We start from the raw sequence: 60948 nt of genomic DNA on the forward strand, positions 1-60948 counted from the left end.
TAATAGTAGAAAGGATGACGAGAGGGAAAGGGGTGACTCGAGTGAGGTAAAGTCTGTGAAAGATGATGATAGGAAGAGGGGCCGAGGCGGTTGCAACTATAAGTCCTTCAAAGGTTGTGACCCGCCTAAGCTGACTGGTTTAGGAGACGCAATCGCTACTCTTCAGTGGATAACCGCCATGGATAAGGTTATCCGCATTAGCGAGTGCCGTCCTGACCAAGCTGTCGGTTATGCCACTCAATCTTTTGAAGATGAGGCTATGTATTGGTGGGAGAGTGTGGAGCAGAGGAAGACCCGTGAAGAAATCAAGGCGATGAGTTGGAATGACCTAAAGGACATGGTGATGAAGAGGTTCTGCGCTGATACAGAAGTTGAAAGAGTGGAGATGAAGTTTCTGAATTTGAAAGCAGGAGAGATGACACAACGGGAGTATACTACTGAATTCAACCGCATGTCTAGGTTGGTACCTGACATGGTGAACACCGAAGCTAAAAGGATCAAGTGTTACGTAAGGGGACTTCCACGGAATGTTCGCACTTTGGTTAAGTCCAGTAAGCCCGCAACATTTGACTCGGCCGTGGAATTGGCCGAGATGATTTATGAGGACCTTGCCAACTGTGAAGGGGAGAAGATGGAACCGAAGAAAAAGAACCCAACCCCAGAACAAGAGGAAGCCAATGAAGTGGATCCACGCAAAAAGAAGGCAAGGCAAGAGGGGTTCACTTCTTGTGAGAAATGTGGGAAGAGACACCCCGGAGAGTGCAGAAAGGGATTAGGTGTTTGCTACAGGTGTGGAAGAGCAGGACATTCCTCTTGGGAATGTGATGATTACCATAGGTGTCACAACTGTGGAGGACGTGGGCACCTAGCAAGGGATTTCAAGAAGCCAAAGGGAGGACATGAAGGAGAAAAGAGTGCTTGAGGTTTAACAGATTCCTCCGTATGCTTAGAGAAGCCATTCAAGAAGGCTAGATGCTAGCCATAAGTATTAAATCTATGTGTAACTTATTGATGACTCGATGCGTGTTGTTTTATGTTGAAATTTAGACTGGTGTTTATTAATTATGGTACAAATTGTCCGAATGCATGTTAGTCATGATAAATTGACGTGTTGTGATAGAATGTCGACTTAGGCTTTAGCATTAATATGATATAAGACAAAGCCTCTTAAAGATCGAAACGAGACTTGGTACATTGAGGGCCTCATGGACAAGCTACCTTAAATAACTAATACACATGACCACCATTCGATGACTGCAAAGACGGAAGTAAGAAGAGTAACTCAGAAGACGAAGGCGATTCAATAAAGCGTGTAAATATAAGAAGTTTTCCTTTTATAGGAAATAAGTTAGGTTTCGGGGACGAAACCTCTTTAAGGAGGGAAGACTTGTAACATCCCGAAATTTCCAAGTAATATTAATTATATTACCTAATATTAGAGAGAAAGTTTACCCGGGTTATTAGGAAATAAATAATAGAATATGAGTTGGTATGGGTCGGGCTAGTGTTGGGTAATGGATGTGGGTTGTGGACTTGGATTAATTGAGATGGGTTAAATAAGAATGGGATTTCAGGGATATAAATACCCCCAAAATCTCAAAAATATCTTCATTACATCTATTTCTTCACACACTCAAAACACACACATTCTAACCGATCAAGATTAGAAGCCGAGACCCGAGATTTTGTTGATAGATCTGAGTTGGTAAGGTAAGAACAAATCCAACAAAGCTAATATTACTGAAAATGGTTAGGATTGGATGGGTTAACCGGACCCGAAACCCAAACTGCCCAAATCGGACCCCTAAAACGTTGATTTTAGGCCGATTTGATGGTTGGGATTTGTAGGCGCCGATCATACGATTCCGTGGGTACCAAAATCGAGTTATTTGGCTAAGAAACGAAGGGTTTATGGGCAAACAGATCTGCAGCGCGATAACTTCGCCTGCAAGATTAAGTTCGCCTGATGAACTTCGCCTTCAAGCGTAACTTCGCCTTCAAGCGTAACTTCGCCTAAGGATAACTTCGCCTACGGCCAAGTTCGCCTAAGGTTTAACTTCGCCTGAAGCCAAGTTCGCCTAAGGATAACTTCGCCTGAAGCCAAGTTCGCCTAAGGATAACTTCGCCTACGGCCAAGTTCGCCTAAGGTTTAACTTCGCCTGAAGCCAAGTTCGCCTAAGGATAACTTCGCCTGAAGCCAAGTTCGCCTAAGGATAACTTCGCCTGAAGCCAAGTTCGCCTAAGGTTTAACTTCGCCTGAAGCGAAGTTCGTTTAGAAAATAAATTAAAAGCGATAAGTTAAAGTAAGCTAATACTAGGCCACCAGATTAGGTCAGGCGAGTATTGATACGTGTAACTTGTACAGTTAGCCGAGCTCAGTTAAAGAAGAGATTTACAGCTATCAGAAAAAAGAAGCAGAGTTCAGGTGAGTTTCTAGCCCCATTTATATGTTATGTTTTCGGGGCTGTGTGCATACTCGATATGTTTGTTAATACGCTTATCCTAAGAGATAAGTGTATGCCTTATGTGAATGATATGATATGTATGAATGATTGCTTGATGGTACGTGAACGATCTTCGGATATTGCACGTACTGTCAGGTTGTAGCGCTTTGTATAAGGTAAGTATGATATGTATGCTTATGTGTATGAATGTGATAAAGTAAATAAAAGAAGGAAATGACGGTTGTATGGTTGTATGGTTACGAAAAGGGTACCGAGCCCTAATAATACTCGAGGTATGATGTATGGTTGTATGGTAACGAAGAGGGAATCGAACCCTACTAATATTCGAGAACTAGGGAACCGAACCCTACTAATATTCGAGGAAAGAGGGACCGAGCCCTAATAATACTCGAGGAAAGAGGGTACCGAGCCCTAATAATACTCGAGGAAGGAGGGTACCGAGCCCTAATAATACTCGAGGAAGGAGGGTACCGAGCCCTAATAATACTCGAGGAATGTAGGGCGTAATGCTCTTTATAACGTAAGATATGAAAGTAAGATAATACAAAAGAAAGTAAGAAAGTACGAACGAAAGGATATAATTTTATGTGTACGTTGTGTATGGTATATGTGATAGATACGATTGATTGCTTGACGGTACGTGAACGATCTTCGGATACTGCACGTATCGTCGAGGGAAGTGATTAGCTCCTTACATGGATATTAAATAATAACTTATAGATAGTGTTCCTTATATGGATATATATAGAGTTCCTTACATGGATAGTATAATGTTCCTTTTATGGAAAGTATAGTGTTCCTTCTATGGAAAGTATAGGGTTCCTTCTATGGAAAGTATAGGGTTCCTTCTATGGAAAGTATACAGAGTGTTCCTCATATGGAAATTATATATAGTATGGTAATGGTAAAGGTTCTTTTAATAGATATTACGTGATGATCCTCCTATGGATATTTATACGAGGTTAAGGTAGAAATATGTGTCTTCGGATACGTTAAGAAATATATGAGAATAAAATTGTATGTTGCCTGATTAACTAGAACTCACTCAGCGTAGCTGACTTTTAGTATGCACGCAGGTGAGCTGATTAGAGAGTTAGCATGAGGATGACACACGGCATGGATTGAACGGCTGGCATCTGAAGAAAGAAGTAAAGATGTTTTAAATATAAAGTTTTGTGTTATGGTATCAAAGAAAAGATTTAATGTTTTGTAACAAATGATTGATGTTTTATATTCCGCGAAAAGTTTTAATAAACTCTGATTTTGAAGGACTGTGTTTATGAGTAAATCCGACGCTAAAGTAGGGCTACCGGGTTCGGGGCCTTACACAAGTGAGCCAGCTTGCAGAAGAGGTGGCTAGTTTGAAGAGGAATCCATCCAAGCTACCAAGTGATACTGTGAAGAACCCAAGCCATCAGAGTAGCAGTTCATCAAATGGTAAAAACGTACACATTAGTGCAATCACCATTGAAGATCATGGGGTGAACGACACAGTTATAGAATTTGAAATAGGGGCACCACTTATTCCCATTCAGATTGGAGAGTTCAAGACCACCAAGGCGCTAGTTGATTATGGTGCGAGTGTAAGTGTTCTACCGGGAAGTGTTTACGACCGGTTTGAGTTTGGACCTTTACAAGAAGTTGACACCACATTGGTGTTAGCTGATTTCACTCGAAGACGGCCCCGAGGGAAGTTGGTTGGAGTTGCAGTAAAGGTTGGTGAGTTTTATTATCCTGAAGATTTTCTTGTTTTGGATTATGAACCGGTAGAGAATGAAGAAAAGCCGAGAGTTATATTGGGGAGACCGTTTTTGGCAACATCAAATGCTCAAATCAATTGCCGAGACGGAACAGTGTGCATGGCCTTTGGTAATCGTAAGTTAGTTTTGCATATCTTTTCAAATTCATTTGATTATTCTTGTGAAAATAAATCTTTTAGGTCATGTGCTACTAACATGTGTCTTCCTCATGTAAGTGAGGATGACACCAAAGAAGAAAGTTTTATGTTTGATAGGTCGAAGCGGGAGAGAGAAAAAGAGGAGCTAAATGCGGTAGAGATACGTGTTGCAGAGGTGACAAAGTCAGGTGATGATTTCAAACATGCAAGAAAAAAGGTGGTTCATGATGAGACAGGTAAGACAAGTGAGGAGAAATCGCCAAAGAAGGAGAAGGTGAGGAAGCCACTGGGGTTTGAAAATGAACAAAGAAGATTGGCATGCTTCGGGCCAAGATGGAGTGTCATGGACCGTGTACCACTATGTTGGAGGAGTAAGAAGAATGAGGTGGAGGAAGGTAAGCACTCCATTAGACCACCATAATCGCCAAATCAGGTAATGGTCCGGCTGAAGACCTTAACAAAAACTTAGCGCTAACCGGGAGGCAACCTGGCCTTGTATTCAGGTACATGTATATTTTGTAGTTGAACTTTGTGGGTGTAGTTTACTATAAACCCTCACGAAACCATACTCGTCCACCCGGGCTACCGGGGGGTTTAAAGGGCTTGTTGCATACGCTAAATGCAATCGTGATTCCTACGAAAGTGAGTTAGGTCTTTTAACATTTTTACTCGTTTAACAAATTTGGTTATGAAATTTATTAATCTCGGTTGGTAATTTAAAATTAATGGTTTTGCAAACGGTTTAAAAGACCTATATTTTTAATATTTGTGAGAAGCTTGCTTCTACACGTGTGTGAGTTTGCAGATTTTCTTTTGATAGTCGAGGAGGTAAGGTTCACCTAGGAGATCACCGAGGGCACGAGAGTTACACATGAGAGTTATATTTTCTATCAGGTGATATCGTTTTCATAACCTTCTTTGTTTTATTAGTTTTTGCGTTAAAAGTGTAATTGTATTTGTGTATATTTAATAACTGCCATCACATTAGGCCCGGTTTTAAAATTGTCAAAGTGAATTTTAAACCGCGTCCCTATTTTATGTCTTAAATTTTAAACATTGAGGACAATGTTTGCCTCAAGTGTGGGGATGGGGGAGAAATTGGAAATTTAAAAGTTTTAATGTTCCTTGAATTAAGATTTTTGCACAATAATGGGAAATGATAGAAAAATCGGGGATTATTTTTCAAAATTATTATATAATATGAGATAAATAAAACGGGAACACACGTAATTTGAGATGTATTGGTAGGCTCAGCCTTGAGAATGAAAGGATAATTTGGTTGTAGACTTAATTGAACCTTTTAAAATGCTTGATTTTTAGTGGGAAACGCCTTCAGGGTTTTGTTTGTTTAGCTAAGCCTGTGTAAGGACTGGAATGAAAGAATAGGCCATACTCAAGCCTTACTATTAGATTTGATCACCAAAAATATATTTTAATATGAATAATCTATAGTACAATGGTTGGATAGGCTTAACATTAGAGTATGCTAAATGGCTTGTGATATAAACATAAATGAAAATACGGCTAGTTAAGTGGCTAACACTTCATAGGCGTATGGTTTTATGGCCTTAAATCCTGTATTGATGGGATGCCCCGGGGAACGGAGACCATGGGTCGGTATGCGGTTTATCATCTGGTATGCATAAATCCTAAGTGGATTTATTCATATTAAAAAAGCTTAAAAAGAGCAAACCCGCAGTTTATCTGCCAATTCATAAGTCAATAAACATGATCACAAAAAGTGCTTTAAAAGTACAAATTCACCACTGACTTGATCATCCACGCTGTTAGTCATATGGGGTCCCCGTGCTCGCGTCTCATTACCATTAAGAAATGGACCACACGGGACACGCCATGTGTAAGCCCTACAAATGAATTCGTGCCTACTCACGTATGGTGATGGACTTCGGGGTATTGCTTGATAACGGGGGTATGTCATGTAGTGGGGGCTATTTACTAGTTTGTTACCTAATTGCACCTTAATCGTATCTAATGGCCATTTTGGTAGACTTTAGTGCTTAAGTTTGGGTTTTGGTTCGATAAAAATATCCAAGATTGTCTTAGCTATTACATATGGGCTTAAAAGTTGTACACATGTGCAAAATTTTGATCGTCTAATCTTAAGGTTTAAGTCAAATTGGGGTGGTCTGGTTCGCTAAAACTATAATGAAACTTGGTAAGGCAGCTTCAGGACTTTGAGGTGTAGGTTCCATTTTAATCATATGAACTAATAAAACTGTCGCACCTTATTTTTCCCGGTAAGTATTAAGGCATGGGTTTAAGTGGACAACAATATCGGCAATCGCGGGTTTTGTGTTCTTTGCGCTTAATTAAGATAATCTATGAAGTATTTTGAGAATGATCTTTGATTCTGATTCCATTGCAAAGTCTTTTTCGGGACGAAAAAGGATAAGTGTGGGGATGTGATGGTTGGGTAAAAGTGTTGGTGCATTTTGTGACCGTCGCTATGCAATTCTGTTAAGCGAAAACGAAGTGCGAAGTTAGGACAACTTCGCCATAGGCGAAGTTGTAACAACTTCTGCGAACAACTTCGCCTTAGGCGAAGTTATAACAACTTCGCCTACAGGCCCAAGCCCGTGAAGTTGTTTATATATATATATGTGTGTCTTGTTTAGGTTTGAGAATCCAGAAAAGTTAGAGTGTGTTTTGTGTAGGTCAATTGTCTAGAGAGAAACAGAGAGGGAGAGTCGTGTGGGACGGCCCGAGGTAGAGCTCACCTCGGGTCGGCCGTCATTTGTTATCGTGTTTGGTTTGTAACATGGTTTGGTTATGATATAAAAGATCTGCAGATGTGTTTATCCCATTCGTGTGTTTGTTCGTGTATGTGTTTGTGTGTAATTGTGTTCTTCGTCTTCTACACCATTAAACGAGTCTAGGAGGATTCCGCACTCCTAGACCTCGTGCGGATCTCGTATCGATCAGCGACGCCCCGGGGGGACCTACAAGTGGTATCAGAGCCTTAGGCTCTTATGCTATGGTTCGAGATCTGCGTTTTGGTGTTTCTGGCACGTTTCTGATGCGTTTTTGGCCGAACAGCCGCCGCAGGCGAAGTTATGGGGTTCAGGAGAAGTTGTCGCTTAAATTTTAGGGTTTAGGCGAAGTTATCAGTCAGGCGAAGTTAAGGAGGGGCGAAGTTGACTTTTAGGCGAAGTTAAAAAAAAAAAAAAGTGTTTGGAGTTTTCGTCTGTATGGCCAGGTGTACACGATTATTGTGAGACCGAAGACGTTGTTCCGTCAACGAGTGAAACTTGTTATCTCTTGGTCTTACGTGTGAACAAATACGTGTCAACTCTAGATATGGAGTTGAGGTTGTGAATGGGATATTGATTGATACTGGATATTGACACATATTTGGGTGTTTGTGGGCAATGAAATAGTTGTTGTTCGAGATTGACCAACTGAAGAAAGTCAAATTGAACTGAAGGTTTTCTTCATTACTGGATTGCGGTCAGAGCATATTATTTATGTTATTTTCAAGGCGTTCGAGAATTGGATCCTGAAACGTGATGCTTATTTATTAAAGTGAAAATTCTGGAACAAGTTGGATTTAATCGAGAATTAAAGTGTTTATGTTCTTGATCGTTATCCCTGGTGATTGAAGATGCTTCGGATTAATTAATGGTCATGTGTGTTAGATTCTGTCAAGGTGGTTTTGTAATGAAATTGATCACTTGATGTTGAGTAGTTGAAGATTAAACCTTATCTTATGCCGACGTGTTGGTGAAGTTGTGGAGGGAGCCCAACTTCACGTGTTGGTGAAGTCAGAAGGACTCACGTGATTGGTTGAGATGATCAATTAGGCACGGGGATGCATGCATTTCAAAGACCTCAATCTATATAGTCGGAGAAGCTTACACTGAAGGGGAGATCTGATATGGAAGACGCTGGGTGATTGGTAGATTTGTGAAGCTACAAGACAGTTTCAGACACTTCTGGTTGAAGAGCAAACAGAAGATCATCAGTTAAGAGGGAGTCTGTTGGTGCATGTTTTGTAACAGATGATCTTTTGTGTTTGTTAGAATTGAGAGCAACGGTCAAAGGGGAGTCTGTTGGTGCATTTTGTGACCGTCGCTATGCAATTCTGTTAAGCGAAAACGAAGTGCGAAGTTAGGACAACTTCGCCATAGGCGAAGTTGTAACAACTTCTGCGAACAACTTCGCCTTAGGCGAAGTTATAACAACTTCGCCTACAGGCCCAAGCCCGTGAAGTTGTTTATATATATATATGTGTGTCTTGTTTAGGTTTGGAAATCCAGAAAATTAGAGTATTGTGTGTTCAGTTCAAATAGCTAGAGAGAAACAGAGAGGCAGAGTCGTGTGGGACGGCCCGAGGTAGAGCTCACCTCGGGTCGGCCGTGTATTTGTTTTTGTTCGTTTTGTAACAATCTTTTCTCATTCGAAGCAATTCTTGCAAACCTTCTGTCCATTTACATTACATACATAATTGTGAGTGTGTGTTGAGTGTGTAGTGAGGGACCTGAACCAACAATTGGTATCAGAGCTTTTGCTCGTGATTGTGTGGTTCAGGATTATCACGCGGGTGTAGAAATCGTTCCGTTTGACTTTTCGCGGGACGAGTTTACCGAGTTTTTGTGTCCTACTCACCTCCCACCATCATAAACAACCCATAACACCTTCGCATACCTCGCAAAATCCAGAAATCAAACTTGCAAAATCATCGTGTTCATCAGGCGAAGTTGCCGTAACTGTTTGTAGGGTTTAGGCGAAGATATAAGGTTAAGCGAAGTTATCCACAACTTCGCCTACCTCTCAAGTTCGCTTATCTCAAGCGAAGTTATCCAGAACTTCGCCTACTTCACAAGTTCGCTTATCTCAAGCGAAGTTATCTACAACTTCGCCGAATCAGGCGAATTTAAAAAGGGGAGCGAAGTTAAGAATCAGCGAAGTTAAGACTTAAGCGAAGTTATCCACAACTTCGCCTACAGTACTGTTAAGAATAAAATTTTTATTTTTCGAGTTTCTTTGTGTTTCGTGAATGATGACTTCAATAAATATTACGGAACTGGTGAAGATGGAAGTGGAAGCGGGTTCAGCTACTAAGGCACCGAAGATGCTTAAGGGTACCGATTTCGTGGCTTGGAAGGATCGGTTTGAACAATTTGTCAAATACCAAGATGCTAAGATGTGGGTATGCATTCAAGATGGATACATTCCACCAACTGCTGAGTATGAGGGTCGTGATCAGATAAAGAAATACAATAAGATGGAAGTAGAAGAAAAGAAAATGTATGAGGCTGAAAGCAAAGCTCATGCAGCGATAATTATGGCTCTTCCACAAGAGATTCTTCACACCTTCAGGAAGTATAAAAGTGCTAGAGAACTTTGGGAAGCGCTTGAAAGCCGATTTGATGGTAATGTGGGGATTCGTGCATCAAAGATTAAACTACTTAAAACCCAATTCTCGGTGTTCAAGTACTTGAAGAATGAATCACTTGATGATATCATTACTAGATATTATCATCTGATGACTGAACTCAGCAATTATTCCATTGCTTACAAAGAAGATGAAATCGTAGAAAAGCCTCTTGATGCTCTCCCACCGAAATGGGAGATGTACACTGTCTTGATGAGAGAAGACAAAGAGTTTGCCGACTATGACTTGGAAACAGCAGTTAACAAACTACGAACTTTTGAGCTTAACATGGTTCGAAAAGAGACACCAACTGATCAGGTTCAGGATCCAGGAATGTATGGTGCAAAAGTTAATTCAAGTTCAAGTTCGAAGTCTGAATCATCTGCTTACTACTCAAAGGGAGACTCGGGCGCTAACTCATCGCATGAAGGTCATGTATCTCTCAACATGAATGGTGATGTGTGTTTTGTAGCTGGTGGATCAAATGCTTCTAAACCTCAAGCAAACAAGAGTAGTTTTTCCTCAAGTGTTCCAAACATCAACTACTCTAAGATGCCCATGAGTGTTAAATCTGCTGAACAACAGTTTGCTCTCTATGCATCTTTCATTGCTTCGTATGAAAATTACATTCAAGGTAAGATTGTTGATCCTGCAACTTTGGACGAAGACTATGATCAGATCGATGCTGATGATCTGGAAGAGATGGATCTGCAGTGGCAGATGGCGATGATTGTGAGAAGAGTTAAGAGGTTTATGAAGAAGACAGGTAGAAAGTTTGTTGGTGAAAGACCAGGTTTTGACAAGTCAAAGGTGCGATGTTATAACTGTCAACAAAATGGACACTTTGCGAAAGAGTGCACAAATGAACGTGTAGAACGCAGTCAAAACAGGTCTACACAACAGAGTGGGGGTGGTAATGAGAATAGAGCCATGATATCCAGACATAATGAAGAGTACAACTGGAATCTGCATGTTGAGGAAGTGTTCGAACAGGCCAATTTAGCGAACATCGAAACTGTAGGAAGTGAGAAAGTAACTGGAGAAAATAAAGCTTACATGGCAGAAGTGGCAGGCCAGCTCACCGAGGTAAGTACTAAACTCCCTTGTACGAAATGTGAAAATCTGTCTGAACAATTGACAACTATAACTGATCAGTTTGTTAGTTTGGATGCTCAATTTAAAACATTAAAAGAATATCATCATTTCACTAAAGCTAGAGAAAACAGTTATAAGGTAAAAATAAAAGCTAGTGAGAAAGATATTAGAAGTCTTAAAGCCAGTCTAGCTGAGAAAATACAAGTAATTGATCTTAGCTATGAAGTGTTAGAACAGAAAACCAAACTAATAGCTGAAAGGGATAAACAGATAGCTGATCACTAGGTGAAAGTGGTGGAACTTAACAGAAAACTTGAGCAATTCAGAAATTCCTCCGCTATACTTGATCACCTCGTTAGTGATCAAGGTTCCCCAGTTAAAAGGGGAGGAATTGGATATCATGAAGTTCCACCACCTTACAATCATAATTATACTTATGATCCTAGTAATCAGAAATCTGTTGATGTTGATTTTGGTCAGACAGTTCCGGTTAAGGTTACTATTAAAGAACCAGAAGTTAGTAAAGACGAAACAAGTAAGCCTGTTTCGAGTGTTAAAATTTATGTTCCTAGTCCTATCTCATCAAACTCGGACAAGTCATCCGAGTCGAGTGAAACAAAAGAAGAGGCAGTATTACCAAAACGTGGAGAGGAACATATATCAAATGAAAAGAATTCTCCACTAAACCCGTATGTCCCACCATATGTGAGACAAACGGGAAGTAATGCAGCCTCAACATCTAAAACAACTATTGAAAAGAAAGTTGAACACAGGAGTTGTTTCAGATGTAATCAATTAGGACACCTAATTGCTGATTGCCTTCTGAAGCAGAGATTCAGAGGTGTGAGGCCTTCGAAAACTGAGAACAGAACTAACAGTAATCACTATAATGGTAAAAATGAAAACTCATCAAAGTTCAGAAATTGGACTAATCCATGTTTTCAAAGAAAACGATCTCAGTTTTTCACTGCTAACAACCAAACCATAAGTAATAATTCATTTAATTCACGAAGGTTTGGATGGCCTCATAGTTAATCTTCAAGAAGGTATCCTTTTAGGACTTACAGAAATTATTCTGATACTAACTTTGGACAACCAAAGTACGGGATGTATCGACCCAAGACCAATAGGTCTTGGGTCCCCAGATTTTAATCCTCTGCTTTAATCGTGCAGGAACAGTTGAACAGGGCTGCAAACAATCTATGGGTTGTGGATAGCGGTTGTTCCCGGCACATGACGGGTAACAAGAATTTGTTACACGAATGGAAACCTGTTCAGGGAGGAAGAGTGAGTTTTGCTGGAGAAAGTGGTGGAAGGATTACTGGAATTGGGACGGTGACTAATGGTAAAATGACGTTAGAGAAAGTGAATTTCGTTGAAGAACTGAAGCATTAATTGATCAGAAGAAAGATGGGATGTTCATTCATCAGACTAAGTATGTCCATGATGTTCTCAAACGCTTCAAGATGGAGGACAGCACTCCATTTGATACTCCAGTCTGCGTCGACCATAAATTGGGTGCTGATTCAGACAGTGATGCAGATGTGGACCCAACCCAATATCGGGCAATAATAGGTTCTTTAATGTACTTAACTGCTTCTAGACCTGATATTATGTTTGCAGTTTGTCTTTGTGCTCGCTTTTAGGCAAACCCAAAGGAATCTCATTTGAAGGGTGCGAAGAGGATATTGCGCTATCTCAAAGGCAAACCTAAGCTGGGGTTGTGGTACACGAGAGGAGGAGACTTGGAGTTGGTCGCCTACACAGATTCTGATTATGGAGGATGCAATCAGAATCGGAAGTCAACAACAGGTGGATGTCAGTTTCTTGGAGGCAGATTAGTGTCATGGCAGTGCAAGAAGCAGACCTCAGTCGCCATTTCAACCTGTGAAGCAGAATACATGGCAGCATCAAACTGCTGCTCCCAGGTTCTTTGGATACAACAGCAATTGCGTGATTATGGTCTGAATTTCACTCATACTCCTATTTGCATTGATAACACTGCTGCTATCTCAGTAACTAACAATCCCGTAAAGCACAGTAAAACTAAACATATTGACATCCGTCATCATTTTATACGGGATTGTGCTGAGAAGAAACTGATTGTGCTCGAAAAGGTTGATACGTTAGATAATTTCGCTGACTTGTTTACTAAAGCGTTTGACAAAAATCGTTTTCAAAACCTTGTTGAGCTGAATGGGATGATCAATCCCGAGTAACCGTGTTTTGTGACTTTGTTTAAAAAAAAAACATCACTATCGCTTAGAATTATGTCGGTTGCCTCAGTTTGAAGGACATATCTTCGGATATGTTTGGTCCTCATTTCTACGTGTAAACTATGAGGATAGCCATTAACCAGATGACTGAAAGTGACCGGGGCGGTTTATGATGTGTTTTTATTCTTTCGCTGAAAATTAGTCGTTCATACTTAGTTAGAAGGACACATACTCGTATGTGGTCGGTCCAGCTGATCCATTGGATCTTCAGGATAGCCGTTTACCTGAAGACTTCGACTTGATCGGGGCGATAGAAGTTATAAAAATATTTTTCGGGAGATGAAATTATTTTTCAAGTCTACTACTTCGTAAGAAGTTCCTTTACTATGTTTAACAGAAAATTGATCCAACCTTGGAAAGTGATAGATATACTGATTCTGTGTGCTTAACTAGTGAAGTTATTAGGCCTAAAAGACTTTAGAACAGTCATTGTATGTCATGGTAGCTTCTTATGGTGCGTAAAAGTAGAAGTGATACTAACTAAATCTACTCGATTTTACGTGGAAACTTCTTAAGAGTTGTGTATGTCTCCATATATATCTTTCCGAATGATAGGCAGAAAAGCGATTACCCAGTCATACACGAGCCCGTGAGTGTTCTGCTTCCCGTGAAGATAGCGTGTCAAGAAACTGCAGTGATCCAGATTCGGGACTTGCAGTTGTTTACTACTTTGAAGTTGTGTAAATACTTAAAAAAAAAAAGGTGTGTTATTGAGACATTCTAGAGTTCATAATGTTCATACTTCTCAATCAAGAAGTAAGAAAGAGAACGGGATGAAGAGTCTAAAGATCGAAGAGTACTTACTATTTAATCAGACACTACGGGTCGAGGTCAACTCGGGGTGACTTGGGGAAAGCCAAATACGCTTTAAGAATAGATAGGAGGCATCATAATCTCTGAGTTGTTGCCCATTTAAGTTTTGAGCTTAATTGAACCTAACCCGTATCACAGAAACGATGAAAACCATTTTAAGTTATTTACCTGCTTACAACCTGTTTCTTTATGTCATAATACAGCTGAACACGGATCTGTGTGACAGTCACTTAATTAGTATGATTCCTGTTCGGATCTTTTCTAAAACATAGTGGTCCCTGTTGAGACTGAAATTTGATCCCGTGTACTTTATTGTTAAAATTCTTTTTTACTTATGTAGTTGTATGATTTTATACCTGGTTACTTGGTCTTGATCGTATCATTTAACTTTTTAAAGGATGTTTTAAAACTTAATTGCAAATTGTTCAAATTATAGGGGTTTGTTTTGTAAAGTTTAATATCGGCGAACTTGTGCATAACTTCGCCTGCAATAGGCGAAGTTATCCATAACTTCGCCGGTATAACTCTGACCCTATATAAAGAAGTTTTAAGGTCAGACTGTTCATTATTTTCAAATCGGCGAACTTACTCACTGAAACCCTAAGCGAACTTATCGATCTCGATTCATCTGTGTTACACTTTCTCAGTTCTAACTCGATTAAAGGTGTGTAGGCTTGTAGTATCATATTTTCGCTATCATTAACGTTAATCATCGGTCGTTTCGACCCGATTCACGACCTCGTTTATTCGAAACCTTAACACCCGATTTTCAAACGTGTTTTTACGTGGTTATACTCAACTTAATCGTCTAGATCTTCATAATATCATGTGTTTATCACCGAACATTCTCCAAATTGATCCAATTCAGTTCATTTGATAGTCTAATCTGTCGCCGTTTCATATTCGGCGAAGTTACAGTTTAGGCGAAGTTATCCGTAACTTTGCCTGAGGTTTAACTTCGCCTGACAATTAATTATGTAACAGTTTATGACGCGATGTTGTGGTTAGGCGAAGTTATCATTAACTTCGCCTGGCCCTTTTACTTAACTGTTATCCGGCGAAGTTCAAGTTGAGGCGAAGTTGTTTCCAACTTCGCCCCACCTCTAACTTCGCCTATACAGAATAAATCACAACTTCGCTCATGGTAACAGGCGAACTTGTGATTTGCCTTGACGTTTATCTAACTTAGCCTGTTTGTTGCAGAAATGGCTGCTGTAGCTGGAGCAGGCGGCGCAGGTGGTGATGATGGAGGAGATAACCAAAGACAGTTTTTCCCGGGTCATAACATGTACATAACATTAGACCCGGATGCGAGCGGTGTTGATGATTTCTGCGAGATCATCACATTCTTACTCCGCTCGCGTATATTCCACGCGATTACGACAACACTGCCGATATCCTTGCCAAACATTGAGGATTTTTGGCAGACAGTGGAATATGACTGTCGAGTCGAGCCCCCCGTTATGCGAGCAACGGTTAACAATCAGATTGTTCAGTTCTCATCTGAACAGATCCGGGCGGCTTTGCGTTTTGGAGAAGAAACGAGAGACGATCCGACAGATTTTGTGGCTTCATTCCGAGATGGTGCGTTTCTGAGGATGGGATATTCTGGTCCCTTGGGAGATACTCAGAGACGGAAGGGGTTCTTGCTTGACCAGTGGCGCTTTCTCACGCACGTTATGATTGTATGCATGTCAGGGAGAAAGGCTGGTACTGATGGGATGGGCGCGACCATGCAGTCGGCGATGACTGCTCTGACTTATAATAAGCGTTACAGCTTTAGTCAGATGGTCTTCTATGAGATAGATCGACAAAGAAGAGCGGTGGCGCGTGAGAGATTTCTCATGTATCCAAGATTTCTCCAAATGATCTTGAATCATGTTGCTCCCACGCTACCTCAGCGCCGCCCAATCAGATATGTAGAAAGTGTGAGCAAAAGAATCTTCACCCAATGCAGATCTTCCAGTGCGAGGAGTAAACCTGAGCTCCGTCCTCGACATACTCCACTATTTGGGTACTTGATCAACCCGGAGTATGTGCCTGCTCGTGGGGACGAGTTTCGGGACCCGGCACCACAACAGGCTGTAGCACCTCAAGCTATACCTGCTGCTCCTGTTGTGTCACCGGAGGAGAATGTAGACCTTGATGCTGAATTTGGTGGTCAAGGCTTCTTTGACATGGAGAGGGTGGATCCAGAGGAAAATGTACAAGTCTCGATTGCACAAGTTTCGAGTGTGAATGTGACTAGGACAGCTACAACGGTAGCTGATTCTGATTCTGATAATGATGTGAATGTAGCGAGACGATTTTTGGTCAATCAAGAACGTATTCATGGGAAAAGAAAGAGAACTGATGATGACAGCGAGTCAGATTATGAAGAAGAAGTACACCAGTTGATTCGTAGGTCAAGAAGGGAACAGGCAGGTGCAGGTTCGGGAGCTGGTGAGAGCTCAAGGGTGGTACGTTTCACTCCACCAGCACTGTCCGGTATGACAATGGTCCCTTCATCATTACAAGTTACAAGGCCAAGCGCCACGGATGTTCCCGTGGTGGCTACCTCGTCAGCATTCGGCCTCCCACCCACTACATTCCAACTTTCGGCTCCTGAGATTGTATCGTTTCCACCTCCAACTCTTACTCCAACGGAGGTCGTGGCACGATTTATTGAGTCGACGGTTGTAGCAACTGCAGGGTTGTCAGTAACGTTGCCACCTGCGGTTACGTTTACGCCTACTTCTGAGGTCCCGGTTACATTGGAAATCCCTCCTCAGTACACTCAAGATATATCACATCTGAGGTTTGATTTCGATGCAACCTTATCAGATTCGGAGAGAATAGCAGCGCTTGAACGGGTCGTGGCAGAACAATCAAGGGTAAATCTTATCCAGAACCATGCTATTCAACGCCTCGTTGCAGAGAATCAGATACAGTCGTCCCTGCTGGTAGAACATGGCAAAATCATTGATGCTTTGAAGCAGTTCTTGGCATCTCAGGGGGAGACGAGCTATAAAGGCGATGAGCTAAGGACTAAGAAGCGAAATGATCGAGACGATGATCCCAATGCATCGAAAGGTGCAGGTGGAGAGTTGCCAAGAACTGAACAAGCTCTTGGGACTTCCACATCTCAGGGGGAGTCAACAAGTGCAGCGGGCGGTACAGGTGATGAGGTGGTGGTCGTGGATGTTGAGGAGATGGATGATGAGTTTATAGGTGATGATGATGTATTACCGATTGAAGAGATAGAGAAGATTGGTGCAGAGATAGTTATTGATAATGAGATTGAAGAGGGAGAGATTGTAGAGGAGAATATTGAGCATGAGATTCCGGATGTTGATAAGGCAGATATGAGTAAAGATATGGGAAGTGATGAGACGGAATGGGAAGAGCAGCCAAGATGGAAAGAAGGCTATGCTCAGTGGTTCGTAAAAACGAAGAAACCGGCGGTCCCTACTATGTTTAAGAAGAGTTACAACATTAGAGGCTATGCTGAATTAAGAAAGGGGACTATATGCTGGATATATGATGAGCAGTTGAGGCTCTTCGTGATTAAAAGATATGATGGTGTTCAGTACTTCAAAAGGCTGTTGAGATCGTTGAATACATTGCCAGAATGTGAAGTGAAGGACTTAGCCAGATTGGGATTAATAAACAGGAGTGATGATAACATGGCTGAGTCATTGGAAAGATTGTTTGGAAGGAAAGTATAAAGGAGAAGAAGTTCGAGCTGTTGAAACCACAGAAAGGAAAACTTATTGAAGATAAAGATAGAGGGATGAGAGCAGATGGCAAGCCTTGGATGATCATGAAGTATAAGCCGATCCGGTGTTTGAAAGAAGTGCCGATGAAACAAATGCCCAAGGATGTGCTCAAAGATCTGAAGTGGTGGTATGTAGATTGTGAAACAGCTGAGGCAGTAATGGAGGATGAAGATGAACAAGAGCTGCTGAGAGTTTATGATCCGATGCATCTAGTGAACTTGTCTCAAGCTGATCTGCAGGTGCTAAATGAGAAAAAGATATTTTATATTCCTGCTTGGAAAGAAGAAGCGAGGAAATATCAAAGAGTTGTTTCGGTTTGTGTACGCAAAGGAGTTCATGCTTGAAGATGAAAGACGCAAGATTGTTGAAGATTACAAGACACGTGCTTGAAGATAGAGATATGAAGCTACTGCCAAGGGGGAGTCTGTTGGTACATGATGTCAGTAGTTCAGTGTCAAGTGTCTGTAATCGTGTTAGTTGGATTTGTGTTATGTATGTAAGCGAAGTTCTCACAAGTTCGCTTGATATAGGCGAACTTGTGGAACAAGCGAAGTTAGGGACAACTTCGCCTGAACATGCCAGGCGAAGTTGTCGTGTTTATAAGGTTTAGGTTACGGCAGTTTTAGAAAAACAGAGAATTCATTGTTAATCGAGTTGTAACTAGTCAGAGAGTTTGTGTAATCAGTGATCATTGTATCACGTGTTTCCAGTTGCAATACAACGTGTCTTTGTTTATTGTAACGTGTGTTCGATCGTGTTAGCTCGTATCGTCTTCTACGATCGTAACGTCTTACGTAGGGATTCCGCACCTACGGAACGAGATATTCCGTGTAGATCCGGCTGGGAACCTACAAAAAGTTAGTTAATTTTATTTATTAATTAGTTATATTTAGGTAAATAAATGAATGAACATTGGTACTTCAAACATTGCTATGTGTTTTCAGGACATTGGAAGTTATGGAGCTTAAACGAGCTAATTCAAAGCCATCCAGATGAAGATTAAGCAAGCCTCAAGATGATGGAAGCATGGGGAAACATGTGTTGAGGGTTAAGAAGGATTCGGGAGAGGATTGGATGAGAAACATGAAGCCGAAGCGAAAACTGAACAAGATGGGTTACCAGGAAAGTGTCTTTTAGTAAAACGGGCATATCTCGGCCTAGAAAATGAGTTACGGAATCCATAATATATGAATTTCATGTTTCTCGACGAGAGGAATCTGAATTTGAAGTCAGTTTCATCTTTGCGTATCGCAAAGATGTAGGACATGCAACTTCGCGATACGCGAAGATGCTCAATGTCGGCAAAAGTTATCGTTTTCACTATATAAACGATTTTTCGACCCTATTTCGGATATTACGACTTCTAGAGGCAGAAGATGTGTTCTAAGACGATTTTCAGCCTTCCCGAAGCTTCTGGTTTGTCCTACTATCGTATGTTCATCAAGATAAGTGCTTTAACGATTATGTCGATGTCCGGCTAGTCGTGTGTGTTCGTTCTAGGCTAAGGTTTTGTGCAATATACTGTTATGATCAGATTCTTATGCTTCATGAATATAGCTTGATTAATTTTATATGATTTGTCTTGCTTAATTAGTATTTGGTTGATTAAAGCTTGAGTTTGCGATTATTGATTTGTGCAACGTTTGTTTTGTTGTCCATCAACACTTAGGGTTAGGCTCTTGTGTCATTGGACTAGAATCATCAAACCTTATCATTGAGTTAATCATCTTAGACATAGAGTTGGTAATTGTGGTGTCCGTGTGCATTTGTGTCAACAATTCGGTTAGGGTATCGTTTGTCATTATAAATCAAACCATAGGACTAGCAATTATTATAAAACCAAAGACTAAAGAATCTGTGATTAACGTATGGAACACATTACCCGAACCTAGAATGAATACTTTTAAATAATATTGTTTAAAAATCTTTTTAAGTAATAATTAGTTTTAATTAAATCTTTTTATAAAAACCGCTTGACATCGGCTGTCCGCTTAGATTATAATTAGTTATAAATTAAATAAACTTGCACTTTCCTTGAGTCCTTGTGAAGACGACCTTACTTACCCGTACTTATTATAGGTATTTAAGTCTTAAAATTAATTGTTTGAGTAGACCGCGACAGCCTAAGTCATATTTGCGCGCCTGTTATCCATAAACCTATGCCATATTTTTCAACATTTTTAACAATAATTTGGTTGTTGGTGACTGCATATATTTTTAACTATCTTGAAAGAATGCATATTATTATTATTATTATTATTATTATTATTATTATTATTATTATTATTATTATGCAATCACTGATTTGGTTTGGTGATTTTACAGATTAGTTATATATCAGAATGCATTTTTACCTAATAATCTTCTCGTTGTCATTGTAAAAATGGCAAAACGAAGTGAAAGCTATATCACTAGGCTTTCAATTTCAAGCCGGTTGCGTACAATCATTTCTTACTATATCAAGAAACTTACAATTATATAACAAAAGTTGATCTTAAAGAGTCAATCATTGGATCAAATGCAGGAGTCGAACAATCTCAGTTACCAGATCTTCTCCATCCTCGAGAACGAGTTCTTATTCAGTAACGACGATCCAATGGCGAATGGTGGTGACCGCGGTGCTAGAGGAAAAATCTGTGTGCTATCGATTGATGGCGGAGGAATGCGGGGTAATGTTCTCGCTGGTAAAGCTTTAGTTCACCTCGAAAAGGCTTTGAAAGAGAAATCGGGTGATCAGGAGGCGAGAATCACGGATTATATTGATGTTGCTGCCGGCACGGGCGTTGGCGGTGTGTTCACTGCGATGTTATTTGGAACAGATAATCAGATGGTTCCGCTTTTTAAAGCGGAGGACACGTGGCGGTTTTTAGTTGAGCATGGGAAGCGGTTGCGTGATACCGGATCAAGTTCCGGAGGCGGCAGTGGAGGTTTATTAAAAAGGATATTTCGTGGCGGAGGTGGTGGTGGTGGTGCTGGTTTAAGCAAAGCGACGATCGTGTTTGAAAACACGATGAAAAAGGCGTTTGTGGTCAACGGAAGAAGTTTGACTTTAAAGGACACGTTGAAACCGGTTTTAATCCCATGCTATGACCTCTCCAGCTCAGCTCCGTTTTTGTTTTCCAGAGCCGATGCTTTGGAGGACGACAGCTTTGACTTCCGGCTCTGGGAGGTGTGTCGTGCAACGTCAGCCGAGGCGGAAGTGTTCGAACCTGTTGTCATAAAATCCATTAATGGAAAAACAAGGTGTATCGCGGTTGACGGGGGGTTAGTCATGAGTAACCCCACCGTAGCTGCAATGACTCACGTGCTACATAATAAAAAAGAGTTCCCATTCGCACGTGGGGTGGAGGACCTTTTGGTAATTTCACTTGGAAGTGGTCAACCTTATGAAGGAAACTATGATCATGAGCAAGTGAAAAAGTGGAAGGCTAAGGACTGGGCTCGACACGTGGCGCGCATTTCTGGTGGTAGTTTGGCAGACATGGTGGATGATGTTGTGGCAATGTTGTTTGGTCAGTATCGATGTAGTAACTATGTTCGTATTCAGGCGTATTGGAACACGGGTAAGGATGTTAATACAGATCCTAGTTTGAGTAATCTGAGTGGATTAGGTGATGAGATGTTGAAACAAAAGAATGTTGAATCTGTGTTGTTTGGTGGTAAGAGGATCAGTGACCAGACCAATTTTGAGAAACTTGAATGGTTTGCCGAAGAACTGGTGACGGAACATCGGAAGAGGAGTGGTCGATTTGCTCCCACCGTTGCCTTCAAGCAAACTACCGGTTAAACAAAAACAATAAGTATGAAATTCATATTTAACTTTTATAATATGCTACATAAATTTCTATAAACAAAGTCACTTCCATCATGATTTCAAACGCGATATGAGCATATAGTCATATACCATGAAATGATCTAGATTTATATTATCTTTTTCAAGTCCTTTATTAATTAAACAGATCGACTAACCAAGTCGTTTATTAAATAACCTGTTATTACTTAGTTTATTGAGCTTTTTTCCATTGAATTTGTTACATTTTTTTCTTAATTATGTAATTGTTGTTATTTAGCATCTACCATGTGTTGTTTAATCATTAAATTTTACCTTGTGTATGCAAAACACATGTTATTATCTAAATTTTATGTAGGGTTAACTAATTTTTAGTTAAAAACATCAATTTACTTGTGAGGTTATAGTACATAAAAAAATAATTGATTACATAAAATGTTTAGTTAAAAACATCATATATTTTTTGAAGGACTAAATGATGCCCTGCACATAATTTTACTTGTGAGGTTATCGTACTTAAAAAAAATATAACTAATTACATAAAATGTTTATTTAAAACATCATTTTTTAAGAACTAAATGTTGCACTGTACATGATTTGAACTCTTAACCTCCTATTTTACATCTTAACTATTTTACCATTCCATCAAAGCAATTAAAAACATCATTTTACTAGTGAGTTGTGAAATCAACTAGTCAACTAGAGATCAATGAGCTGCTAATGATCCGTGATGCTGACGTGGCAAGTTTTTATATATCGTGTGTGCATGCATGGCTTTAAAATACATAGTAAATTTAATAAAAACGGATGTAACATGTTAGTTAACATTTCTTAATCGTTCTTCCTTAATCAGCATTACCCTTGATCACCTATCATATCACAATCATTGACCGCCACGTGGCCAATTCATGATTATTCAAAGACCACCACCTCTCACCACCCTCGACCGCCATCCACCACCATGGAACACAAAGAAAAGCATAGATTTTAAAAAACTTAGTTAAAATGCTGAATAAAATTTGCTCCAATGTGCAAAATGCATCATATATCTAATAATATACAGTATACTGATAAGTTTTATAAAGTTTGCTCCAATATAACTATAAAGTAATTAGTGTACTGTAAATTCCCTAGCAATTAATAACATAAATTCATTATGAATGCAGGTGTGACATATATAAAGGTTTTCCTTTCGAAGGAGGTGGTGAATGAATAATGAACTACTGATAAGGGTAGGAAGGTAAATATATTAATAAAAATGTATGGTTGGGGATTGTTTTGTGTACGACATTAATGTGGTGTTAGTGATGTCTATTCTTTCTTTATTTTGTGAATTGTCTCACTAGAAAAGAAACTAAATGAAAAAAGTGAAGCATATGGTAAAGAAATCTAGTTTGTAGGACTGTAGGAGTTTGTTAGTGGTATTGGATATTTGAGAATATACGACCCGTTATATCGGAAGTGAATCAAGAGTCCTGTGGGTTATTTTTTGTATAAGTGTGTATATTACGGGTTTTCAATTATCGTTAACTCCTGAGATTTTTAAGCGTCGACCCCAATTTTTAATTTACTTTAAAAAAGAGTTATGGATTTGATTAAACATTAGAGCATTATTTAGTTTTAAATATCATACAAATAAAAATAATTATGTATACTTCAATTTAGAAAAATTATAATATAATATATAAATATTATACAATTAAGAGAAGTTTTTAGATTTTTTTTAAAACTTACAATAAACATAACTGTTACACAATTGCTAGAAAATTAATTAAACTTTACGTAAACAGAAACTATATATAATAAAAAGTATTATAGAACATGAATAAAAAGAATTATAAAACTTTCGGTGGTGCGATTACTTCTAGCATCCATGTATGCAAGAGCAGTTTTTACATGCCTAAAAACTTTAAAATAAAATTCTCCATCCGTGGGACTCGAACCCACGACCACGTGGTTAAAAGCCACGCGCTCTACCAACTGAGCTAGAACGGCTACATGTTATGACAAGCCACTAATTCAATAATATATAATGTAAAGCACTCTTAAAATGTCCAAAACCAAGACAAGACACCAGTACATAATTACACATAGCATCATAAATCATTATATGTACTTAAAAGATTTATATAAGATCGAAGGGTTTATATTAGTTCTAACTTCTAATACGAGTTAGGAGATATGTCGTGCGAGGAGATATGTCGTGCATGCTCATACACGTTCCTCTGATCCCCAAGTTGTGGTTAGTATTTCTTGTAACATAAATTGAACAAATGTTCTCACCAAAATAAGTAAAGTAGTTGTTTTCGCATTTATTTTCCAACTAACAACATTTTAATCGTGTATGACGATAAAGAAAGCCCGAAAACCATATCACATATGACGATAAAGATCGCCCGAGAACCAGATCAACAGTTTCATTCTCATTTTATTCACTTCAATTTTAGAACATAATGGTTGGGTGTTATTATTACAAATGGCCTTAATTACAAACTCAAGATTTTTCAAAATCAATCAAGAGCTCCAACCATAAACCCTTATTGTTGATCATTCTTACCCTCTAACCATTCTTTAAATCTTGCTTCTTTATCATCTTTAAACTCATCAAAACTCTCAAACCCGGACCGATCCGACATCAAACCATCGACCGATATCTCTTCATCACCCGCAACCAAAACCCGACTCGACACAGGCAATTCATCCCCAACCGACGACAACAAAGTCGTCGACTTTTCAACATCAATAACATTACCCTTCCATCCGGCCCGACCCTTAAACCCCAAACCCGGTCGACTACTAATCAAACCCTTTCTCGGTTGCTTCGACGACATAACAGCCAAAGACTTCCTAATATCTTTAATCATATCATCAACAATTGGAAACCCGCAAGCCGCCATGGACCTCACCATCGCGATCGAATCCTCCGAATCTTCCGTATGCAAACCGATTTCCCGCGATTTCGCGGAGATTAACAAGATCCGGTACCGCCTTTTGGGTATGTTCTTGAAGATAAAACAAACCCAGTGAGGGTTCATTAGCTAATGATTACATCATGTCACCTAATCCTTCTGTTATTAGTTTAAACCCATCTACTGGTGTGTAATTATGCATCTTGGTAAGTGCAGATCGTAGCTCATCATCACTGATTCAAAGAATATGAATATCAATATCAATAAACCCTAATTGCTTAATTAGACACGATAATTGATACCCATTTGGATTAAAGTAACTTACTTGAACACAGATGGTGGATTGGTTGGTCAATTGGCTTAGAACCCTAAATTGGCAAAGTCAAAATTAGGAGTGAAATTCGGAGATTGGTGTTGAAATTAAGAGAATTTGGATTGTGAATCAGTCGATCATTGGGTTATAATTGCTAATTTGGTGAAATCGAAGTGATGGTATGTGGAATTGAATTGGGGTTTGGGGATGTTATTGTTTAGGTGATGTTATAGTGATGGAAATTGAAGGGTTAAATACACGCTTGATTATTATATTGTGTTGTGTTGTTCTTTTAAAGAGAAAAGAAAAATATTATCTTGAGTAGATTAAAATAGAAGTTTCCTCAACTAAACAATCGATTTAATTTAGATTAATTTTAATATATCCAAAGTTGTTAAAGTAGTTGATAATATCTGTTATATTGGTTGACATTATATTATAATATACAATATTTGGATTTTATTTTGATGTAGATATCAACTAATATCATATTGGTTTTATATCATTGAAAGTTTTGAAACTCATGACATATCTGGTTTGATAACTAAACAGGAGTCTTAAATATCTTAGGTTTTGAAGATTACCACAAGTATTGTGCTTATGTGTTTACACGTTTTACAAATTCGAAGGGTCTTTATTTGTTGTTTTCATTAGCTTTTGGATGGAAGGAGCACTCGTATGGGTTAGTTGGTCATAAATGGGCTAAAGTTTTTGTGTTTGTTTGTTGTGTTATATCTTTATATCACACTCTAAATTGTATATATTGATCATCAGAAATAATGACGTCTCAAGATGCACAAAGGAGACGAGTAGAGATGTTGATGGAGTATCTACATCAGATCTACCAGAGCTTTCATTTATCATTATATTATCGGGTTTTATCTTCAAATCGTTCTCTCTTTATGTTTTCAAATCTATCTTGTATATCACTTTCATCATGTTGATAACTCTGTTCTTGATGAGAGTATTATTTGGATTCTGTTTCTTTCATCTATTCGTTGTTAATTAACCATATGATTCTTGTGAATCATTTCTCACATTGGTTGTTTATTTGATTTTCTGAGCTGTATGTTATTGGTTGACTTTAAGAGAACTTTTATTGTATTTCTCACATGGTATATCAAGACGAATTGGTAAATCGAGAGTCTAGGGCTTTGATACCATGTGAAAATCAAGAGTCTATGACAAACTGGTAAATCAAGAGTCCGTCTAGGGCTCTGATACCATGCCAGAAATACAATCAAAATTCTATTGAAGTCAACAAGTACCATACAACTCACAAAATCAAATAAACAACCAATTTAAGAAATGATTCACAAGAATCGGACAGTTAATTGACGACGAATAGGCTAAAGAAACAAAAACGAAATAATACTATGATCAAGAATAGAATCATGAACATAATGAAAACTGATATACAAGATAGATTCAGAAACATAAAGAGAGAGCAATAACATAACGATTAATGAAAGCTCTAATAGTTCGAATGGAGATGCTCCATTAACATCTCTACTTGTCTCCTTTGTGCAACTTTGGACACAATTTTTTATGATGATCGGCGTATACAGTTAACAATGAATTTACACTCTAAACTCGTATGTGATATTGAATTAAGTATTGATGCAAAAATAAACACTTAAAACAAATTAGACATTTACATTAGTGTTTTGTCATCTTGAGTTAAAACATTTAATCAAACACAAGAGATACTTTCCCAATTTGGCATACCATAAAAACGACTCATGTAACCATGTCAACACCTTTTCGGTTATCAATACACTTCCTTTAGAATCTTCATAAAAATCAGAACGATAATCATCCGTAAGTTGTAACACATGCTACAACTAATTTCATATGTTCTCCTAAAGTTCACTGGTATTTAGGATCCATGTGAAGTTGCTTCTTACATTCGTTAGATCACAATTCTCTGTCCATTTCAGAATGCAGAACCGCTACCAAGGATCCGCCTTTTATCAGGCACTGCTTTTAAAGAATATGGTAATTCTTAGCCAAAAACATATGTTATCATGCATTTGACTTTTGAGGTCAAATGAGTTGCAAGTTGACTTTTTTCCCTATTAAATCCAGAACTGATCTGAATCTTGCTACAACTAAATGAGAATTTCCAGTTCATTATGTAACATATGTCATAATCAAGAATATCTGGAAAATCATATAATATGTATTATTATTTGACCTAAAAAGTCAAACAGTAGTATTTGCAGCTGTTGTGGCCAATAAACAAACACAAAAAGTAATTGAAGATACAACGAACAGCGAAAGATATGTCTGTCCATGTGAGCATTTGCCTTTTATTATTCCCACAACCAAATCTTGAACTTCAAATACAGAACCTTATAATAAAACATTATATCTGTTAAACTGGTGCTAACTTCATTATGCTCTTTGACCCTTAAAATGAGTAGATTCTTATAGATAACATTGCACTTAACCGGTGATTGAGACACGAGTTTGTGGGTTTGCAGCCGACTGCAACCTCTAAACGCAACTTTGTAGTGGATAAAACTGTATTCACAGTTGGTTAACATGAAAATCTCGACCTATGAAGCTTTGCATCTGTTTAATGCAACTTTAGCTTAAGCTAGTTGGGCGAGAAGCAAACGTTGGCCAGGATTCTAACATTATCAAATTGCGATTGGTATCAGTTGAAAACAGATGATTAATGATTTGTTGGTTCGGACAGCTTTTTGCACGCCCTTTCCTATACATGTATACCAAATTTTCCTCCATTCTCTATTCTACCAAATGAGCTTCATTTCTAGTTCTCCTTGTATTAAACCAATGAGTTAAGTTTTTCTCCGTCCCAGTGGTTTGCTCATTTTAACAAGTTTAGTCGAAAACTGAAACCCTTAACCCTTTGAATCACTACGGTTTCATTTTTTAACTGTTTTGTGTTATTGACGCTAGATGTTTCAGTTATCTTTCATAAATGACCAAAATACACCTGCGTGTTATATAATATCAAATAAAACCATCTAGTACACTGGAAGCAAAAGCTACTACTATAAGAGGCGAAATATCTTCTTTTAAAGTGATCTCAAAATATTCAGCAGGGCTATTATAAATACTCTTGAAGTACATAAAGATCTTCAAATGACATACTACGTAAATATTCGAGATGCATAAACCAAAAGAAGACATAGAGGGATCGAATAGCAATGCACGTGAACTTTCAAGGTTCCACTTCATCCAGATTCCGACAAGCATAACTTTTGATGATCAAAGATCTTCTCAAATCTCAACCTTTACTTACACCTGCAGATCAGAAACTTGAATTTAGAATAATGAGATTATAAATCACTAATCTAATATAACTACTTCTCTTTATTCAAACATCAACGAAACACAAAATCTAAAAACGATACCCTCATTTCTTTAAATCAATCCTCATTATCACTCTCGTCACTAAAATAACTCGTCTTCTTCATCTTCCCTTTCTTCCTACCCTCATCCCGACTCCCCTCACCACCCAACAACCTCTCACCCGCCCCATTATCCACCACCGACGCCCAATCATCATTCTCAAACACCTCATCACCGCCCGCCTCATCATCATCATCCCCAAACTCCTCCTTCCCTCTCTTATACCCACCGCCTTCCCTCCTCCCTCGTTTCGACGCCTGGGGTCTCTCCCGCGCCCCCAACTGATTCCTCGGACACTCGTAGGACAAATGCCCACCCTCCCCACACTCATAACACCTACTCTTATCCTTATACAACCTCCTCCTAATAAACTCCGGTGCCCGGCCATTATCCGAAGCTATCGAAGCGGTTAACGTTCGATTATTAAGTACTTTCCCATTAATCCCAGCAACCGCCTTTACCGCATCGTCCCGAGCTACGAATAACACAAACGCAACGCCTCGGCTCGCACGAGTGACCCGATCCTTAACGATTGTGACCTTGGCTACTTTACCGAATGTGGAGAAGATGGTGAATACGTCTGAGTTTGTAAGGCTGTAGTCCAGGTTGCTGACGTATACGGTGGATTTGGATGGGGCTAACCCTCCGCTTCGATTTCCACTGCCGTTGGGTCGATCAGATGAGGGTTTTGTTAGGGTTTTGCCGGAGGATGATGGTGGTGTTGTGGTGTGACGGAGGAGTAACGGTAGTAGAACATGTCGTCGTCTTCATCGTCGTCGCTGTATTTTCCGACCATTTTGGGACAGTTTAAGGCAACAAATTATTGATGTTGAGTATTCACAACGATTCTAGGGCACGAGAACGCTTGGTTGAGATGTATTAATTTTTTGCCCACAAAAGTTTTATTAAATTCACTACAATTTTTTTAGTTTCTTTAAAATAATTTCATGTTTTTCTAGCGACCAACAAAGTTTGGCCACCAGGGTATACCCACTGGAATCATGCCTGCGATCTCATACAACGTTGGTGAGCCGGCCCGTTACTAGTTATTCAGGAAATTCATTGCCCGAAGTAGGATGAGCTCGGGACGGTACTGGTACCGATCCCGAAAATCTCAACCCTGAAAATCCCAAATATTTGATACTAGTACTGGGACTGAAATGTTCGGTTCAATACCGGTATTGGAATGTTCGGTCGGTTCGGTACCGGTATTTCGTGTAAAATTCAGGAAATACAGGTTTTTGTATAGACCGTTGTGGAAAAGGAAAGGAGATCGCGGGTGCATGGACAGTGGCGGAGCCAGGAAGTTTTTCCTATGAGTTCGGGATTTTTCAGTGTTTGATTTTTTTTTTCGGTCTCAAAGTTTTCTAGCCCAGATGAGTCAGTTCGGTCATTTGGCCAAATAAATAAAATGCAATATCACTACCATAACAAAAGTATATCGCCAACATTAAATAAAATAAAATTCATATTAAATAAAGAGGTTTACATAGTATAATTGTTCCCTATGCGTTTTCATGTATAGAAAACGACATCGTTGTCTCTCTAAAATTCAAGTTTTTTTTGTTTTTTCACCGGCGAACAAAAAAATGTTTTCGGAGATTTCTTGACACAGAATTCGCTCATTGAAAAAGAATGGGTTCGCTCATTAAATCGTACCTATAAGTTATATAAAAAAAACCAAAAATGGGCTAGGTTCGGCCGAACCCGGTGACTTGTATGTGGCTCCACCTCTGAGCATGGATAGAGAGAATGGCCGGTCTGTATAGATTTTTGTTGGAAAAGACTGAGATGACCGTTCTTAAGTGTTGGCTCATTGCTGATGTACTTACGAAATTGCATTTGCTTTCTGTACACGATATATTATCTTTCGATGGTATTGTATCAATTTGCTTTATCCGTATGATATACGCGTAGATATAGCTATACAATCAGTAAATCATGTAATCTATCATATGCATATCATAATTTTCATAACGCGTATAAATGAAATATCAAATTACTACACTATTGGCTTTTCAAAAACTAAAAAACCAATTTACTGCACCAAAGTGAGTTTTAGCTCGATTGTTAAACATACATCACAATGCAGGCTTATATGACCGACCTATTGACCTTTACAATAAGTCAAAGCTAGAGTCATCTAACAATCAAGCTCGACAACATCAAAAGATTACAAGAAATACATGTTTACAGTTTCAAGAAACAGAATGATAGAAGATCAACATACATCCAAGTTTAATCAATCAAGAACCATCTCAATCACTAAAGAAAACAAGACTACATTTGTTAGTTGCAGTGCTATAAACATTCTGGTGAGCATAATTCTTCTACTCGACCACGCAATTCTGACTGGTCAAACTAATCATACAGACCTTCATCAAGCCATACATCAACTAAGAAATCTACCATCTCCTACAAAAGACAAATCAAAACCATGATTAAAATATGTTTTGTTTGGTCAACGAAGATGTTGACTTTTGAATGTTTTAGACGGAAGAATCATGTGCTTGCAGAAGATCTTACAGGCAAAGGAATTGGCTCAGGAAAACGGTCATTATTAGAAAGCAGGTCCTCATAAGTTGTTGACCAGCTGCAATACAGAGTTACAAATCTTACAGTCAATCAAACTAGTATGTTGACTTTTTGAGGTCAAATGAGCAAGCCTTCAACTCTAGATAACTATGGTATCTTTGAAAATTCAAGAAAAACGGTGTGTGTGTGCGTGTGTGTGTATATATATATATATGTTCATCTTTGGTAACAGGAAATTCCATAATTGAACTCAAGGTGTTGATATTAAATATAAACATATAAACTTCGAAGATGAAAACTGAAATATTTGACCTTAAAAGTCAAAGGTATACAAACCTTATGATTGGATCTTCCAGCGTTCTTTCTTTTCGGGATCTTTGAGATTGATCCCCGACCCATTTTCTTCGGCTCTCATTCCAGGCAATGGCACCTAAAAATATATTAAATAAGTTTAGATGATAGATTGATAGATAGTTCAAAAATATTTATGTTTTGCGAAATTTGAATAACAAAATGCCAAACACTAACCATGGTTAATAAATATAGCGTTGTTACTTCCATTGTTTTCGGGATTTTTTCTAGCTTCTTTTTCCAGAGACGCTATTTCCAAAGGTCGTTTCTCATTGGGTCGAGAACATCCCACGTTATTGATTTCCATCATCATAATATTATTGGCTCGTGAACTTGTTGTGTCGACTTCCATCATCATAATACTATTTGCTCGTAAACTTGCTGTCTCAACTTCCATCATCATAATATTATTTGCTCGTGAACTTGTTGTGTCGATTTCCATCATGTTTACAACTCAAATATATATTTTTACTGATAAATACCCGATTTTTCGGAAAACTTATGTAATGTAATTTGAGTATTAGTCAAGATTGCATCTTTATTTACGCAAGGTTTTATTCGCAAACCCGGACACCTGCACAAGAACACATAGGCAGTATAATAAACATCTAAAATAAGACGTGACCCGCGACAGATCTACAATTCTTTTAACATCAAGCAAGTGAAAACCATAGGTAATATACAACATCCTATGTTTATAACCATCATGAACATTCATAAATCCCAAATCCACCAAGATCCAGCTATCAATCATATTTAATAATTCAAAAATCCCCAAAATCTCAGAGAGTATATAGTATACACCATCATATGTTTATAACCATGAAACATATCTTAAATCTCATATTTGAATTAAAAACCCTACAAAAAAACACACTGCACATTGTTCAAAATGACAAAATCAACACATGAATCAAACTTAAAAACCAGCAAATCTCATAAACCACTTATCCAAATACAAAACCCACAAAAACCCTTTTATTATTTTTCATAACAAGTAAGGCATGGGCTGATAAATTAAATAAAAATAAATAATGATAACTATTTAAATAAAACCCAAAAAAACAAAATAAAAAAAATAATAGTAAGTAGAGAGAGAAAGTAGGTATACCTTGCTTAAATGCCCGGATTGCTAAAAGAAAGAAAGGATTTTTGGTAGAATAGAGGGGTTTATATAGACAAATTTTCAGTAATTATTTATTTATTTATTTATTTGTTTTTTACTAGTCAATTTTCTTGATGAATAAGTCTAGGTGCCCTTGGATCTTCATGCGTGGATCTTGTCTAGATATCGTGAAGTTAACTTTTATTTTTATTGATGAAAGGACGGAAGTACCCTTGGATTTAACATTCTAGGCTTGGTTAGGTGAGGTTGTTTTGGACATTTTTGCTTGTCACAGCCTTGCAACTTTTCCATGGAAAATGACCTGTTTTTTGTTTAAATGTTTTTAAACACCTTTTCTTATTAGAATATGATAAATTTTTTAGTATTACTATTGTCAATAATCATTGACTCGGCTAACAAATGCTAGTTGGGTTAATTAAGGCAAAGGATGTATCAGGTTTTGAACCAAGCATGTGACAAGAATTTTATAAAAACCTTTTCAAGGACACCTGGTTTGACTCCAACAAATATATGCCATAAATAAGGGGGATGACCGTTTTTGTAGATTTGAACTCAGGTAATACGGGTTGTATTGGGTGATAAGCCTTTTGAAATCCCCCAGCAACCAGTTAAACTAAAGTCGCTCAAAAAAACATTATACTTGCATATTCATATGATTATGTTATGTTTGTAATTAGTGTATTACTATTATAAAATATACTAGACCCAGTGACCTGCATAACCATGATTATATTTTGTAATTAGTGCATTACTGCTATAAAATATGCTAGAACCACTGACATACATAATGCATTTAGCTTGCATTTTTTATATGGATGGTGAGTTGGAGGAGAAAGACAAGAGAGAAAATGTTAAAAATTCTTGACCAAATACATACATTTGGGATGTTGTGAGGGAGAATGAGAGAGAAAGTGACGAAAGAGAATATGTGAAAAGAAAGAAAAATAATATAATAGATGATGTGATATGAATTTACATATTTTGCATTGGTGATGGTCTAAGTTCATAAACATAATTTTTATCCGGAGTCACTCTTACGTTATGTGATGTATCCACAAGCCTAGCCCACGTTTTCAAAAAAATGCACATAAGCATTTGCAATTGTGCTATTTACTCTTTTAGGTTGTATGGGATAAAAAGAACTGAATCCAAGACTTTTAACCACAAAAAGTTTTCTATCACTACAAGTTATTTTTATCACAAATTTACATCAAAATTGAAGGCAAGTGGGAACAAGCTCGACCGTTAGCCCCTTTTGAATTGTAAAACCAATAAGTAGATGCATTAAATATAAAGCTACACACATAATCATAGGGTGCACCCACTTGTTACAAAATATATATATATATATATATATATATATATATATATATATATATATATATATATATATATATATATATATATATATAACCGGCTAGTTAAACTCCTATGATAATCACAACACAACTTTTTCTTCGTTGTTATTTCAATTACCGTGTTAAAAACAGGCCCCATCCAAAGTGAGGACAGAGTGAGCTACGGCTTCAGGCCCGACCGTCAGATAGGCCCAAATCTTTTTTCTTTTAATTATATATGCTTAAAGTACTATATTTAGATTGTACATCGTACATCAAAGTTTCCTTAGTTAAGTTAGAAAAAACATTTAAATAACATAAGAAAATGCAATAAGTCCGAAGTCTTGAAAACAACACAATGTTTTTTTTAGTGTCTTTCTTTTCTTTCTTTAAAAGATTTTCCCATAAAGATCAATAATTGTTTAAACTATTAAATCAAATCTAAAAAACACAAAAATCTATATCACTTGTCCTGGCCCAAAACGTTTTAAGGATTCTTTGAGCCGACCCTGTTAAAATATATTTCTTTCCACGTTTTTTCAAACTATTTCTTAGTTGTTACGAGTATTGTGACACCTTCTAAATTCTATCAATTACCGTGTTAAAAAACATCTCTTACCACGGCAAAGGCTTTTCCCTAGTTCACAGTTATAATCAATTAATAATAATAACTAAAATACCCATAAAACAAAATCATAAAACTAGGAAAAAACACACACACACAGCAAAACCTTAAACATCACAAAAACAAACGTATACTCTTAAAACAACTAAAACAGTATGTGGATATCACTAACAAGTAACAACCACGTACGTAAAACATTTAAGTATCAACCAAACACTTACCTATAACTTTCTACTTATTTCTGAATCACAACACCAGAAACAATGGTGTTCATGCCACACATGTTAAACCCTCTACAAAGCTTGTAGTACCCGTGTTCACCCCAACACTTTCCCCACGAATTCTTGATAATCCAATACGGCTTATCACCAAATCTCAAAATCGAAAACCCTTTAGAACCATACCCCACAATCAGCACACCATGGTTCACCAATTTCTTCGAACAAATCAATGGACATGACACCCCGCCGATGTAAGTTTGCATGAACACCGCGTTTAATCCAACTACAACAAATAAGAATATAAGATCAATAGATCATCCTATGTTGGTATGTGTTGGGTTTCTATGGAAATTTTAAACTTAGTTAACCATTTAACTAGTCATTAATTAAGGCGGAAGCGTGATAATCACAAACTTAAAAATATGTATCCATATATATATATATATATATATATATATATATATATATATATATATATATATATATATATATTACAAGTTTATATGATATGTTAATCTATGAATAACCCTTTATTCTTGTTTCAAGATTACCATTAATCTTAAGATTAGAAACCCGAGACAAAAGATTAAATAATACGGAAAAAAACTAAACTATCAAAATTGTAAAACTTACATTCTTAAACCTTTAAGAGATGTAGTTGATGGTTGAAGAAGATGATGATGTTGATGCTAGACTTTCAAAGGGAAGATCCTCAAACGGAAGATACCCCGAGCCTCCAACACACACCGAGCTATGTTAGGGAGTTTGAACACGAGAAAAACGAGACCTGAACCTCTTCTTTTCTTGTCTTCGGCCTAACCAAAAGCAAGAGAGAAAAGGTATTGTATATTTCTTCTTACTTGAAAGTATGTTGATGCTATTTAAAATGAGATCATATGTCAATCAAATCCTTGGTTAGGTCTTGGTCAAGTAAGTCTTACTCAACCTACATCAACTCTTTTTACCAACTTTGACCAAGTGTATGGAGTGTATCTGACTCATGTTTTAAATGATATATATATTTTATACCTTATAAAATATATAAACACCCCTTCTTTTATAAACCATTTTATAAAAGAACACATGTTTAAATAATCATTCCAATAATAATTATTTGAATAAATAAATTAACCAATTAATTTATTTAACACTTTCAAGTAATTATTCAGAAACCAGATTTCTGAATGTGTCGTGTTCTGTATTTGTTTTATAGATCATATCTCAACAAATACATAATTGGTGTGTGTCTAACTCGTTATTGGGTATGACCCGACTTGGATCAAACACGACTAGCCACATTAACCTAATTATGTGTCTCGGGCATACGGTATTCCAACAATCTCCCACTTGCACGAGACTCATAGGAAGTTAATGCTAATGGTGAATACCGCCTAACAACAGGTCACCATCCCTAGTGTGTTTGACTAAGTGCCATTCAATAACATCATCCCCTTCAAGTCCATACTTGATATGATATAGGTAAGTCTTATCACTACATCCCTTTGTTACTAGATGTCCTGTCAAATCGAAGAGACACATAGTGATCATTCTCTCAATGATTTAACTTAACAGGCCTTAGACATCTAAACTCTCAACACATAAGAGGAACAAATCCCATCTTGACTGCATACATCCTCGTTGACATCTCGTATGATATCTGAGCTCTTTCTTTTACGTCATCGTGTTACCGAAATAACAAAGAAGAGAGTCAAGTTATCAGACTTGATGAAAAACCAGATCCAATATGCATCTCAGGTCAAAGGACACAATGATACTCGCCTTTACTCAAGGATTACTTATGATTAGTTACACTAACTCCATGCAGTGATCCTTGAGAGCGGGACAGTCCAATATTTGTATCCCACAAATATCTATGAACTTTGGTGGCAAACCTATGCCCTATATTCATCACATGAATATCAACCAATACGGGTTCATAATAGTCTTACCTTCATACTTGTTCCCACAAGTATGATCGACTACGGACGTTTAGAACAACATAAGTCATTCATGGATTAAACATGCAAATATAGAACATAACTCATTGAATAATTAAAACATAATTAATTTTCATGAGATACCCATTACATTCGTTCTTATATAAACACTAAACACAGATTAAATCCACTCACTAGAATACCGAAGTCCTAATGCACAAACATGACCCTCATGCTTTGGCCTATCGAGGAGCTTCGTGAGTGGGTCCGCAATATTTTGATCGGTATGAACTTTATGAATACATATCTTTCCCTTTTCAACTTCATCCCTTATGTAGTTGAATCTGCGCTCAATGTGCCTCGTTTTCTGATGAGCACGAGGCTCCTTGATCTGTGCAATAGCACCCTCATTGTCACAGAATATCTCTAGGGGCTCCTGAATGGTAGAGATAATCCCTAGATCCATGATGAACTTTTTCATCCATGCAGCCTCTTGGGCTGCCATTGAAGCGGCGATGTACTCAGATTCTGTAGTGGATAACGCGACAACATCCTGCTTCGAACTCTTCCAAGAGACAGCGCCTCCATTCAAAATGAAGACATATCCCGACTGTGACCGAGAATCATCTCGGTCAGTTTGGAAACTCGCATCCACGTAACCCTTTACGACGAGTTCCTCCTCACCAGACCCATATATTAAAAACATATCCTTAGTCCTTCTAAGGTATTTTAATATATTCTTGACAGCCATCCAATGACTGTCACCTGGGTTGTGCTGGTATCTACTCGTTATGCTTAAAGCATACGAGACGTCCGGTCTGGTGCACATCATTGCATACATAATAGATCCTATTGCCGAAGCATAAGGAACATGCTTCATCCTATCCTGCTCTTCCTTAGAGCTAGGACTTTGGGGTGAGCTTAACACGGTTCCTCTAGGAATAGGTACCAAACCTTTCTTAGAGTTTTCCATCCTGAACCTTTTCAGGATTTTATCAATGTACGCACTTTGATTGAGTCCGATCAATTTCCTTTGTCTATCCCTATAGACCTTTATTCCCAAGATATATGTCGCTTCTCCAAGATCCTTAATTGAGAAACGACTACTTAACCACGCTTTAACGTTTTCCATACTTGGTATATCATTTCCAAATAAAAGTATATCATCGACATACAAAATAAGGAACATGATTATACTCCCACTAGCCCATTTATACACACACGCCTCATCACCGTTTTGGACGAAACCAAACGCTTTGATTTCTTCATTAAAACGATGATTCCACATCCGTGATGCTTGTTTCAACCCGTAGATTGATTTCCTTAACTTACATACTTTATCAGGATTAGATGGATCGACAAAACCTTCAGGCTGAACCATATGGACATCTTCCTCAAGATATCCATTAAGAAAAGCGGTCTTGACATCCATTTGCCATATCTCATAATCAAAATGAGCTGCAATGGCAAATAATATCCTGATCGACTTAAGCATCGCGACCGGCGAGAAGGTTTCATCATAATCAATCCCTTGAGTTTGCGTGAAACCTTTTGCTACAAGTCGTGCTTTGTAAGTATCTAAATTTCCATGCATATCGGTCTTCTTCTTGAAGACCCACTTACATCCAACCATTTTGGAGTTAAGTGGACGATTAACCAATTCCCAAACTTGGTTATCGTGCATGGATTGCATCTCGGCGCTCATGGCTTCAAGCCACTTGTCACAATCAGGTTGTGACATAGCATCTTTGTAGGAGATCGGTTCATCCGAATCGACCAAGTAGCAATCATCCACGAGAAATCCTTATTTCTTGGGAGGTCGACTAATCCTACTAGATCTGCGAGCAACGTGTGTATGATCAACCATTTGATCACCTTCAACATCCTCGTGTTGAAAACTAGTATCGACCAACTGTGTATTATCCAGTGATTCTTGAACCTCTTCAAGTTCCACTCTCTTTTCACTAGGTCCTTCCATAAGGAACTTAGTTTCTAAGAAGTATCCTTTGCGTGAAATAAACACTTTTTGTTCACTAGGATCATAGAATATATATCCTATATTATCCTTTGGGTATCCTATGAAGATACACCTGATGGATCGAGCCTCAAGCTTATTTGGGGTGTCACGTTTAACATAAACTATGCATCCCCATACCCTTAAATATGAAAAGGATGGAACCTTTCCATGCCACACTTCATAGGGTATTCGATCCACCTTTTTGGTCGGGGCCATATTCAAAATACGAGCCGCTGTAAGTAGCGCATATCCCCAAAATGATGGCGGTAGTGAGCTTCGTGCCATCATTGATCGAACCATGTCCAACAGTGTTCTATTCCTCCTCTCGGATACTCCGTTATGTTGAGGAGTTCCAGGAGGAGTGAACTGTGAAATAATTCCACAATCTCTAAGATGACATTGAAAAGCATCACTTAGGTATTCGCCTCCTCTATCGGAGCGGAGTACCTTGATTGTTCGGTCGAGCTGATTTTGTACTTCATTTTGAAATTCCTTGAACATTTCAAAGGCTTCATGTTTGTGTTTCATTAGATACACATACCCATATCGACTAAAATCGTCGGTAAAGGTAATGAAGTACCTTTCACTATTCCTACTAGTGGGCTTGAGAGGTCCGCATACATCCGTATGTATGATACCTAACAAGTCCTTAGCCCTTTCATTTGTACCTTTAAAAGGTTCTTTGGTCATCTTGCCTTGAATACAAGATTCACACTCATCAAACGAACCTAACTCATTTGTTTTCAAAAGACCATTCTTTTGGAGAGTATTTACACGATTCTTGTTTATGTGTCCAAGACGACAATGCCAAATGTAGGAATCACTCAAATCCTTTTTGAGTCTTTTAATGGAAGTTTGATATAATGAGCTATTTGAGGTATTGTCATGAACCAATTCATAAATACCGTTGTTTGGTACAGCTTTAAAATAAAAGATACCATTAGATAATACATGCATTTCTGATTTTACAAATTTAAAGTCAAAGTTACATTGTCTAAGAAGGTGCACGGAAATAATGTTCCTAGTCAAACTAGGAGCATACAAAACATTTCTCAAAACAACTTCCAAACCACTTGGAAGCGATAAAGTGAAGTCTCCTCTAGCGACCACGTGCACCCTTGCACCGTTGCCCATGAAAAGACTCACTTCGCCCTTCTTTAAGTCTTCATTCCTTTTGAACCCCTGCAACCAATTGCAAATATGAGTTCCACATCCGGTATCCAATACCCATGTGTTAGAAGAAATAAGATTTAGCTCAATATTAATCATAAAGACATTACCCGAGGCATGCCCCGCATTCCTCTTGTCTCTTAGCTCTTTTAGGTAGACCGGGCAATTGCGTTTCCAATGTCCGGTCTCCCCACAACCAAAACAAGGATCATCCTTATGACCCCTCGGTTCCACAACCTTTTGTTTCTTTGCCATAATCGGTGATTTGCCCTTACCCTTAAGATGCACAGGAGGACCCTTTCTTTTTGCTACCTTAGCCTTAGAATTGGGTTGAGATCGATTCTTGGATTTACCTTCATTGATCGCAAACACGGGTAAAACCCTTTTACCCATGCTCGCCTCGGCTGTTTTAAGCATTGAGTGAAGTTCTCCAATGTTTTTGTCCCACCCGTTCATGTTATAATTTAACACGAAAGTGTCGAACCTTTTCGACAAAGAGTTAAGGATCAAATCCGTTGCTAACTCTTTTGAGATGGGACAATTGAGCTTGGCGAGGCGATCAATGTAACTTTTCATCTTAAGTACATAAGTTGAAACTGGTTGATTATCATCCATTCTACATGCATGCAAGGCTCGAATCGTTTCGAACCTTTCAACCCTCGATTGCTTAAGGAACATTTCCTTAAGTTGAGTAATCATGTCGTACGCATTATGGTTTTCGAAATCCTTTTGGATTTCGGGAACCATAGTCGCCAACATGAGGCATGACACTTGAATGGAATCTTCCGTGTGTTTGACCCAATTCATGTATTCGACCTCACTTCCCTCTTCCGGTTCGTTGGGGATAGGTGTTTCCAAAACATGATATAATTTTTCTTGTTTTAGAACAATCCTTAAATTTCGGAACCAATCCGAAAAGTTATTGTGGTTAAGACGGTCTTTAGCGAGAATAGATCGGAGAGATACATTTTGGACGTTAGGGATTATGTTGTCGTCGACGTGTGCGGCCATCTGCAGAATTTTAATTAAGTTCATTTTAGTGTTTTACCTTTTTAATTATTAATACCCTTTTATATATACCAAATATAATTAATAATTAAAATCTAGAATCCAACGATAAACACGACTCCGGTTAGGTGACCCTTTTCCCATTGTCGGTTTATCAAGGTAGTTATTCATAACAATTGCAAACCCTTTTGCAACTTCTAGAGTTTATGGGACCGGTTCGAAATCATATTTCGTGTCGGCATGTTTATCCCATCAACACCTATTAGACCCCATGCTTGGGTGACCCTCTTCACATGGTTCTAATTTAAGTCGTCCTACTTGTATCAACTTGTAATATCAACATACAAACAGTTAGGTGACCTTTTTCCCATTTATATGCCAATATTACCTCAACATATTAATTTACTCTACGCGGTTAGGTGACCTTTTTCCCACTAAGAGCTTACTAATATGTTAAGCGTTATACAAAAGGATGGTGTTTAACTTGTTATCCTTAATTTTAAAAGGGATTTTTAGTTTTAATAATTCTAGTTGTAAAACTTTAAATCATTTTCTAACATGCATTTAGTAACATGATATTTTGAAACCATTTTCAAAATTCTAATTTATAATAAAACCATTTTATTATGGGCGTGAGACGGCTAGTTAATAAATCCATTTTATTAAACTACGTGTCACGTAATTACCGATAATTATTAGAACCCGTTTTATGCTTTGTTAATTAATTCTATGTGACGAAGTTGATATCCTAATATCTAACAACCACACAATCAAACAATCAATTAACAAGCATACACAATTATACTAGACACGAGCCACAAAGTTAGACCACACTTGTTAGCCGAAACAAGTGTGTGTCTTAGGTCCGATCCTAAGGGACACACGACACATGGATGTTGTAGCTCCCACTTGATCCCGCATCCAAATGCGTCAAGCATCTTCTTCAACCCCGTTGTAATCCATTGGGCTTGAACTTGGGCCTTAGCTTCCATAAGCTTCCATTTGGGCTCAATTGGTGGGCTTAGGTCCTTTTGGGCTTGAATCCCCTTAATGGGCTTGTGAGGCCCATTATCACCATACCCGGCCCAATAAGGCCCAAACTTCCAATTTTGCAATCTTCTTTAAATTTACAAAACAAATGTCCTAATACATTTTTTCTATAAAATAAAGATATTACAAATAATCTATTTATTACATACCCATATGAATAAATAATTACAAAACTGCCCCTAATTAATTATTACAAACCGAAACTTTGAATAATTAATAACAATCACAACAAACATCCATTTGGTCTACGGCTCGGTCTAGTTTTAACAAACATAACCCGTTATGTCTTAGGAACCCGTTCCAAAACCCCTTGACCTTATCGGGCCTAGTCCAACCCAATAGTTTGACAAAAATATTATTTAAAACCGTGCGGGGTAAAATTTCTTGAACATTTCGATATTGATTTGACACGGCTCGAGCTGGAGTAAGTTTACGTCAGTCCGCAGATAATAAGCATGTCTCATCAGTATATATGAAATAATATAAAAAATTTTATACTAGAAGTTATAAAAGAAAATCCAAATATAAGTAAAATTAGTTATAATAATATAATGTTAAAAAAAACAAACAAACAAACAAAAGGCTAACATGTCTTTAACTATGGGTATATTTGGCAAGAAGCTTTTAGGAGTTTGTAGGGGCTTCAAGCTTCAAGCTTTTAAGAAAAACTCATACTCAATTAAAAGCCTTGTTTGGTTGATGAAGCATGAAGCTTTTAGGTTATGAGAAAAAGCTTAAAGCTCCAACTAGTAGCGTTTAGAAAGAGCTACAAGCTTTTAGTATTTTAATTACTTAAATAACCTTCCAAAATAAGTATATGTAATATTATTGTTTTTTAGTTATGCCTATTTTGGTCATTTTATACATTTTATTAAAAGTTCCAACTACTCTGTCAAACACCTAAATATATCTAAAAGCTACAGCTTCCAGCTACCAGCCACCAGTCACCAGCTTCCAGTTACCAGCCACCATCTATTTTTGCTAAACATATCCTATATGTTTGATGCTAACAGGTCGTTGACCATGTGTTTGGAGGCCTAACTCATATTTGACCATGCATTAGGAAAGCTAACATGTCTTTAATGACGTGTTAGCCTAAAGCTAACATGTCTTTAATGACGTGTTATACTAACACGTCATTAAAGACATGTTAGCTTTCCTAATGCATGGTCAAAGATAAGTTAGAAGAGGGCATTTTTGGAATTATTAAGTTTGGGGGACAAAATTGACATCTCTTTCCAAAATAGGGCCATTTTGGGAATTTTCTCTTATATTATTAAGAAACGAACATGAACACTTTCAGAACAAACACAAACAAGGGCATTCCGTTCGTTCAATATCTTGTTTTCGTTCCTTTGTATTAGTTAAACTACACTAAGCAAACGAACACAAACATACCTAGCTAGCGCATTCGATTCATTTACCATGATAGTATTTATTACTCTACACTAAAAACGATACATAACTAACCGTGTGATCACAGTCAACAAGCTGTTGCTCGCTCAAGTTCCACAGCTTCCCCGTCGCAATAAAATTCGCACCTTCAAGAACTCCAGTCGTACTAAACGCCCAACATGCTCCACATGCACCCTGCATCAATTATCAATAAACTTTGCCCATTAAGAAAAAATCACACCAATTCCAACAAACTAATACTTAAACTAATAGTTTAGACTTGGGATCTTATGGTCCAATGCAAGTAATGGGGTGATGGTTGAGACTTCAGATAATTATAATTATGATCTCACGTTCGAAATCTGACGCAACAGGGCAGGGCCGTCTATGAGAACCTCTCACAATTTTGGGCCCTGAGACGAATAAAAAACAAACCCCTAAAATCACATTCTCAACTATGTAATAGATAATTTAACAAGTTTATCAATAATTTCAAAAGCCCAAAGCAACAAATAATAACAAACATGCTGCTAAAATGACGCATACAAAACACAGATAAAAGTTGTTTTCTATAAAGAAAAGAACCTTAACTGTGAGAATTGAACCCACTGCCATTGTTACCATATTCCGGAACACTTTCCATTCAACCAAAAAATTAGTGTGTAAGCTATTATGTTAAAATAAAATTATATATAAAATATAAATTTTATTTTTTAACAAGGGCCCGGGGTTCATCGCCCTCCCCTTGCACCGGGCCTGCAACATGGTTTTCTCAAGTTTCTTGATAAATCAGGCCTAAAGGGCTAAAATCAGTATAAATGGTTGGTGTCCTATCTTAAAAGGCTTACTCAAGTATTCGAGTATTAAGGGCAGTTCCAGACGCTCGTAAATATGACTCTAAATAAACGATCACCTGCTTCTTAACCTCAGTAACCGCCCCTTTATCTCTCCAATCAAAATCCTCCGGTAAATCATCAACCTCCAACCTCTCCACCGTCGTTACACCACCGTTAACCTTCACATTAACCCCACCACCGCCAGCTTTCACACCCAAATACATCCTCTCAAACTCCTCCTCCGACAGATCAGAAAACGGTGTAACCCCATGAACTGCAGTGGGGTCCATCAACTGGTGTTCCACAGCCTTAATAATATTCTTCGAGAACACACCGAGCCGGTGCAAATACTCGTCTCTAGTGGAATATTCTTTACCATGTTCTCGTATGAACGCCGTGAACCGGTGCTCCGTCGGAGTTCCGATGAGGTGTTTGTTTGGATGGTCTGTAACCTGGACAATATTAATGGGATCGTGACGTCTTGCAGTAATTGCATGAATGTGAATGGCGCATGTTAGCATGATGAGAACGGCGTAAGTTAGACGACCTCGTTCCATTATTATTGCCTTGTCTCCGACGGGGCTTAAGTTTGATGTGTCGGGTGAAGAGGATGATATAAATTTATAATATGGGTGGTGTATGGTGAAATGACGGATTTACCCCTTGTGGCGGCGATGAGAATAGAATGTGATTCGGAGGTTGTGACACGTGGAGTAAGGTGATACCACAGTGGCTTAAGGCTCTGACACGCAGCATTTACAAAGATTGCATTGTGGTCTGTAAGTATGACCCGACGCTTAATTAATTAATAGGATGTCTCATCAAATAACCATATAAGTTTGTGAAAATCAATAAATGTTTTTGAAACTTCAACTCTTGTTTACGACGTGTGACGCTAAGTCAGCTTTTAAAATATTTTGCAAAAAAGTGAGTACAGTGGTAAAACGTCTCCCCCCTCCCTTCTCAAAAACCCTAAATATCGTTGCATAACAACCATTTCAGCCCCGTAAGTAATAGAAAATGTATATTCTTTAACTTTAACTATATTTACTTTGTATCAATGTAACTAAATTAACTAGTGGCCGGGATCATGAACATATATAAAGTGAATGAAAGGTGTTACAGTATTACAACACCACCCGTCAAACATAAGCAACAATAACCGAACTAGCTAGTGAAGGTTAGATTGAGACGGTTATGAATGTTTCAGGTAATAGAGCCAATATTCATCTTATTGTTACATACGCATAAGTGTTTTACTGTTTTTAAATTTAATTGTTACCAGTTTAAGGTGTATTTGGTTTCAGATTTATCCATTAAATACGATTCGTTTGCGATACGTATTACATTTTTCTCATAACAACCATTCAACCCCTTAAGTAATAGAAAATGAATATTCTTTAATTTTAACATTTTAAGTATATTTACTTTGTTTCAATATAATTAATTAAATTATACGAAACGAAATATTTTCACTATTATATGTATTATAAAATGCCTATTACAACATATGGTAAAATTAATTTCAAGAAGTTACGCAGATGATTCCGCTATTAATGTGTGACATCTAAACACTTCAATTTAAAAAACGGGAGGTCTTGGGTTAAATACTTAAGTCTCATTTGTGACAAAGAAATAGCGGGTTGCATGTTGGGTGGGGATTTTCTCATTTATAATGGGTTTTCATTATAAAATAAAATGAAGATTTTCATATGTGTAAATGGCTCGTCAGTAATCTAAATGGCATTTAAAAAAATAGTTTAAACATTTGCATATAATAAAATAAACGTATATCGGTTTTTATTAATCCCAACCATTTTCTTTTGGTAACTACTGGTCCCAACTAACGAAGTGGCTGCTGACGGTCCCAACTTTTAACGTATTTGTTCCTAACGGTTCGCGACTAACAGAATCCTAATATCGTTAGTTTCAGGTCGCTGGAAAAACGTTTTTAGCTAGAAAACCCAATTTTTTTTCCTGAAAACTTAACATTTTCGTCCCAACCATCTTTAACTATGTATCGGACATTTAGGAACAGTTTTCTAGTAAAAGCCCTAATTATTAAGGTCGCCGAAAACCTTCGAAACTTCGTCGGAATCGGTTTATGGTGCTCAAGTGGTGGTAGTTGGTTGGCGGTGAATCAATTGGTGGTGGTTGTGGTGTTTTCTGGCAACAATTTTGACTTTTCCGATAAAACATTTTTCTAACGACCTGAAACCAATTGTGTTAGGATTCTGTTAGTCATGAACCGTTATGAACAAATACATTAAAAACCAGGATTATTAGTAGCCAGTTAATTAGTTAGGACCGACGAATACCAATATATCTAAAATAAAATTGAACTACAATTTTTCCATGTTCTTGGATGATGATATGAAAATATATGTTAAAATGAGACATCTCTCCCCATCTTTCTCCTATTCTCGTCTTCTCAATCCCTAATCTCCATACATTCAACTCAAACCTAATTCTTCTGCAGATGCTATTAATTTCTGGATCTCGGATCTCCCATTCCTTCATTCTAATCAACAAGGTATTATTCTTCAACTCATTCACATCCAATATTAATAATAATCACATCACTCACACTCCCTATTTCCCCCTAATTTTATTTTAGGGCTTCAACTGGTTCATTACACAATCCAGATACTTTCAATTTGGGGATTAGGTTTTGTCTAACATGTTGAAGATCATTAAAGGAATCAAAAAGGGGTCCAAACCCGAAGTCATCGAACCGCCGCCCGGACCGAACGGCCCGTCTGATGTCACTGTGAACCACGCCTCCCGTTCCGCCATCCCGCAGGCTCAGCTGACCACCGTCAAGTCACAAGCCATCACTCGGATCGCCTCACCCTGTGTGATCGAGGTCACGCCTCTGCTGAAAGACGTACCGGTATCCGAGCGACACGTTTTGTTTATACGGAAGTTGGGAATTTGTGCGGTTTCGTTTGATTTTTCGGATGCGTTGAAGAAGGTTAAAGAGAAGGAGATCAAGAAGCAGAATTTGCAGGAGCTTGTGGATTTAGTGCAGTCGGGTTCGAGTAAGATGAATGAGATCATGCAGGAGGAGATGGTGAACATGATATCTATTAACATATTTAGGGCTTTGCCTCCCGCAGCTTATGAGAATACCGGAGCTATAGATGGTGATCCCGAGGAAGATGAGATGTACTTAGAACCCTCGTGGCCTCACTTGCAGCTCGTGTATGAATTACTATTAAGATACGTTGTCTCGCACGATACCGACACTAAAGTAGCCAAACGGTTTATCGATCATACATTCGTGTTAAACTTGCTCGATTTGTTTAACTCAGAGGACCCGCGCGAACGCGAGTATTTGAAAACCACATTCCATCGCGTGTACGGTAAGTTCATGGTTCACCGTCCTTTTATCAGGAAGGCAATTAATAATGTCTTTTATCGATTTATATTTGAAACCGAGAGGCATCCTGGTCTCGGTGAACTGTTGGAGATTCTTGGGAGTATAATAAACGGGTTTGCTGTTCCGATGAAGGAAGAACATAAACTGTTTCTTGTGCGTGCGCTTATACCGTTGCATAAAGCAAAGTATATTAATTATTATCATCAACAGTTATCTTACTGCATAATTCAATTTGTTGAAAAGGATTATAAGTTGGCGGATATCGTTATTAGAGGGTTGTTGAGATACTGGCCTGTGAGTAACTGCACAAAGGAGATTTTGTTTCTTGGTGAACTTGAAGAGATTCTTGATGTGACTCAACCTGCAGAGTTTCAACAATGTATGGTTCCTCTTGTTCGACAGGTTGGACGTTGCATTAATAGCCCTAATTTCCAGGTTCGTGTGTGTTAAAAATCTGTTAATATTGTATAAAACTTTGCGTTAGTGTTATAATTTTTCTGTTATTGGTAGCTTACTAATACTATATTTTTAGTACGTTTTGTTTTCTGTTGCTTAGATTCTAGGAGAAGCACTCTATCTTATAGGGGTATGCATGGAACCAAAAACGCCGAATATATAGATTTTCATTTTTAATTTTGAATGTGAAGTAATTTATAAGAGTTTAGTAAATAGTGTAACCAGATATTTTAGCTACATTGTATGATAATCAAGTAATTAATAAAAAGATTTAAACCCAAAATTGAAGACCTAAATTCATTATTTTGTACACAAATTTATTAGTAGGACCGAGTGAACTGCGATTTTCGTCCCTGTGGTTTGTTCAAACTTGCCATTTCAATCCAAAAGTTTAAAATTTGCTATTTTCGTCCCTAAGGTTTCATTTTCATTGCAATTTTCGTCCTTTTCATTAACATATTTTGGACTGAAATAGCATATTTTACAAACCACAGGGACAAAAATCGCAATAAAAACGAAACCTTATGGACGAAAATTGCAACGCAAATGAATCCTTAGGGACGAAAATAACAAATTTTAAACTTTTGGAATGAAATAGCAAATTTGAACAAACCATAGGGACGAAAACCACACTTTACTCTTTTGGACCCAAAATTTTGATTTAACTTTTGCCCAAATTCATTACTCCATTTTCATTCTAAATTCATTATTTATTCGACCCAAAGTTTTAGACCCAAATTCATTATTTTCGACCCAAAAATTTCTAGCTCAAATGATAAAACCAAAAAAAAAATAGATAAAACGAAACAGAAGTACCAAACCCAAACTGAAACTGAATGCTTTTTGAAAAGTCAAAAACCAAGTTTTCGTGTTTTGGTTCTGTTTGAGCCCCAAACCAACCCATTTTGTGACTTTTATGCAAGTTAAGAACTTTAGCATCTGATTAAATGGTCATGTGAATTTGTGTTTTGTAGGTTGCAGAGCGAGCATTGTTCTGGTGGAACAATGAGCATATAGTGGACTTGATTGCACTGAATCGGGATGTTATTTTACCCATCATATTTGAACCGTTGGAGAAGAACATTAGGAGTCACTGGAACCAAGCTATTAATGGACTAACGGGTAATGTCAGAAAAATGTTCATTGAGATGGACGCAGAGCTCTTTGAGGATTGCAATAATCAGTTTAAAGAAAAAGAAGCCATGGTCAACCAAATGCTCGAGCATCGTGAGTTGACTTGGAAGAAACTTGAAGCAATTGCATCTGGAGAAGATGATATGGTTATGGTTATCTAATAAAAAAGCATTTAACAGTAAAAAGACTTCCTTTTTTATCCTTTCTCCCATCACATTTTTTTGAAATATTTTTGTGTCTTTGTGGCCATCAACTTGCCCGAGGCTTTAACGTAACACACTGGATTGCTTCATACAGACTTCTTGCTTCACGACATTCGAAAGGGCATACTAGCAAAGGTACAGTTGATGCTCTACAGTCTGACAGAGCACAAAATGTGCTCTTTTTTTCATTAATTTGCCTCATAGTAATTATTATTTTGTTGTTTTAATTTGTTGATATTTTTGTTATTGGGTTAATAATAACTTAAAGCGATCACTTCATCTCTTTTTGTTAATGCAAATCTCTATTCTGACAAGGAGTTTGATCCTTTGACTGAATAAATACCGGGTTTGTTTAGTGTGCTTGCCTTGTGGAGGTTATTCGACTATTTATTTTCCTGCAAACATTTAAGAAAGAAATCCGGACTCCCAGTAAGCATAATACAGATGGGACTTTCTTAAAATCCACCTTTTAATAGCGACCCACCTGGGAGACTAGGCCTTCGGCGGTCACTCTCTTTGATCTCCCTATGGGCTGAACCTTGCCTTCTGGTCAAGAGAATTTGATATAGTTCTAGAAACGGGTTGTTAGCTGCTAACAAAGCGTATATGATCAATAATTAGTAGTTATATAAGCACCATCTGCGACAACAGACGTCAACTATAAATCCATTTTATGTATTGTATGAACCGGATGTATATTCTACTATTGAGTTTAATCTGCGTTGCTTTCATTGGGTATGCATTGTTAAAACTGTACGTCGTAATGCCTTGAAAAATGAACCAACTCGTAGAATTCTAGTCATGATATGAACCGTGACGAAGCTTGGATCTTGTTGTGGGAAAAAAAGTGAGACTACATGTGTTCTTAATTAAGACTTGGTAAATTAAAAGGATATTTTGGGGAAGACAATAGAATTCTTTGATTTATTTGTAAAGGCTGCATGAATTTATATACATGGATCAATTTTTTTATGAAGGAAGTTAATTTTTTATAAACAAGCGAAAGAGTTCCTGAAATATATTTGTTGTGTTCCTCAACTTTTGAGACAGAGAGTACGACGCCGCGACGTGTTACGGCTTATCTAAAAAAAGTCGTGACCCACAACAATTATAACAATCATAAATGTACAAACGATAATATAAACCCATCCATGATCCACCTAACCAGCCTAACATACAATTTAAGTGAAATGTGGTTTTTGTTTATATGGTTTATTTAAATTTGTCATTTCATTTAAATTTTCTATTTTCGTCCCTAAAGTTTCATTTTCATTGCGATTTTCGTCCTTTTCATTAACATATTTTGGACTGAAATAACATATTTTAGCAAACCACAAGGAAGAAAATCGCAATAAAAACGAAACCTTATGGACGAAAATTGCAACGTAAATGAATCCTTAGGAACGAAAATAACAATTTTTAAACTTTTGGACTGAATAGCAAATTTGAACAAACCACGGGAACAAAAACCACACTTTACTCTTTTATTTTGAAATGGCAACGTATGAATTTTTAAACCTTAATTAGTTAATTAAAATAAACTTAAATCGAGTTCCTCTATAATTGAAAAACTGATCAATATTTTAACGACTTAGACAAATTCAATTTTCGGCTACAAGCCTATAATTGTGGAGATCTGTAGGCTCATAGTAAAAGTCCATAGTTACTATGCATGCCTAGTAGTAATATTAGGATGGATGATCTCGTTGTTTGAAAAAAATATGAATGGAAGACCTCATAATCACATATAAAGTTTTCATAGAAGCAACAAAACTAAAAACTCGTGAACTGCTTGTGATCAAAACGAACAATAATTGGCAGTATAAAATGCAGGATGTTACATACTTACATGCATATATGTTATTTTTAACTAAGGAACTCAATCTAGGGTTGTTCACGAGCCGAGCCGAGCCGAACCGAGCGAAGGCTTGCTTGTTGCTTGACTCGTTTACAACTGATCCGAACCGAACGACTAAAATTCGAACCAAGCGAAAAACGAAACGAGCCAAAATCAAATCGAGAATTTTTCGATCGAACATCGAGCGATTTCGAGCGTTTTTTTTCCTTTTCACTTTAAAATTTTCAATAAGAAAACAAGTTTCAATTCTGTAAATTATATATTTTGTAAACAAATTGTTAGTTATTAGACAAACGTATATAAATTGTAAATTTTTAGGAGAAAGAAGTTTAAAGTGAGATATAATGAACATGTAAACAAACCTTTAGTATTCTGAATACCTGAATCAACCCAATAAAACTATAAAATTGACGAAATAGAAAAAATTTAAAATGGCTTAAAAATTGTATACTTATATTTTATATGTGTTGTCTATATATTTATATGTTTGTTCATATATAATTATATATAAAATAAATAAAAAATATTCGAACCGAACAGACCTTTGCTCGTTGCTTGGCTCGTTTATAAACCGAACCGAGCAGAGCGGCCTGTTTACAATGGAGCAAAAATACGAACGAGCATTTTTCAAGCGAACGACAAACGGTTTACACGGCCCTAACTCAATCTAACACCTGTTGTTGAGTGTGTTGAATGCTTTATAAACGAATGGCCTTGATGCACATCGGACCTACTACAACCTTATTGAGCCTCTAGTCATTAAACAAATGATAAATATAGACAATCGTACCTCCTATCATTTATCATCTACCACGTGCCTCCATACCTTGTACAGTTGTACAATCAAACAAAACCGTCACTATATTGAAGCTATTTATCATGCAACTTAAAATCGTCGCTAAAGGTCATATTACATTATTACATACCAAGAAAACCTTGGTCCAAAATATGCGATTTACAAACTTCACTCTGATACATATTCTAACCGACATGTTTCCACACAATCCGTTTCGCCACGAATCCATTTTTGTGACTTCTCCATTTTCTTTTTAATGTTTTTTCACAAAATTTATCAAGACATATTGGATTTTAATAATCTTCTAATTTTTTCTAACTGATAATATTTCTGCTAGAGGTCATATCTTTTAATTTTTTTTTCTTTTATTGGACATCCGTTAAAAAAATTTAGCGGCGTTAAGTTTTATCCTAACTTCAAAATGATGTTTTAGGATTTTCGATCGAAATGAGAATGCAAGTTGGCTGATGTAAAACTTATCTCGGAACAGTGCTCAAAACAGCTTTAAATTTGTTATTGAAAATTCAAACACATGAATTAAAACATTATTTCACTGTTTGATGTTACTGAATAGTGCGTCTACTCTACATAGATTAGACATTCCTCCCTAGTTTAGTGGAAGGGCATACTATTTAAGTAAGTTTTACATGAATTTGAAATTCTGGATAATACTTAACGTCGTCAAGTTTTTTTAAACTGGGATCTAATGAAAAAACCTTTTTAGAAAGTATGACTCTCAACAGGAATATTCTTAGTTTAGGCTATTTTCTGTCAATGACAAAAAAAGATGAGATTAATAAAATCCAATTTGCCATTTTTAAAGGAAATATTAGCAATTGATTCTTAAATCACGACGAAATTCTTTTAACACTGAAAAAACATGAATATAGCATTTAAATAAAGATTTGTCTTATTTAACCAGTTTAATAAATGAATTAAAGGGTTGTGTTCAAATTAACATGCTAGCTTGATTAACAACGTTGACCAGTCAACCCGGCATACCAATTATGATCCGTTTTACCCATTTATTATGACGCACCAACAAATTGAACAAGTAAACAACTACACCGGGTCACATTTCATGCCAGCAACATTATAGCGACGGCAAATGCCTAGCGCTTTCGGCATTAAATCATTTTGTGACCATTAAACTTAGGTAGCTAAAAATAGCGACGACCAATACCGTATACATTTAATACATTCGTTTTTATTTCTTCGACACAAATATAGCACCTCAGATAATTATTCCACATCATTTTCCCGAATGGCTAATCGCGCTCACTTTAGCCGACAACTGACTAAACGTGCTTACTTTTGCCGACGTGCTAAACACACCATAAGAACTCGTAAACACCACAGGAAAAACCGCATCAGTCCGAGCAAGATACCCATTACCATCAGCATCCGTAACAACTCCTATATTGTAACACGTGTAACCCGAACTACTTGACCCGCACTTAAACGGACAGTTCTGAATCTGGTAACTTTGCAACCCGGGCATCAAATTATCTTCCACTATTTGAAAACAACTCTCGGGCTTATTAAACTCACCACCGGTTGTCACGGTTTCAACATTAGCAACATCCTTATTTTTATCATCATCATCGTCATCATCTTTCTTTTTCTTATTCTTATCTTTTTTACTTGTTAGAAGAGCGTCTTCATCGTGTTTCTTCAGCGTGGATGACGTCACCTGTTGGAGAATTTCGTCATTAGTAACCTGGATTATTTGAGAGTCGTGTAACACTTTCAGATTGAAATTATTTGATGGTTATTTAAATACTTAACCAGGTAAAACTCATACGAGATCAAGATTGCAGTATGATTTTATTTTTAATTCATGAACCAATGATAAACGGCCACCGTTTCGAATTTTGAGAGCATGTTTAGGATTGAGTTTGAAAAATGCTTATTGGGTTATTGGTGTTTTCCAAAAGCCAATAAATTAAAATGTATTTGACAATCATAAAAATATTTTTTATTTTAGCCTTTTGGAAGTGTTATGAAACATTTTCCAAAAGCCTCAAATCTTTTCAAAATAGCTTTTTGAAGAAGAGGATAAACATTTTTCAAATTGAATACCAAACATGCTATTAATATTCATTAAAATTCGCCAATATTTTGACTTATGATATTAATGTGATAATTCCGAAGATTCATTATCTAATGAATTTTTAAAATAACAAAAATAGTAAAATAAAAACTTTTCAAGCTGATCTAGCAGATTGACCCAGGGGCAGGGCAGGGCAGGGGCAGGATAAGGGCGTTGTTGCCCCTTGACCCTACCAAGGGCTGCCCTTGGATCAAACCCGAAAAGTTAGATTATAATAAACTAAAACAAACGTGTACCCTATAACTCGTAACTTGACCCTATAACTCGTAACTTGCTTAATATATATTAGAGTTAATTGCCCGTTTGCCCCCTGTGGTTTGTCAAACTAGCACGTTTGCCCCCAGTGGTTTCGAAATAGCACCATTGCCCCCTGAGGTTGTTTTTTTAGTACCCGGGTGCCCCCAAACATGAACGTCCGTTAGTTTTCACCGTTTGGTGTCAGAAAGTTAGGGTATTTTCGTCTTTTCACCGTTTAGTTTGTCACCGTTTGGTAGCTACTCATAATTGCAGAAAATGGAGTGTTGGAGGAACCAGATAAGGGTGTTGGCTGGTGGTTTGAATTGATGATGCAGCAGGTTACCATTTGGGGGTTTGAATTGATGACAACAGCAGGTAAATGAACACAAAGAATGGTGATTACCAGATTAGAGCACTTAATGGGTGGCGAGAGTCGTTCTTAATATTAATCTGGTGGAGGAGAACGCAGCTAGTCAAAGGGAGAGTCTGGTTCAAGTAGGTGTTTAATGTTGTCACAGGCTTACATAGTTTTCGTCCGCCGCCGCCATAGACGGCTGGAAGGCCGCCGGCAATAGCTCGGCGACGACTACGTTTCCGTCTCTCTACACAGCGGTGGTGAGACCAAGCGACGCGGCGGTGGTGGAGACTAACACAAACGCCGCCTAGGGTTCCCAAAAAGAACCCCGACAACGTTAAACCCATCCACCGGACCGGCCGCTGGTTAATTCCGATGATAGAGAAGCCGGGTTCATCATCAATTCAAACCACCAAATGGTAACCTGCTGCATCATCAATTCAAACCACCAGCCAACACCCTTATCTGGTTCCTCCAACACTCCATTTTCTGCAATTATGAGTAGCTACCAAACGGTGACAAACTAAACGGTGAAAAGACGAAAATACCCTAACTTTCTGACACCAAACGGTGAAAACTAACGGACGTTCATGTTTGGGGGCACCCGGGTACTAAAAAAACAACCTCAGGGGGCAATGGTGCTATTTCGAAACCACTGGGGGCAAACGTGCTAGTTTGACAAACCACAGGGGGCAAACGGGCAATTAACTCTAATATGATTATATATTGTCTGCAGGTCAATAAAGTTACATTAAAATATGTAACATCACCTTCCATATGTTGGATCCGCTGCATGGATTAATGACGCTAGCCTCAATAGATATTGGATATGCTCCACGGATGATTTGTTCATCGAGAACGATGGGAGTGAAGGTGAACGGGACGCCATTGTTTACTTCGAATGGCTCTTGTGTGACGTCGAGTGGGCATGAGTCTTTGGTGGCCCGGGTGACGGTTAGGCCACCTCCGGTGCCGCGGAGGAGGGGGAGGATGTAGTACGGGATGCCGGTTAGAAGCTTGTTGCCGGAGGAGTCGTAGATTACGGCGGATGCGGCGGAGAGAAGTGAGAGTGTGACAATTAAGATGAAGGAAAAAGTTGTGTTCATGATGATGATGATGATGATAATATATTTAGAAAAGAGGAAAATGAATAATATTGTATATTTGGATGCAATATTTTGTGGATGAAATGGTAGTTATATATAGGAAACTAAATTTATTATAATGAGTGTTTGGAAGTTAATATAAAGGGTAATTTTACAAAATATAACCAAGTTTTAAAATAGTTTAGTTAAGGTTATTCAAAGTTTAAAATGTGTTTAACTCAAGTCATTAAATTTTTATATTTTATTTAATTTAAAAGTTTTAGCATGGTTTTCTAGCATGTTTTGTTTTGGTTTCAATGAGAAAATCTTTTTATTTATTTTTTAATGTTGATGTGAAGTAGTGACGTGAATTTTATTTTTTATTTTTGAATTCTAATATAATTAACATTTTTTATTTTAATATAACCACATATATTGCAGATCCCGACCTCCACATGTTCTCTTCTATGCTTTCTAGACGCACAAAAAATCCGATGAGGCACGATTTGAAGAAAAACTATTTGAATGACCTAATTAACAATTTCTAAACTTTATTATTATTTTATATAAGGTATTCCCTTATTAGGAATTTTAAAAGAAAAATATGTAGAATTAATAGGTGTGAGAAGAGATGTAAAATGAAGGTTCTAGGGACATTGACGTTATCCTGATCCACATAAATTTATTTCGGTCCCATACCGTGGCCATACGTGCATGGATAGGAAATACAAATAATACCAAGAAATTGAAAATGAAGCAACAAAAAATAATGTCAAAACTGTCGCAGGGGACGTAGTACGTAGGCTATATCATATCAAAGGAACAATTGAGAATAAAATAATAATATCAATCTACGTACGTAAAAAGGTTAAACCCTTTGTTCAAACAATATAGTGACTTTAAATTGTAAACGTAACTCAATGTGGATTATGTGGATTAATGGGGTGTTGGTAGTTGGTGCATATTTAGTGTCTTGTTGAAGAGAACCACGTGGAAATAGATTGGCCACTTAAAGTTGAGATAAGTGGTCCAAAAGTGAGAGATGACCAAACTAAATTCTTATGAATATATAATATGATAGCTAGTTTAAAAACAAGAGAAAATGTATCGTATATCATTGTATAATCCTAATTGTTAGCCTATTGTCTCAATAATTTTTATTCTACAAGATAATGATATATACTAAATAGATTCGCATGAGTTAATTACTATAAAAACACCGTCCCACCCGTATTCTTCTTTTACTAGTGTGCTGTAAGTGGTGTGAATGTAATCGTTGACCAGCGGCTACTAATGACCAAGGGCGGACCTTCCTAAGGGCGAGTAAGGGTTGTAGCCCCTCTTATTTTTGGGCTTAGAAATAGTATAATCTTAACTTTTTTCTTAATTTTTTTCTCAACTAAGCTCTCGCATGGTGCCTTCACAAGATGGGGAAGAAGATGATGGAGGTGTGTAACTGAAGAAACACTAACCTGACCCCGGGCAGGTTACTGGTAACCTGGGGGTTGGAGAGATGTTTCCCACGAGGGGTTAGACCCTTGGAAGATGGTTCTTCTGATAACCTGCAAAACAGACACCGTGAGCTCGTCACTGAGAAGGGGGGGGTTCCTCCTTGTGACCACCCTCCGGCGTGAGAATCAGACTAGATTGCTCTTTAAATATAAAAGTATATTAAGAGATTGCTAGAGCAGATATCAGGTATATTATGATGATAATATGATAAGATATGATAAGATGAGATGATCATACCATTTGTGGTATTTATAGCCGAAGGTAGGTTTCCAAGGGGTTTAGCCGGCCCAACACGCTACCAACTGTAACCTATGCACGTGCCCTGCCTGTGAGTGGTGGATAGGTAGCGGCTGACACAGAGCAGGCGTGTCGTGCACTCTTCCTCTTCTGCCAACTACAGGCTAGGCACGTGGTATGGCAGGAGTTGGTGGGTAGGCGGCGGCTATTGGTCACAGTGCTGTGGCGTGCTGTCTGCCATGCTGCTGTCAGTGAGCTGTCGCATCTCTGATCAGATCTTTTGCCCATACCTCGTCAGGTACAGTAAAAGATCCTTCAGTATACGGACTGGCTTATTTGGGCGGGAGTATTCCCCCTCCCGCCTCTGTGCGGGATTGCTCCCGGCTTGGCTCATTCCTTCAGGTGACACTGAACGATTGAGAGCTAAGTGCCTTGTGCGTGTAGCCATGCTGCGCGGGTGGCCTTCCCTAATGGCTTGTATCCGAGGCTGCGGGGACAGGCGGAGTCCTTCACCATTGGGAGGCATTTCCTGCGGGACCAGCTTGCGTACTGCGCGTAAGGACGTCACGTCTCTGAGCATGGTTGGTCCTGCGGATCCAGTTGGTCTCTGCGCAGACGTCCCTGTTTAAGGTGAGTCTTGCGGGTCTAACTGGGCTCTGCTGGGACCTACCTCTTCAAGTCCCCCCAGTCCAATGTTCTTCTCATGAGTGTTTAATGAAGTGAGGTGAACTTTTGGACTTGAGCAAAGGGTTTTGAAAAGGGTTTTGTAAGGTTTTCCATGGGGATTCTTTCCGCGGAAGTCCTTGTCACTTGCAGAAATGCCCGAGTTTCCTGCTTGGTCTTTGGGTATGATGCGGGTAGGTCTGTAACCTCCTCGCAAGTCAGGAGCATTGAGTCCCAGTTGTATGTATTTTCCATGAGGTTTTGGTAGTTTTGAACATAGTGATCAATTATGTTAAGACCACCAATTCCATCCTGGAGCTTCAAACAACGTAGTTCTCGATGTTCCCGCTATGCGGGGATGCTATTTCCGCTTCCGCAAGCATTGCCCAGAAGATCCTTCTTGGTTTCAATTCCCAGCGGAGCGCTAGGTATGTGAAGGGTTTTGCCTTAACACTGTACCTGCGCTCGTCTTACGGTTACTTTACTCTCAAGGTATTCCTGGCGTCAATTCCCTGCGGGTGCTAGGTATGTGAAGGGTTTTGCCTTAACACTGTACCCGCATCCGTCTTACGGTTACTTGTTCACCAAGGTTCTTGGCTTCAATTCCCTGCAGGTGCTAGGTATGTGAAGGGTTTTGCCTTAACACTGTACCCGCATCCGGCTTACGGTTACTTGTTTGCCAAGGTTTATTTGGCTTCAATTCCCTGCGGGTGCAGGTATGTGAAGGGTTTTGCCTTTACACTGTACCCGCAGCCGGCTTACGGTTACTTGTTTGCCAAGGTTTATTTGGCTTCAATTCCCTGCGGGTGCTAGGTATGTGAAGGGTTTTGCCTTTACACTGTACCCGCATCCGTCTTACGGTTACTTGCTTGCCAAGGGGTAAGGGGTATTTTCCCGCTTACTTTTTTAATACTTTCGAATTTTGAATTTTGAAATTCGAAGAGTTGGTGAAAAGATAAACCTCTGAAACGTCGTGCGACGGTTTCTTCTGACTGTGTCAGGACGTGCAGGAAGTTATGGTGACGTGACAGAACATGGTCATTCCAGTCGCTTTTTCAGGCGCGTGGGAGCGATTTTTCGGGCGCGTGGCCGCGAAATTACTGGCACACGTCCTTTCAACAGCTGTTGCCAGCTTGCTTTTTGCCACGTGTCATAGTTTCATTGCACATTTGATTTCTCTCTCCTCCGCATTAAATTCACCGCATTAATTGCGATTACTATATAAAGGGGGAGAGGGTTATTTGCAATTCACACTTTCCACTTTCATCTCTTCTTCTCAAGTAATTTCCGGCAAATTTTTCTGTTCAGTAAAGCATTACCCTGAAATCTCTTTTCGTCTTTCTTCCACCATGTCTTCTCATGATGCTGATGACCAGAAGACTGCTGGCGAATGCCAGTGCTCTCTTCCTGTCGATCTGTACCAGTATATCATCAGGAAGTTCATGCTCGAGTCTCTCGAGCCTGAGTTTCCTGAACCCCACCATACTGTGTACGATGCCCCTAGTGGCAAGATCGGGGTTTATGCTGCATTCTTTGTCTACGGGAACCTTAGGTTTCCGTTGACAAAGTTTGTGTACCGTGTCCTAGAGAGGCACGGTGTGCACCTGACAGAGGTGCACCCCATGGCCATTGCCAAGGTCCGGCACTTTGAGTGGGTGTGCCGGATACTGGGCCTTGAGCCCCTCGTTGATCGCCTGATGACCTTCTATACATGGAGGTGCATCCAAGGGTGGTACACTCTTACAACCCGTATCAAGGGTTTAAAGATCTGTACCACCGAGCGGAGTCTTCGCTCATGGAGAAGAGAGTTCTTCTTCATATCCGCTCGCGCCATCCCCATCGCCATGAAGTTCAAGAATGGCCAGGCGCTTCCGAACCTTCCCGCCCTCAACTACGAGGAGGCGGAATGGTTCTCGAAGATTTCCCGGGTCCAGTCCCCGGTTTTCCGTTTTCCGGAGTCGGCGATGGTGATGTTGGGGATGAGCCGGGTGTGAAAGGCGGCGAATGCGGATAAGGTTCCGATCGTCCTTGAATATGGTTCGAACTCTGTCCCTTATGGTACGTCTTGTTTCATTTTGCTGACTTCGATTTTTACTAACTTTCTTGTTGATTTCAGAGGGGAACGATCTTCAGTCGCTCCTGAACCCGCGGGAGGAAGATGGTCCCGCGCGGATGGGTACTCGTGCTCTGGACGAGAACGAGTTGCCCATCTTAGAGCAGACCGCGGGTCGGTTCGTGGAGGTTTACCCGCCAGGCCAAGAGATCCTGAGCCACCGACGGCCAGGTAAGCCTATCTTCTACCCTGAACCTCTCAATGCTGTGCCTGCTGCTGGAGTTCATGACATTTCTTCTTCTGAGGAATCCGCAGAAGGTCCTCCACTGGTGCGGAAGAAAAAGGCTGCCGTCGGGAAGGGCAAGGAGAAGGTGGCCTCTACGGCCGACCCGGTAGTCCTATCTGACTCGGAGTCAGATAATGCAGAGGTGGCGGGGAAGCCCGGTGGTGAGGAGACCACCGCTCCGGAGGCTGCAGGTGTTACCTCCGGGGAGGCAGCGACGACGACGGTTACCGGTGTCAAGAGGCCGGCTCCATCGGGTTCGCCCCCGCTCGTCCGTGCGTTCAAGCTCAAGAAACCCCGTGAGTACCCCCATAATTCTTGTCTAGATTTGTTGTTTCAAATAAATTTTTCTAACACTTTTGCTTGTGCAGGTGTGGATGTTGACGCATTCCAGGGTGGAGTTGGAGCAAGTATTCCCCCGCCAATGACGGTAGGCTCGGTCAGCCTTCCCGAGGCGTCGACCCAGGCGTCTACGCCTGCTTCCGCTGGTTCCAGCCTTCCTGAGGCTGTTCCAGCTGAGAAGGTGTCTCCGCCGGCCGTGAGTGCAATTTTTACAGCATCTTTCACGGAGCCGGCGGTTACTGTTGCTGAGGAGGTGGCGCCAAACATGGCTACCACAGCGGCTGCCACTATACCTGCGCCACCGGCACCGACGGCCGGACCATCAGGTATGCGCCAGGCTTCCCGCCGATCTATGCCACCTTCCCGTCTGCCTGACCTGTTGGATGGATTTCCTTTAGGTTCAGGTGATGGGTTTGGCGGCTATCGGCCTGTTATTGACCCTACAGGTACGTAGGGTTCTTTTTCCCTTATATATTTTTATCATCTTTTCCTAACTGCCTTTGTTTCTTTTGCAGTGTCGGATTCCAATGAAGTGT

At 38.5% G+C, this 60948-nt stretch overlaps 3 protein-coding genes, 1 non-coding gene and 4 pseudogenes across 7 annotated transcripts; 2 read left to right on the forward strand and 6 right to left on the reverse strand.

Moving 5' to 3' along the window:
- Positions 1-20208: 20208 nt before the first annotated feature.
- Positions 20209-21498, forward strand: LOC143579220 (patatin-like protein 8 pseudogene; annotated as a pseudogene).
- A 1913-nt stretch (positions 21499-23411) lies between these two features.
- On the reverse strand, positions 23412-23484 carry TRNAK-UUU (transfer RNA lysine (anticodon UUU)). The gene has a single exon. It is a non-coding gene; the product is annotated as a tRNA-Lys (tRNA).
- Positions 23485-23904: 420 nt separating this feature from the next.
- LOC143579221 (uncharacterized) lies at positions 23905-24446 on the reverse strand. The gene has a single exon (XM_077062596.1). The coding sequence runs from the start codon at positions 24396-24398 to the stop codon at positions 24027-24029; it is 372 nt and encodes a 123-aa protein (XP_076918711.1). The 5' UTR covers positions 24399-24446; the 3' UTR covers positions 23905-24026.
- Positions 24447-27751: 3305 nt separating this feature from the next.
- LOC143579222 (uncharacterized) lies at positions 27752-28915 on the reverse strand (annotated as a pseudogene). The gene is made up of 2 exons (XR_013143420.1): positions 28098-28915; positions 27752-27987 (listed from the first exon to the last, which is right to left on the reverse strand). The product of XR_013143420.1 is annotated as an uncharacterized LOC143579222 (transcript).
- A 1443-nt stretch (positions 28916-30358) lies between these two features.
- LOC143579223 (uncharacterized) lies at positions 30359-31446 on the reverse strand. Its single transcript, XM_077062597.1, has 4 exons — positions 31159-31446; positions 30967-31060; positions 30622-30688; positions 30359-30510 (listed from the first exon to the last, which is right to left on the reverse strand). Exons 1-4 carry the CDS (start codon positions 31424-31426, stop codon positions 30457-30459), a joined length of 483 nt encoding a protein of 160 aa, XP_076918712.1. The 5' UTR covers positions 31427-31446; the 3' UTR covers positions 30359-30456.
- A 2858-nt stretch (positions 31447-34304) lies between these two features.
- On the reverse strand, positions 34305-44260 carry LOC143579214 (putative cysteine protease RD19D pseudogene; annotated as a pseudogene). The gene is made up of 3 exons (XR_013143417.1): positions 43781-44260; positions 42943-43062; positions 34305-34601 (listed from the first exon to the last, which is right to left on the reverse strand). The product of XR_013143417.1 is annotated as a putative cysteine protease RD19D pseudogene (transcript).
- Positions 44261-46383: 2123 nt separating this feature from the next.
- LOC143579225 (serine/threonine protein phosphatase 2A 57 kDa regulatory subunit B' beta isoform pseudogene) lies at positions 46384-48836 on the forward strand (annotated as a pseudogene). The gene is made up of 2 exons (XR_013143421.1): positions 46384-47520; positions 48516-48836. The product of XR_013143421.1 is annotated as a serine/threonine protein phosphatase 2A 57 kDa regulatory subunit B' beta isoform pseudogene (transcript).
- A 3889-nt stretch (positions 48837-52725) lies between these two features.
- On the reverse strand, positions 52726-55343 carry LOC143579215 (miraculin-like). Its single transcript, XM_077062593.1, has 2 exons — positions 55008-55343; positions 52726-53225 (listed from the first exon to the last, which is right to left on the reverse strand). Exons 1-2 carry the CDS (start codon positions 55341-55343, stop codon positions 52785-52787), a joined length of 777 nt encoding a protein of 258 aa, XP_076918708.1. The 3' UTR covers positions 52726-52784.
- Between the last annotated feature and the right edge of the window lie 5605 nt (positions 55344-60948).

Source organism: Bidens hawaiensis, unplaced genomic scaffold (assembly GCF_021521415.1).
Source record: "Bidens hawaiensis isolate Kalapana, Puna unplaced genomic scaffold, B.hawaiensis_p1.1 tig00029633_1, whole genome shotgun sequence".
Taxonomy (NCBI): domain Eukaryota; kingdom Viridiplantae; phylum Streptophyta; class Magnoliopsida; order Asterales; family Asteraceae; genus Bidens; species Bidens hawaiensis.

Bases quoted from the DNA above. Each gene is read 5' to 3' on its own strand.
- LOC143579221 (XM_077062596.1), bottom strand. From the start codon at position 24,398: ATGGTGAGGTCCATGGCGGCTTGCGGGTTTCCAATTGTTGATGATATG.
- LOC143579223 (XM_077062597.1), bottom strand. From the start codon at position 31,426: ATGATGGAAATCGACACAACAAGTTCACGAGCAAATAATATTATGATG. The intron at 31,061-31,158 runs GTTAGTGTTTGG...ATATATTTTTAG, and splicing joins CGCTATATTTATTAACCATG to GTGCCATTGCCTGGAATGAG. The intron at 30,511-30,621 runs GTAAGATCTTCT...TGTCTTTTGTAG, and splicing joins CTGAGCCAATTCCTTTGCCT to GAGATGGTAGATTTCTTAGT.
- LOC143579215 (XM_077062593.1), bottom strand. From the start codon at position 55,343: ATGAACACAACTTTTTCCTTCATCTTAATTGTCACACTCTCACTTCTC. The intron at 53,226-55,007 runs GTGATGTTACAT...ATTCTCCAACAG, and splicing joins GCGGATCCAACATATGGAAG to GTGACGTCATCCACGCTGAA.